This window comes from Monodelphis domestica, chromosome 1, assembly GCF_027887165.1.
Source record: "Monodelphis domestica isolate mMonDom1 chromosome 1, mMonDom1.pri, whole genome shotgun sequence".
NCBI classification, from domain to species: Eukaryota; Metazoa; Chordata; class Mammalia; order Didelphimorphia; family Didelphidae; genus Monodelphis; species Monodelphis domestica.
In genome coordinates this window covers 285,798,259-285,870,347 of record NC_077227.1, presented here as the reverse complement: position 1 = coordinate 285,870,347, position 72,089 = coordinate 285,798,259, and positions in this window count along the sequence as shown.

Sequence of the window (72,089 nt, the reverse complement as noted above, 5' to 3'; positions counted from 1 at the left end):
TGCTCGCTCTTCTCTTTCAGGCTACCTGATGGCTGTCCTTGCAGGAGCTTGGCCTCTGGCCAAGCTCCATCTTTAATCTTTCTCTATTCTCCTCTCTGACCTGTGTGGTATGGATCTCAGGACTGGAAAGCCTACGCAATGGTCCTTTGATCGGAGCTTAGCTGTGGCTCATTGATAATTAATAAAGACTCATGCTGACCACCTCATATCTCTAATAGGACTCCGTCACTTCCCTCGTGGTATCAAAACTTCTATCCTGTCTCTATCTTCCTACCTTGTGGCTTCTCTCCCCTCTGAGAGAGCCAACACAAAACAACTCTGAGGTATCACCTCACACCTAGCAGATTGGCTAACATGACAGCTATGGAAAGTAATGAATGCTGGAGGGGATGTGGCAAAGTAGGGACACTAATTCATTGATGGTGGAGTTGTGAATTAATCCAACCATTCTGGAGGGCAATTTGGAACTATGCCCAAAGGGAGATGAAAGACTGTCTGCCCTTTGATCCAGCCATAGCACTACTGGGCTTGTACCCCAAAGAGATAATAAGGAAAAAGACTTGTACAAGAATATTCATAGCTGCTCTCTTTGTGGTGGCCAAAAATTGGAAAATGAGGGGATGTCCTTCAATTGGGGAATGGCTGAATAAATTGTGGTATATGTTGGTGATGGAATACTATTGTGCTAAAAAGAATAATAAAGTGGAGGAATTCCATGGAGACTGGAACAACCTCCAGGAAGTGATGCAGAGCGAAAGGAGCAGAACCAGGAAAACATTGTACATAGAGACTGATACATTGTGGTACAATCAAAGGTAATGGACTTCTCCATTAGTGGCAATGCAGTGTCCCTGAACAATCTGCAGGGATCTAAAAAACACTATCCACAAGCAGAAGATAAACTGTGGGAGTAAAAATACCGATGAAAAGCAACTGCTTGAATACAGGGGTGGAGGGGATATGACTGAGGAGAGACTCTAAATGAACACTCTAATGCAAATACCAACAACATGGAAATGGGTTTGAATCAAGAACACATGTGATACCCAGTGGAATTGCATGCGGGCTATGGGAGAGGTGGTGGGAGGGAGGCGAGGGAAGAAAAGAAAATGATCTTTGTTTCCAATGAATAATGTTTGGAAATGACCAAATAAAAATAAAAAAATAAAAATAAAAAACAATATAACTTAAGTGGTGCTCATTGAAAAATTACTTGGGGTGCTAATGCCCCTCAGGGGGGTACCTTTCAGGGGGGTGCCCAAGGAACTTCACAAGCACAATCCAGGTGTCCGGGAGGGCAGGGGGCTGGGACACAGGAATCAGAGGATACAACTTTTGATTTTCCAAACCCTGATGTCTTACTACCCATTGCCCCTATCCACGGTCCCCCCTATACTAATGAACCCAATGTTATCTTAAAGGTGGGTAACACTGATTATGATTGTCTTTTAGACACTGGAGCTTCCTGGTCTATATTAAAGAGAACACCTGATTTACATTGTTATTCTGTTGGCTCAGAGAATGTAATGGGAGTATCAGAATACCCCAAAAAACTTCCCCCTAGAATGGTGTCTGTAAGACCCCTAGAGGTACAATATTCCTTCCTTTTGATGCCTGACTCCCCTTTAAATTTGCTGGGGAGGGACCTTCTATGTAAACTCAGAGCCACAATAACTTGCTCACCAGATGGTTCCTTATCATTGGAAGTACCTGAGGAACCTTTAAAATTGCTCTCTGTAATTCTCTCAGAGAGTCAGGAGGGGAAAGAGCATCCCACCTTTATAGTACCTCAAGATATACCGGAGTGTCTTTGGGCCACATCTTTTTCCAATGTAGGCTTACTTAAGTCGGCTGTTGCTGTGCAGATAAAAACTAAATCTAGCCCACCTCCTTCCATTCCTCAGTATCCCTTCTCAAAAGAGGCAATTGAGGGAATTACCCCAGCAGTTAACTCATTAATTGCATAGGGAATAATAATCCCTTGTAAATCTGAATGCAATACACCCATCCTGCCCGTTGAAAAACCAAAAAGAGGGCCTAATAGCAAACCCCTCTATAGATTCATACAGGATTTGAGGGCTGTGAACAATCATGCTATAAAGAGACACTCTGTAGTTTCCAACATCAATACTATTATTTCTTCTATTCCAAGCACAGCTACATACTTTACACTAGTAGACTTGTGCTCAGCCTTTTTTTCCATACCCATACATGAGAACTCCAGGCATATCTTTGATTTCATCTGGCAGGGCCATAAGTACTCCTGGAGTTGTCTGCCACAAAGTTTTGTAGACAGCCCAAGCTTATTTGCTCCAATATTAAGCCAAGATACAGATAATATAAAATTTAAAAACAGCAAATTAATCAAATAGGTAGATGATCTACTATTGGCTTCAACAGATGCAGAATCATGTCATGAAGATAGTAAACACCTCCTTTTGGAATTGCACAAAAGAAGGCATAAGATCTTGAAGGATAAGGTTCAGTGGTACCTCCCTAAAGTAGAATATTTGTGGTTCATCCTGACTGCGGGTGCCTGCTTTATTTCTCCCAAACGAATTGAGAATATTCAAAATTTAAGAGCTCCTATCACTAAGAAACAGTTCAGAGCAATTTTAGGAGCAACAGGGTTTTGTAGACAATGGATTCCTTGCTATGGGGAAATTACTAAACCCCTTATACCCATAACAAGGGATTTTGTCCCTGAACCCCTCAAATTAGAACCAGAATACCTGTCAGCTCTATCAAACCTAAAAAAGGCTATCCTGTCTACCCCCGCTCTAGGCATCCCAGATTACAACAAGCCATTTACCTTGTATGTACATGAGCGGAAAGGGGTAGCTTCAGGTATTTTAACTCAGACTTTGGGGCCTTTTCAGTGCCCAATTGCTTATTATTCTGCCCAACTGGACCCAGTAGCATCAGGAGTACCACCATGTCTTAGAGGAGGAGCTGCTACAGCCTTACTAGTTACAAAAACTGTTGATCTAGTATTGGGATGCCCATTAGCATTATTTGCCTACATGAGGTAGAAGCATTGTTGCTAAGACATAGAACACAGGCATTTTATAGTCAGTGAATTACAAGGTATGAAATAACCTTGTTAAACAATGAAAACATTACCTTGAAATGCTGTTCAACCCTTAACCCTGCCACCTTGCTTCCAGATTTACCAACTTCAGGAGAACCATTACACAGTTGTGAAACATGGCAGAAAAGCCTCGAGATAATCTCTTGGACACTTTTTTAGACAATCCAGATCTGGTCTTATTTACTTATGGTTCCTCTTTTATGAGGGATGGCATATGCTACACTGGAGCTGCTGTAGTCACAGAATTTTCCACTGAGTGGTCAGCTTCACTGTCCTCTAATATTAGCGCTCAAGGGGGCAGAACTCATAGCTCTGAACCATGCCTGTATAATTACCAAGGGTAAAAAGGCAACAATTTATATGGATTCTAGATATGCTTTTGGCATTTGTCATTCAGACAAGATGCTATGGCTCCAGAGAGGATTTTAAAACTCAGCTGGAAAATCCATAGCTAATGCAGAAATTATTAATGAAGTTCTTTCTTTTCTCAAACTGCCTGAAGCTCTAGCTATAGGTCATTGCTCTGCCCATACAGGTGACAGTGACCCTGTCTCTAGGGAAAATTATCAAGCAGATACGGCTGCAAAGCTAACGGCCATAGAAGGGCTTGAATTAATTTTAACATTAACAACTACTGATGACTTAAATTTATCACTTTCCTATAATGAAAAGGAAGTGGGAAAATGGAAGCAAAAATTCAAAGCAAAACAGATTAATGGATTATGGGTATCATCTGAAGAGAAACCCCTGTTCCCTAGAAGTTTTTATCACCAAATTTGCCAATCTATTCATAAAAATGGTCACTTTGGCACCCAGGGCATTGTGGACTCTGTTAAGAGAGTATGGATAGCCCCTGGTATAACTACCAAAGCCTCTAAAGTATATTCAGCCTGCTCTACCTGTCAGGCATATAATCAACACGCCTTTCATGGCAAAACTTTTGGTGGGCATCTTCTGGCTTACACACCTTTTGAGCACCTACAGATAGATTTCATAACAATGCCAAAGGCTGGATATTATGAATTTTGTCTAGTCATAGTAGATCATCTGACCAGATGGCTGGAAGCATTTCCTGTGACTCAAGCCACAGCGGCTTTTGTTGCTAAGGTGCTTTTAAAAGAAATTATTCCTCATTTTGGCCTGCCAGCACCTATTGATTCAGATAGAAGAAATCATTTTACTGATTCTGTCTTTTTTTTTTAATATTATTTTATTTTGTCATTTTCATACATTCATTATTCATTGGAAACATAGATCATTTTCTTTTCCTTCCCCCCTCCCACACCACTCCTCCCCTAGCCAATGCGCAATTTCACTGGGTATCACATGTGTCCTTGCTCCAAACCCATTTCCTGGTTGTTGGTATTTGCATTAGAGTGCTCATTTAGCATCTCTCCTCAATCATATCCCCTCAACCCCTGTAGCCAAACAGTTGCTTTTCCTCGGTGTTTTTACTCACACAGTTTGTCCTCTGCTTGAGGATAGTTTTTTTCCTCACAGATCCCTGCAGATTGTTCAGGGACATTGTAAAACCATTAATGGAGAAGTCCATTACGTTTGATTGAACCACAGTGTATCAGTCTCCATGTACAATGTTCTGCTTCTGTTCCTTTCACTCTGTATCGCTTCCTGGAGGTTGTTCCAGTCTCCATGGAATTCCTGGTATGAATCCTACCTGATCGTAGTGGATAACCCTTGTGATTACTTGCTAGAGTCTTTTTCCTAGTATCCTATTTAGGATTTTTGCATCTATATTCATTAGGGAGATTGGCCTATAGTTTTCTTTCTCTGTTTTTAACCTGCCTGGCTTTGGGATCAGTACCATGTTTGTGTCATAAAAAGAATTTGGTAGAACCCCTTCTAGGCTTATTCTGTCATATAATTTGTATAATATTGGGATTAGTTGTTCTTTGAATGTTTGATAGAATTCATTTGTGAATCCATCTGGACCTGGGGATTTTTTCTTAGGGAGTTCTTTGATGACTTTTTCAATTTCTTTTTCTGATATGGTGTTGTTTAGGTAATTTATTTCTTCCTCTTTTAGTCTAGGCAATTTATATTTTTGTAAGTATTCATCCATATCACCTAGATTGCCATATTTGTTGCCACATAAGTGGGCATAGTAGTTTTTAATGATTGCCTTGATTTCCTCTTCATTAGAGTTGGGGTCTCCCTTTTCATCTTGGATACTGTCAATTTGGTTTTTTTCTTTCCTTTTTTTAATTAGACTGACTAGTACTTTGTCTATTTTATTTGTTTTTTTCAAAGTACCAGCTTCTAGTCTTATTTATTAAATCAATAGTTCTTTGACTTTCAATTTTATTGATTTCTCCTTTGATTTTTAGGATCTCTAATTTAGTCTTCATCTGAGGATTTTTAATTTGTTCACTTTCTAGTTTTTTAATTTCCATGCCCAATTCATTGACCTCTGCCCTTCTTAATTTGATTATATATGAACTCAAGGATATAAATTTTCCCCTGAGTACTGCTTTGGGTGAATCCCATAGGTTTTGAAAGGATGTCTCAACATTGTCATTTTCTTCAATGAAGTTATTGATTGTTTCTACGATTTGTTCCTTAACTAGCCGGTTTTGGAGAATCATATTGTTTAATTTCCAATTAATTTTTTATTTATCTCTCCATGTACCCTTAATAATTATTATTTTCATTGCAATTTGGTCTGAGAAGGTTGCATTTATTATTTCTGCCCTTTTGCACTTGTTTGCAATGTTTTTGTGCCCTAATACATGTTCAATTTTTGTGAATGTACCATGTACTGCTGAAAAGAAGGTGTATTCCTTTTTGTCCCTATTTATTTTTCTCCATATGTCTACTAACTAATTTTTCTAAGATTTTATTCACTTCTCTTACTTCTTTCTTATTTGTTTTTTGGTTTGATTTATCTAGTTTAGATAGGGTAAGTTTCAGGTCTCCCACTAGCATAGTTTTTCTATCTATTTCATCCTTGACCTCCACTAGTTTCTCCTTTAGAAATTTAGATGCTATACCATTTGGTGCATATATGTTGAGTACTGATATTTCCTCATTGACTATACTACCTTTTATCAGGATGCAATTACCTTTCCTATCTCTTTTGACTAGATTTATTTTTACTTTGGCTTTGTCAGATATCATGATTGTGACTCCTGCCTTCTTTTTATCAGTTGATGCCCAATACATTTGGCTCCATCCTCTTACTTTCACCCTATGCATATGTACCTTCTTCATGAGTGTTTCCTGCAGACAGCATATGGTAGGGTTTTGGATTCTAATCCACTCTGGTATTTGCTTGCTTTTTATGGGTGAGTTCATTCCATTTACATTCAGAGTTATGATAACTAGTTGTGTATTTCCCAGCATATTGATTTCTACTCCTAGTCCTGCCTTTTCTTTCTTCTTTCACTATTTCCTTCTATACCAGTGTTTGTTTATAATTGGTCCCCCTAGTTCCCTCCCTTATTTTACTTCCCTTTCTACTCCCCTCCCTTCTCATTCCCCCCTTCTTTTCCCCTGTCGTCTTTTAACCCCCCCACCCTCTTCCTCCCTTGTATTGCTTCCCTCCCCACCAGTCTGTTTTTTACCCTTCTACTCCCCTATAGAGTGCAAATCTATTCTCTGCCCTAATGGATTGGATTGTTCTTTCCTCTTTGGGTCAGTTTCAAAGCCCATAAGAGTTGAGTATTTTCTATCTCCAACCTCTTTACCCTTCCAGTGTATTGATGTTCTCCCCCTTCCTGCCATGAGCTACTTTGTGACATATCAATTTACCCCCATTTGTTTTTTTTCCCATTTCTTTTAGTATTAGCTTTTTTTAAAAGTTTTCATTGTATATATATACACATATATACACACACATGTATATGTATTTATGCATACATATATCTATATACCTATTTATGTCTTGTCCTTTCACCCTATACAGTTTGTCACTGTTCCCTCTAAGTATAATTCTTCTAACTGCCCAGGTGATAGCAACAGTTTTTAAGCATTACCAATGACTTATTTTCTTATAGGGATACATATTTTAACTTATTGAGTCTCTTAAAAATTTTTTTGTTGTTATTTTGTTTTGTTTTTCTTTTCCCTCTCTTTTTTAATTGCCTTTTGATGATTCTCTTGAGTTCTGTGCTTGGACAGCAAATTTTCTGTTCAGATCTGGTCTTTTCTTTACGATTGCTTGGAATTCTTCTATTGTGTTGAATGACCATACTTTCCCCTGTAAGAATATAGTCAGTTTTGCTGGGTAGTTGATTCTTGGTGGTAGACCTAGTTCCCTTGCTTTCTGGAATATTATATTCCATGCCTTTTGGTCTTTCAGTGTGGATGCAGCCAGATCCTGAGTTATCCTCACTGTGATTCTGTGGTATCTGAATGGCTTCTTCTTGGCAGCTTGTATTATCTTTTGTTTGGTCTGATAGTTTTTGAGTTTGGCTATAACATTCCTCGGTATTGTCAGTTGGGGAGTAAATACAGGAGGTGATCTGTGGATTCTTTCAATCTCCACTTTCCCCTCTTGTTCTATGACATCGGGACAGTTTTCCTGAATAATTTCCTGTAGTATTATGCCCAAGCTTTTTCTTTTGTCATGATCTTCTCATAGATCTATGATTCTTAAATTGTCTCTTCTTGAATGATTTTCTAAATCGTCTGTTTTGTGAATGAGATGCTTCATATTTTCCTCAATTTTTTCATTCTTTTCATTTTGTTTAATAGTGTCCTGCTGCCTTGTGGGGTCGCTTAATTCCAGTTGTTGTATTCTGATTCTTAAAGACTGATTCATCCCTGGCTTTTTGGTCATCTCTCTCCTTCTGGTCTGATTTTCTTGGAGGTCATCTTTCATCCTCTTTACCTCGTCTTTCATCTCCTTTTTCTCATCTTTCATCTTCTTCACCTCATCTTTCATCTCCTTTGCCTCATTTTCCAGATGGTTGATTTTGACTTTCAAGACACTATTTTCTCGTTTTAGTTCAAGTGCCTCTGTTTCCAGATGACTTATCTTAATTTTTAAGTTCTTTTCCCAATTGTCTTCAGCCTCTCTTAATTGTGTTTTGAGTTCTTCCACAGCCTGTATCCAATTTGCTGGGATTTCTCATTTATTATTTGCTGATCTGTCCCTCTCTGTTCCATTTGCTGAGTAGAAGTTGTCTATTTTAGTTTCTTTCTTCTTTTTCTGTTGTTTGCTGAAATTCACCCCTTCTTTACTCCCTGTATTTGTGCTCTTGCTCCTCTCATTTTTTTTTTTTGGTTTGGGTGCTTCTGTCAGTGTCTCCTCTTGGAGCTTTAACAGGAGATCTCTTTGTGTAGTCTCTGGTGGAGGTTTGTTGGGGTTTGAGCTTCCCTGTCCTCTGGAGGCTTTTGATTGGATTAAAGTCCAGAAGTCAATAAGGATGGGTGTGGAGCCTAGGATTCCCTGAGTTCTGGAGACTTTTGATGGGATTAAGTTCAGCTTAGTTGGGCTTTGTGTGCTCTGAAGCCAAAACTTCCTCGAATGCTGTAGCAAATATGGAGGATCTTCACAGCTCTGGCCAGGCTGCCAGGTCTATGCTCCCTCTCTAGCTCCTTCCCCGCTGTCTGTGTTGGACACTCTGAACTTACCACGGCCATGATTGCAATGTACGCCCTCCAGATCAGCACCTTTGCCCACCCAGAAGTTCCCGCTGCCGCTGGGTTCTGGGAGTCTCAGTGCTCTGCGTGGGAGGGGGGATGGGTCCTGGGACCTTCCTTCTGTCTTCCCCTTACACCTGAGTGTTCTCAGATTCTGGATTTTCAGGGGGTGTACCTTTTGAATTAAGTCCAGCTGGAGGGTTCCTTGGCTCTGTCTTGTTGTTAAGTTTGTTTTTCAGTCCTCTGGAAGCATTCAGTTTATGATCGGTTAGGAAGGGTTTTCAGAGGTCTGATCTTCTGCTCCTTCTAGGCCTCCATCTTCTACTGATTCTGTCTTAAATCAAATATACTCTTGCTTTGGGATAACTCCCAAATTTCAGGTACTATATCATTCCCAAAGCTCAGGTCAAGTTGAAAGAATGAACAGAGAACTTAAAACTATGATCAGAAAATTATGCACTGAGACCCATTTAAAATGGCTTGAAATTCTCCCTCTGGCCCTATTTTATCTTACAAGCCAGCCTAGAGGAGACCTAAACCTCTCACCATTTGAGATGCTTTTTGGACATTCACCTATACAGGCTAAGCCTTTCTCCCTGGCATATATATCACTATTAGGGGGAGATACTACTATTGCTTCCTATATACAGGAATTACAGCACAAAGTGTGTGAATTCTATGAGTCCAGAACTGCAGTACAAGCCAGACCACTAGACTTTTCACTTCATGACCTGAAACCAGGAGACAAGGCGTATATTAAGAATTTCCAGCATAGTGGAGCAACTCAGCCTTCCGGGGAAAGGCCATTCCAAATATTGTTAACTACTCCAAAATCTATAAAGGTTGGAGAGAAGGACTCTTGGATTCATTGCTCACATGTAAAGAGAGCATTTTCTGTTGGAGACTGATTGACTCTATCCTATCACATGAATTGGAGATAATGATCCATTGACAAGTGGATACTGTTTTTTTCGAGAACACATTAAATTTCTGATTTCCCCCTTTTTTTTTGCTTTTCTTTTATTTTGATTTGAATATTTGATTTCCCCCCTTTCCATCATTTCTTGTACTAAAGGTACATACAATTAAATTTTTTCTCTCTCTGCAGTAATATAAGTTTATTATATATTTATATATTTTTTTGGGGGGGGTATGCATCAATGCATACCCAAAAGCTTTAAACTGTGGGAACCTGCCATTTATTGATAAATTGTTATGGAACTGTGATTGATGTTTGTGTCTGATTCCAGGAAATGGGATAAAAACAAGGAGCACAGACTTCACTTTAGTGCCAAAAAGAGCACACAGGAAATACTGTGGTCTTGAGGTTGCAAAGCTTGACATGCGTTAAGTTGTAGGACTTCCTTGTATCTACACTCTGTGAAGTACTCATACAAGTACCAAAATTTGACTATCATGCTGGCTCTCTATATCCCTGAGAATTACTAAAAATCAGAGCAGGGAATGACACTTCCCTATCAAAATAGAATTCTAGTTCCTTTCCTTCTTATAGTATGGCAACTTCCTGAAGTCTTGGCTGCAAATGGGTAAGTGAAATATTACTGCATTCTGTCCTACAGACTTTTGGGATAGAAATTACTTTAAATTGGACTTGTTCAAGGGCCCATTATGAATTTATTCTTGCTTACTCAACATTTTATATATATGGATTTTGGTATTTTGATTCTGATTTTGAATTTCATTTTTTCTTTCTCCCAAAAGTTTAACTTTCTTTCATATTTTTCCCTTTATATATTTTTTGTTTTGTTTTTATTGTTTTTGAATTCTTTTAAAAACTGACTCATTCACCCCCATAACTGAACAATGCATCCTGAGCTGAACTGGATGTTTTTTTAACACCCACTTCAGGGGGGATTGTATTTAAATAAAAATTCAATATTTTGAAATTTTTTGTTTGAGAAAGATCTTCAAGGAATAAGCTTGCTAACTCCTACATTCAGAGAATGAACTGTTGCAGAAAGATGCCAGAAAACCTACATTACATCAAGATCAAGAAATAACCTTGGGGTGTGGTTGATTGAACATTAATTTTGAATGTATACTCTTATGCCAAAGGGGACTGCCTCCTAATTGGGTTTTGTCAATGCACCCAGCAAAACATTGGTTTTGTTTTCTCTCTCTCTCTCTCTCTCTCTCTCTCTCTCTCTCTCTCTCTCTCTCTCTCTCTCTCTCTCTCTCTCTCTCTCTCTCTCTCTCTCTCTCTCTCTCTCTCTCTCTCTCTCCTATTTTCCCCTTATTTATAACTATTGTAATTTCATAGCTGGCATGTTTACAAGACCCATCGGAGAGACTAGTCTTCCTTGGGCCTCAGGGGTGGGATGGTGAATTTTAAAACTATTCCACTCTAATCAGACCATTCTTTAGAAGATCTGATTTAGCTATTTCCTGATCAATAACAATAGAGATACTTGGAATAACAGAATCAATTTTGGAAACTCTACATTCTCCATCCTACTCAGTTTAACAAGATTTTGAAGGTCTGCATCAAACTCAAGATTTAATTATCTGAGGAGATGGCCTTCAACAGACATGTGCAAAAAAAAAAGGACAGACTTCTGGGCTGTCCTAAATCAAGCTAAGTCCTCATTGGTACAGATGAGATGCAGAAAAGTGATGTAAAAACCTCTACATAAGGCACATCACTTCCTGCCTCTTTCTCTTTCCCTGGAGAGGGGACTCTGGCTGGCAGTGTGGTAAGTGTTCCGACATCTTGGGAGTGGTGGCAGTTATTGTCTGGGTTTTGGTGGTGAGTTTTGTCCTTGACCTGATTCAGGTTCAGGCATCTCAGCTGAGCCCCTTTTGGAGTTCAGGCTGATTCCTTCCTCCTTCACACTCCAAACCCTTACTTTCTAGATCTTCTAATCTTCCTGCCCGGTACCAGCCAGGCGGGGCAGGGGGAGGAGGGGAGGGAGAAATCCTTCTCCCTTTCCTTCTCCCTTCTTCTTAATTTTCTCTACTATATCAATTAAATCACCCATAAAATTTGGTAGCTGACTTGGGTATTTTATTATTTGGGTTTTTCATTAGGATTTTATAAATATAATCCTTGGTGACCTAAATTAATTATACATTCAGTCTCAGCCATAATTTCACCCTTTACACATCTCTCCCCTCTCCAAATATCTAAAGGAAAAGGGGAGATGGTCTCAGTCTTCTGTAGCTTCTTCAGAGCTGAAAATGGTTCTAGAGCTGTCCCTGCCTATTGTCAGGAGAGAGGTATTTACTGTAGGCAATGTACAGGGCTTCAAGCTGGAATAGTTGCCAAGGTTACAGTGGCATCTGGGTGACTCCCAGGAGTGCTTCTACCCTAGAAGCAACTAGTGAAGTGACAAGGTTACAAATGCAAGATCCACATATCCCACAGGAGAGTAACCAAAACTTGAACAGGGAGGGAAAAGCTGTGGACACAGGCCTTTAGGGGTATGTCCTCAGTGAATGCCTGGATCCTAGTTAGGTGGGGACCTGCTTGGAGATCTGAAGGATGTCCAGCAACTGCTTCCCCCATTGGCAGACAGGTCACAAGGGAGAGAGTCAGCCCCTAAGATAGAAGTGTAGAAACCAGGACTGGGGCAAAAACTAGAACACCAGATAGAAACAGAGAAAATTAGTACAATAGTAATTGATATTACATAGTTGCATTTGGGTATCTTAGCCAACAGACTTCTTCAGAAATCATCTTCTGACAGGAATAGATCCCTTTAAGAAATTGGATTCTTGAGTCGAAAGAATATCCTTTTGTGAAGTACATATTAACTATAAATATCTATAAACACTTGAGTAACAGTATTTTACAAGTGAATTCCTTTACCCCAGATTTTGGGGGAAATTCAAGAAAGTTTTGAGTTATATATTCAAGCTCAAGATCCAAACTTCAAGTGTTGTAAATTAAGGCTACAAATACAAGCCATCTATTAATAAACTTCACCTACTTTTCAAACTATGTTCCCTAACAATTTAAGAATTTTTGATCATTAACCTAATAGGTTGTTTGAGGAAATGGAAACTTTAATTTTATAATTAGCATTACGTGTTGATTATGGGAATTTGTCACAAAGGAAAAGGCCTACAGAGAAAATATTTCCTCATGTCCCAAGGGACACATGGTGAGAGCTTCACGTACAAGCCAAAGCTATTGCTGCCTCGTGCCATCATTGTATCACTCAAGGATTAACAGCTTAGATTGTCAGAAAAGGTTCATTCCCAGGTGAGCCCAGAATATGCCTCTGTAACCATCCCAGGACATTCTCTGTCCTTTGGGTACTTTGTCACCATTAGATCCCAGAAGCCTTCTTTTTCCTTAATAGACAAGTCTCACCCATTTCAGCTGAGAGAAATTCTGCTTATCAGCAGTCCAGAAACAAATTTCCATATCCTCAAACAAGCCTTTCATATCCCTACACGGCTGATCACTTGATTATTTTTATGTATTTTGGCAATAATTTACATATCACACTTTAGTCACAAATCCTGAAATAAAGAACATGAGTGCTTAATTGAGTAGCTCCATAGTAATATAAATCAGAGCTGTATCATCTCTTGGACCTAGGTCATCTGAAAGACTAAGGCCATACAGGAATCACTTTAGGGTAACTGTCCAGAGAAATTAAAGAATCATTTTGTGATTTTCCCATAACACATACATTAATTTTAGAAATTATCCCTAGGTCAGGCATCCAATTATAAGAGTAGAACATCTATCTGTTCTCTTTCACCTCCCTATGTGTCTCCTTCTCTCTCTCTCTCTCTCTCTGACTGTCTCTGTCTGTCTGTCTATCTCTGTCTGTCTGTCTGTGTCTCTCTGTCTCTCTCTCTCCATTCCAAACCCTCTGCTTAAAAAGCAGAACAAGACTTCCAATTGTCCTTCACAAATCTGCATACTCAAGCTTTGATCTTTAGATTTTTAGATCAAAGTCCCTTTCTTCCACATTCAAATCCAACACACCTTCCCACCTTCTCTGACTTGCTTAAGTCAAACAAACATAATGTTGGTATCACTTCAATTGCTAATCAATAACCCAAAAGAATTCTGATTTAAAGGATTACATCATTGAACCACTGCATCTTTAGCATGGTGCTCATCAATTATAAATTTCAGTTCATAGTACAAATTGGTAAACTGAGATAACCACTGAGTATTGAACAAAATCTATGGTACAGTCAGGTTTACAATGAGCTTTTGTTTACATCCAAACAATACTTAAAACACATGTTTTAGCAGCAACACACATAACAATCATAAAATTCTGAGCAAGCATTTTTCACATATATGCCATTTTCAACGTCCTACCCACGCCTTGGCTACTGTTTGCAACATATATCTTTATACAGGTCAAAATGTAATCAAAATATCAACCAACATATTCCCAAAGTTCATGTGAGGTAACTTATCAATTACATATCACTCAACTCATTTTATCATTCTGGACATGGAATGTTTTCATTAAGATTCCACAGCTTCAAACAAGCTTCTTGGTCAGACAGGGCTGGCAACATTTGCTTGTTTGAGCATCTTAAAACCTCTGAAATATACAATTAAAATATACTCATCTTTTAGTTCTTTCACACAGTGGTTGTCAACTCTGTGAGGTCCGTATTTCAGTCCCTAAGTATCAGTGTGGAACAATTATAAGCACCTCTTTCTCCTTCCTGTGTGCAAGGAAGGGGTTAATAGCTTGTGAGCAATTTATCCTAAGGCTGCTTGGCTTGATTTAGATTTTATTACTTAACAGCCTTGTCCCATCCTTCTTTAACCAGTGAGCTTACTATAATTTAAAATGTTGAATGCATCAAACCCCCTTCATAATAATTTATTCTCAGTAGATTCCAGTTTGAACTCCACACTTCCAAATAACTTTGATTAAGTCTTTTAGCAATCTTTCATTGTGTAACCAAACTGAAGTTCAAAACATTTACTTGTACTCATCTCAAACTTCTGTATAAAGTAGAATAGAACTTCCAGTTTAGTATTCTTTTAGCTCAAAACATTGCTACGTACCTGATTAAATTCCATCAACATTATTTCAATGTATTTGTTGTATCTATCTCACACTAGAATTCATAGCATCAGCTAGTATCTCTATCCATTACTCTTATTTCTTCTGGCTTCTCCTCTTTACCGTTAATGTAAGTAGAGGGAAGGTACTGTACTGAATTTTATTTAATCCTCATGACAAGCCCTTCGTGAATTTCAGGGCTGGTCAAATTTTTCTTGTTAAGGACATACAGTTTGCATATCATATACCCTTAACCTATTTAGTTGGAAAACTGAATTCTCTCTATAGTACAAACGCACACATAATTTGTATTCACTTTCCAGCAATTTGTGTCTGAATACATGTGCATCTCTAGATCACGAATTCCTTCCTATACATTGTGCACACTAAAAACAATTCATATAACCTTAGTCAAAGACAACACCATTTAGAAATTTCCTCTTTTGTAAAATACCAAATTCTTAGTATTTGTATTATTAAATCCCATGCCCAGATTAACCCCTTTAAAAACTTGTTGTGTGTCATATGATTTCTTGTTGCTAGTTCTGATAGTACATACATTAAAATAACATCAGATTTGAAAAAAATCCCAAGTTTAAATTCTAGAATATGTTCTCAACAATATAACAACTTTTTCTGGATGACTTTTACATCTATAAAGTAGTCAGTACAATTTCTGTCCTTATAGAATAAAACAGTCCCTCTCTATGTCCAGCTGTCTATCAATCACATTTAGACAATTCTCAAATTCACTGAAACCATTATACATTGCACGGTCTAACAAAACAAACTTCTAACCATGAGTTTTTGTGCTCAATAAAATCTGGCTAACATTTCACATTTAACTGACAAACAGTTAACCACAATGCATGAAATTACATTTGTACCATATCAAAATCATTAGCCATCCTCCCAAGTTGCATGCATCAACCCTTAGAATTAATCTTAAGTGAAAAGTGCCTCTAGCTGTGGAGTAAGAGACAAGACTGAGGTATCACTAGTTGTCTTTCTGTTCAGAATCAACCCTCTTCCTCCCTCGGGCAGCAGAAGAGGAAGATAGATCTGATGAGTGAACTGATAGCTTCCAGGTTGCCTGCTTTTTCTCATCATTTCTGCCTGGGTTTCTCAGCAGGCCCTTGCCTTAAAATCTAAGCAAAGAGTAAGGGACTTCTGTCCACATTATGCTCTCTTTTCTGCAAAATCTGTCCAATTGCCACCTGGTGTTATAATTTAGGGTATCAAAAAGCCAAACTCCTCATTTTTCCCTTGATGGTGCTCAGCTATTTAACATGAGAGAAAACAAACAAAAAAACCCAATTGAATTCTCGCTCAGGTTGCTTAGATTTGATCTCTTCCCAACAGGAGGTGCCTGTGAGGAAACTTTTCCATTTGTCTTAATTGGGTTGGCTAGTCCCTATCTGGTTCAGACCTCAGGCTTGGTAGCCACTCCACACCTGAGGCTTCCGAGACTGAAAAGGGAGAAGTCCAGCACAACCACTACCCAAGTAGAGGATGGCATTACAATTTTAGGATGCCATGGATAGGCCATGCCTCTGGCTTATCAAAGGTGTATCATGGTCATTCAACATTAAAAGAAATTATTTTTTTAAAAATTATTTAGAGCCAATTTTTCCCAACACAAAAGCAGACAGGGCAATACATGACAGACTGGACAGTCAAGACAAGACAGACACAACAAATATGAACATTGCGCTGGATGTGCTCCTCTACTCACCCCAAGGGGCTAGGGGTGAGTGGCCCCAAAACAAAGTGGTGTGGCCGGGTTTCCCTGGGGCTGCACCCCCTTCCTCCAGTGCATCCACTGGGTTTCCTACTTCCAACGGGGGGCCTCTAACCACCCCAAGTTCCAACCAGGCGGCCTCTAACCACCCTGAATTCCAACTGGGGGCCTTTAGCCACCCCTAACTCCAACTGGGGGGCCTCTAACCACCTCAAACTGGGGACTTGAACCCCAGGCAAGGGCTTCTAACCCCTGCAGTGGGGACTCTAACCCCACAAATAAAGTTGACTAAAGTCAACTGGCTAGAATACCCTGATTAAGGGAGTTGAGTCCAACTGATCCTTCACAACCCATCCAAGGGAGAGGGAGTCAGGGATCCTTAAGTGAAGGTAGCCAAGAGGGGTGTCACAGTCTTTGCCCACATGCTTCCCAGGATTTCTGATCTATCCCCTCGTGGGAAATAGGAACTGTGTACTTTCCTGGTCCACACTCAGAAATATGTGGGCAATTCTTTTGAATTAGTCCGACTTGGCAATAGGCCGTCCCGAGTAATCCCCAGGCTGGTGACCAGTGGTCAGCCACTTAGCCATATATCGATGACTCAGGAGACCTTATCCCCACACTCTCACACAACATTCTCCACACATTCATTCAATATCTCCAGAGGCTACTCACCAGATCCTACCTTCCTCCACTGAGATGTGACATGTTTTGCATCCCATTGTCTGGAGTTGCCCTGGGACAAGGGTCGCCTCCCTCTGTTGGTTATACTCTGTTTCCTTCATGGGATCCCAGATGAGCCCCCATATGAAGGGCCCGGTTATGATCCCAAGTATGAAATGATAATCAACAATGTAACACACAAGAGGGATGTTATTAAAGCAAACTTCACTTTCGGCTCAGCCCCCAAAATGGCTGGTCCTGAGTCTGGCGTTTGCAGGCTTTTTATACACTTTTGTGGTAGTGGGAGTGCAGAGAAATTCCTGGGGTGAGGGGAGTGAACAAGAACTCCTAGGACTGAGGTGTTATCAGTTCCTGGCATATGTCAGAAGGAGGAGGGACAAGAACTCCTGGGGTTAGGGATCAGGGAAGGGAAAGAAGGGGTTTGGGAGCTGGCTCTTCATTGGTTCAAAGGCAGAAGTGTGGTAAGGACTAGGCAATTGGGGTTAGCTAAGAAGTGTCTAAAGCCAGATGTGAACCTCCTGTCATCCACTGAGCCACCTATCTATTCCTACAAATGTACATTTTAAAATAAAGCTCTATCATATTTAACATGTAAAAACCATTCTTGGCTCATAGGATAAGCTATAGCAGCAGGATTTGGCTTTGGTTACAGTTTGCTAAACTGCTGGTTTTGACTTATAAAAGTTCTGGAAAAGTGTCAATTATACATGTAACACAAGCTACACTGGCCTCTTAAACTTATGGCCTGGTATATTATCTTTCATTCTTTCCCCAGGGTTTTATGTTACTATTAATAGGGACTAAGAGGTGTCTAGGTTCTCTGCAAATAGTTCCAGTTCTCATTGATGATGTTCTCATTGGAAGGATTTTCCTTCCTCCAAACCCCAGTTCCATTAATCACTAACAAAGGAATATTTACTTCAAAAGGTATAATCAGGGGGGCAGCTGGGTAGCTCATTGGATTGAGAGCCAGGCCTAAAGATGGGAGGTCCTGGGTTCAAATCTGGCCTCAGACACTTCCCTTCTATGTGACCCTGGGCAAATCACTTAACCCCCATTGCCTAACCCTTAACATTCTTCTGCCTTGGAACTAATACACAATATTGATTCTAAGACAGAAGGTAAGGGTTAAAAAAAAAAAAAGGTATAATCACACATATATAATCTTACTCTCCTAACAGTTGGGACACCTAATTTCTCTATCTCCATTATCCCCATTCCCAACCCCAACTCCCACATCACCTCATTATCCAGGAAGGGGAAGGAGGTTAGGTTCACAGTTTAGCTAGGTTCACATAAAACACAGCCCAATTCCAAATCCCTAATCCCCCCTCACACTGGCCCTGGTTTCTATCCTGGAGTGACTGACTTTACTAACCTGCTTACAATTCTGGCTCCAAGGTTGTCATGGATCTAATTCCTAGTTCCATAGGGATCACCTCCAGCATGTGAAACTGAGGAGGACAAACAACACAAAACAGAAACAAACACCTCCAGTCTCATTTCTCTGAGTGGAAGTTTTAAAAAAGGATGGAAAGGCCTCCATAATTTATAATGCCTCTGCTATGGGTGAACTGCCATCTTTATCCTCTGGACACAGCAGATGATGGCCCCAAAAGAGTCAGAGAGACCAGTTCAAAAAGAAGGCAATCAAAGGAGGCTACCTCCACTCAAGTGATAAGGGTTGTAGAAGCCACCATGTTAGACAATCTGGCCATGCTCCAAAGGCCCCTCAAAGGGGGGAATCTGTGTTAACTGAACTGGATATGCCCAGGACTACATACAAATTAAATTTGAAAGTGTGTTATTAGTACATTTTCTTTTTGAGAGCTGGTTGTTACCAGTACATCCATAGTCACAATAAACAAGACACATTTCAATCTTAGTTTCAGGGAATTAGGCTCTTAAACTTGATTAAATTGTCCTTTTAAAAACTGATTTTATTTAAATATCTAATTCAAGCTGAAGCCAAAAGACCTCAGAGAAGGACATTTTTCACACTGGCATTAATTAGGCATTTATAAAATTTTTCATTTGGGGCTACTAAAAGATATGTTATTCTTCCATATTTCACAAGACAAAGCTTTAGCTTTGTATGTTTCCATAACCCCTATGAATCCCTGAAATCATCCCTAAAAACATCTTCATGAGACCCTTTGAGAAATGACTCAGTTTTTTCTTACCATGTATTTAGATAGCATTCTTATCACTTTAATGATGAGATTCATGTTCTCCCTTTGCATATACTGTCAGAGGAGCTTAATTGATATTTGTGGGGGAAAAAAGATAAAAGGAAAAATGAATTTAAGCCTAGAATTCAAGGACCTTTTTTCTCAACAGATAGAGCTTTTAGATAGGGTTTGGGGAAATGGTGGAAGGTATGCACAAAACTGATTAGCTATTACATATGCTTATTAGAATTCTAAGGTGCCTTACACTTACAGGCGCATAAAATAAAAAAAATATTATTGACTATTCAACAATAGAGACATTAAACACTCTAGGATCAAACCACCAACTTGGTTCCTTAAATATCTTAGTGTGTCTTGTCCTCATGATAAGGTCCTTTTCTATCCTACTTTGTGGTCTCTTCCAGTCTGGCGTACTGACAGGTCTCAATCAATCAGCCCTACTCTGGAGAAAAATCACAGGATATTTCATTTCCAAGGTCATGCAGGAGTATGAACTTCTAATGATTTTTTTTTATGGTTCTGGCTAAGACCTTTTATAAATTCTAATCCACGACTGATTACTTAAGCTTATGATGAAAGGAAACTATCAATCAAAACTAAGATTATTAGCAAATGTTTTTGCTTTGTTTACCAGATTAGAGGACACAAAATGGAAGCTTAAAATAAAATGAAATTTCTAATCCCAAAATAACATTCATTCCTACTGCATGAAACCAGAGTCTCTTTGGAAACACAAAAATAGTTGTTTTAAAAATTTCCAAAGGCCCCATGCCAGTTCAGATCAGTGGCTTCTTAATGTTTTTTAATTGTGAAGAACAAATTTTATTGCTTAGATGTGTTCAAGAACATAGAGGTGTTCTCTTATTGTCTCCTTATCTGAGCTGGGTATCAACTCTGTTAATCATTTTTGTTCTATCACTTCCAGTGTAAAACAGAAAGAAAAAATGAGAATTAAACAGCTTTGTTTTCTCTCTGTTTTGTTACCACAATATACCATTAATTACAAATGAGGGTTTTATCCTTTCTTGATTTTTTTCTTTTTTCTCCACTATATCTAAAAATGAAAACTTGCTTTTACTGGACTCTCTTTTGAAGCTTTATTATTAGATTCAATCACCAACATAACCTCATTCTGAACTTCAACATTCATAACACTTATTTTTACAGTACTAGACCAAGTTCTTATATTCATCTTCTGTTACTTGTTCTTGCTTTCATTTTTTTTGGTGGAGTTTTTTATATCCAAATTATCTTTAGAAATCCCTTTTTTTCCTTACTCTCTTGAATCATTTCCCTTTTTGTCTTACAGAATTTTATTACTGAGCATCTCTCATCTCTCCTGAGCTGACTTCCTCTGAAGCATTTTAGTCCATAGCATTGTGTCTATATTTCCTCTGAACCACTTGAAAATTTGCTTTCCCAAAATTCAGAGTGGATGTCAGACCATCCCTACATTTCCTTTTCTCCATCGTATGCTTTGAGAGGGTGAAGTCATTTCCCCTCAAGAGTTTTATCATTACCACCCTAGCAAACAGTTCCTTCCTGTTATTAAGAATCAGATCAGAAACCTTCAGAGAAAGAACTGTTGGACTCAGATGAATGCAGATCAAAGTATATTATCTTTTACATCAGTGTATTTTCAGTTTTATTTGGGGGTTTTGGTTCTGTAAGAATGTACTCTTACAATAATGACCAACAAGGAAATATGTTTTGCATGATAATACAAGTATAACTATGAAAAAAAAAGAATCAGATCAGAAATAAAATTTCTCTTTTCTGTTTTCTCCTCTGTTTGAAGGATGAAATTATCACTGAGGCAGGTGAAGAAGCTGTTAACTGATCTGCTTTTGGCACAGAAAAAAAACCTCTAGCAGTTATCTGGATAAATGAAATCCCCCATTAATACTATATCATGCCTTTGTACCAGGCTTGTGATTTCTTTCCCAGACTCCTTATCTTTTTCTTCTTTCTGTGTAGGTGATCTGCATATACTTCAATGACCAAATTAGTTTCTCCTTTAACACTCATCAAAAATAACTTTCTAGCATGCTTCCTCTCTCTCTGCTTCTTGGATTTACTCATAAAACTTCTTAATTTATAATACCATTTCTCTCTCCCTCACTTCCCCCTTGCCTATCCTTTTCTTTTGAATAAAATATTATGAGGCGATGGTGACTGAACTACTGAGGGAAAAGCTTGAGCATTCCAAGGATCATGAGTCCGGCAGTTTACTACTCATCTACCTATAGGCATGTTAAGTATATGGCTCCTCAGCTCTACGGTCTCATGAGCAGACAATAACTGGCCACTCAGTCGCACAGTGTGATGCATAGCCCCCTAAAAAACTCATATTTCTCTGGGTTCTGATCAAGGACACATGTAATACCCAGTGGAATTGTGCATCGACTGTGGGAAGGGTAGGAGGAGGGGAGGAGGGGAGGGAGGAATAGAAAATGATTTTTGTAACCAAGGAATAGTGTTTGAAATTGACCAAATAAAAAATAATGTTAAAAAAATAAAAAAAACCCATATTTCTAAGTCTCTGTCCTTCCATCTGATTCTTGTTCCTGGACAAATTCACAGGGGGAGGGAGACTTTAAGGATGGCTAATCAGCTGGTGGTCTGACCTGTGACCTCCCTCCCCTTTATTGAACACAAGGGCATTATGATTAGGAAAGTTTTCTAACACTGCATACATGGATTAGATGAAATTTGTTTGCTAAGCTGATTATGATCAGGAGAGATTTGTATTCCTTGCCTAAATGAAGATAGGAACTTCTTAGTCCCCAGGCTATTTAATCAGTAAAGAAACATGAAGTGAATTTTGTTAGCTATGGCCTAGTGATAGGCCAATCCTCACAGTGTACCCATCCATTGCATGAGTCCAACCACATATTTTAGTCCATCATGTCTTCATGTATCTATGAAGTGAAACTCAAGCCCTTAAATTAGACCTCTGTTCCTTTTCTTGGTTACCTACACAGCAGGCATTTGTATAAAAACATGAAGATATGCATTTTTACTACTGATTGCTTTCTTGGATTTTGTCTCTTGTGAATATCTCAGCTGCTATTCTTCCTTTTTTTTTTTGGTGGCTGCCTTCTGTAGTATCTAACTTTGGGAATATACATAGGTAATCTTTCTCTTTCATTCTTTTTTAGTATAAAGCCATTCTGATTAGATTTTCAAGATATCTGAAAAATACACTGTAGTCAGCTTTTATTTAGGTGTACTCCATTTCTGGACTAGAAATCTGTCAACTTTATATTATATATTATAAGGATTTTGAACTACTGCCTGACCTGTTTTTTTCATTTCCTGTGAGCTAACAATGTTTTTCATATTTTAAAATATAATAAAACTGTAAAAAATGTAAAACTATTCTTATCTTGTGACTGTACAAGAGCAAGTGGTAGGTTGGATTTGACTTATTGGCTATAGTTTGCCAACTCCTAGTATGTTGGATTGATGCAAATAGCTAGAATATTGGAAACAAAAATGTAGAAGCCTGATATCACAATCAGGAAACAAGATGAAACTAATTAGAAACCATGTACTTACCATTAGTAAAAGTATATTTAAAAATCCACCTAATTTGCTCCTGTTCATTTTGCATTTCTCCAAATTGTGAAATACTATTTCAAGGAAACAAAGTAAAATATTATTGTTCAGAAATAAGACAAATACAATAGTCTCTTACAATGCTATTGCACTTAGTCCATTAGAACATTCCAACCGATGTTGGACTGCTAAAAATTATTAGAGTATTACAACCCTAGAAAGCCAGATAACTAATTAGAAATTATACACATAGAGTGGGGAGAGCCAAGATGATAGAGAAGGTACACAGACCCTCCTGATATCTACTAAATTATTCTATAAGCAACTTTGATATAACACCTCAGAATGAATTCTGTAGTAATAGAACCCACAAAAAGATGGGATAAAACATTTTTTATCCCAATACAACTTGGAAAGTCAGCACAAAGATCTCTCTCACAGGGGTGGGAGTAGAATCACATCTATTTGCCCCAGTCTGGTAAACCAGTACTGGCCTTGGGGACAGCTGAATCAGTGGCAATGGCTTTCAGAGCTCTCAGTCACATGCCATAAAGGGGTCAGAAAACTGGCCAGGAGACAATTGGGGCCCCTTTGTTGGCTCTTGGTTCAGGATTCTGTTGCATTGCTCATACATATTGGTTGTAGTCCCAAGTCATAATCCCAGGGGGAGGAGGAACACTAGTACAACCAGGGCTTTGGTCCCAAGGGAGGAGGGAACTGTGGTCACAGTGTCAGGGTGGAAAAGAATGCTTGGGATCACTTACAGACCAGAGAACAGGCTGGGAGAGTATTAACACATCTCTCCTTAGATCATACCAAATTGGAAAAACTGAAAACTTATAGGTCCCCAGAGTTAGCTCTGAAGGCAGTTGCACAAAGAAGATGCATCTTTGAGATAGTGACCCATTCACCACAGGAATGGAGCCTATCTGCAATGATTTTAAAGTTAAGAAACAAGAAAAAAGAGAAAACAACAAAAAAGAAACTCAACATATAAGGTTATTTTGGTGAATAGAGATGGCCAAAATTCAAATTCAGAAAAACCCCAACAAAATCAGCACTATTGTGTCCACAGCCTCCCCCCATACCCCCCAACAACAAAAAATTGGTCTTGAGCTCAAAAAGAATTACTGGAGGAGCTTAAAACAATTTTTTTAATTAAGAGAGAGGTGGAAGAATAATAAGAGAGGTGGAAGAAAATTGGGAAAAGAAATGAGAATAATGCAGGAAAATCATGAAAAAAGTGTACTTGGTAAAAAAGGAGCAGAAAAATGCTGAAGAAAATACCTTGGAAAATAGGATAGGAAGTAAGACAAACTCAGAAGGGGACACTATGATTAAAGAAGCTATATGCAAAACTTCAAAGGAAAAATGGGAGTTGATTTCAGGCTCTGGAAGAGCTCAAAAAAGATTTCAGAAATCTAATAAAAAAGGCAGAGGAAAAATGGGGAAAGAAATGAAAGTGATGCAAGAGGAAAATAACATCTTAAAAAAGTAGAATTGACCAAATAGAAAAAGAGGTTTAAAATTCACTGTTCTAAAAAAATTAGAGTTGGGCAAGTGAAAGCCTATGCAATGTCTCCACGAGACGTCAAGAAAAAAAATAAAACAAAGTTAAAAGAATGAAAAAAAAATGAAATATCTTATTGGAAAAACAACTGACCTAGAAAATAGATCCAGGTGAGATAATCTAAGAATTATTAGACTACTTGAAAGTCATGTTCAAAAGAAGAGTCAAGATGTAATCTTTCAAAAATTATCAAGGAAAACTGCTCTGATATTTTAGAACTTTCAGGCAAAATGGGAATCAAAAGGATCCACCAATGACCTCCTAAAAGAAATCATCAAATGAAAACTCCCAGGTCAAGGAAAAAATGTTAGAAACATCCAAAAAGAAATAATTCAAATATTGTGGAGCCACAGTTAAGATAAAATATGATTTAGCAGCTTCCACATTCAAGGATTGGAGGGCCTGGAATAAATGATATAGCAGAGAGCAAAGGCATTAGCATTAAACCAAGAATTACCTACCTAGAAATACTGAATATAATCCTTCAAGGGGAAAAATGGATATTCAGTGAAACAGAGGACTTTCAAGCATTCCTGATGAAAAAGTCAGAGCTGAAGAGAAAATATAATTCTCAAATACAAGACCCAAGAGAAGCATTAAAAAAAACAAAAAACAAAACCATAAGGCATGTAATAAGGTTAAACTATTTATGACCCTACATTGGAAGATAATACTTGTAACTCCTAAAAACTGTATTTTTGTTAGGACATGTTAGCCATGAAGCCTCCAGGTAAGGCCCATCTTCTTGAGACTTTCTTCCCCTGGGTAGGGCTTAGAAATTCTAACTGATATCAGAAGAAGCCAGAGTTTCCTGTCTCTCTCATTCCTTAATATCTTCCTTCTATTGTAAACATTGTAAATAAACTACCATAAATTCCATTTATTTAGTAATTCATTTTGGGATTTAGAAATTCAATCCCTGGCGACCACCTAATTTCAGTCCAACCACAATTAATTTTAACAGTTTGAATATTTTTGTACACGTGTGTCTTTTCCTCTTGTCTTTGATCTCTTTGGGGAATATATGCTTAGTAGCATTGCAGCTTGAGAAATACACTATTTTGTGACTTTTTTGGTAAAGTTACAAATTGCTTTCCTGAATAGCTGTACAAATTCATAGTCCAACTAATAGGTTAGTAGTTTACATGTTGCCTCTTATCCCTTCCTGTAGTTTTCTCTGTTATCTTTGCCAATCTGAGGGGTATAAGATAGAATTTAAGAGTTGTTTTAATTTGTATTTATCTTGTAGTGATTCAGAACATTTTCCATATAGATGTTGATAGTTTACATTTATTCTTTTGAGAACTGTATTTTTATATCTTTGACCATTTAATTATTGGAGAATGATTCTTGGTAAAGATAATAATGATTTGCCATTTCCTTCTCAAGTGAAATAAGGCAAACAGAGGTTAAATGACTTGCTAAGGGTCATAAAGTTAGTATCTGAGGCCAAATTTTAATTCAGGTATTCTTGACTACAGACCCAGGATTAAATCCATAGAACCACCTAGCTGCCTAAAGGTAGCAGATTGGTATAGTAGTGGATATGAGATCAGGAAGACTTGAATTTAAATCAGCCTGAGAAATTTACCAGCAGTGTGATTCTGGGCAATTCACTTTTTTTCCTTTCTAGACATTTCTCTACTTATCTGCAACATGTAGATAGTACTAGTATATACCTCACAAGTTGTTGAAAGGATCAAATGAGAGAATGTATATAAAGTTGTAGCAGTCCAGCCTATAGACATTATGGGGAGACAAGGATTGTGAGTGAGCACATGGCCATCCTGCGCATGGCAATGAGCTCTATTCCCAGCGTGGCTGAAGTTTAGGCGCGAAACCTTGCTTTCCTTTGTCCCACTCACCTGAGGATAATAACCCCACCTTCACCTTGTCATAAGTTGCATTATCCAATGGGAATACCCCAGGTAACTCATCCATATGTATTGAGGTATCATATAACTGTTCAATATGTATTGAGCTGTCAAGACTATAAATAAATGAGCCTCAGTCAGCTCCGCCCACTTGAAGAGCATCCACAGGTTTGATAAGGAGGATCTTCTCCCCTGTCTCTCTCTCCTCTCTATCTTTCTCACTAAGGCCTGGTCTTTAGGCCAGGCCTGCCTTACTTCCTCTCTTTCTCCTAATGCTACCTAGCATTATCTATCTCCTGTAGTTTCTGATCTCCTTTCCATCTGAGCTAGCATTATCCTCTGACCAGTATAGTGTTAAATTGAGATCATTGGGTGGTTTTAGCCTGAATAATTACACTCAGTGGTCGGAGCTTAGCTGTGGCTCATACAAATAATATTTGTCTACTGACTCGGTTATTCACATCTCTAAAGTCGGCTCGTTCATGCCCTTCGCGGGATCAAAACTTCTACTCTATCTCTATCCTCTCTCTCACCCTTGCAGCCTCTCGCAGGCCGGGAGGCTACATCTGGCGCCAACGTGCCTAGGACTCACACCTGGCACTTTCTTGTGGCATTCTACCTTTGTTTCTCACAGCAGGAGGGAGGGCTAGCCCCAGGACGCGAAGGATTTCTCAGGCTAGGCGGAACGGAGCCAGAGGACAATCCCTTCGGGTCTGGCCAATGGAAGGTGAGTTGTTCTCAGAGATGGGTTTGACCATTTCCTCCCATGCAGGTTATATACGACTCCTCATGTCGTTAATTGAACAGGGAGGTAGGAAGGTCTCCAAAGCGCAGATCAAAGCCTTGCTACAGGTAATTCAAAAGGCTTTCCCAGCCTTCCCATCCATAGGGACGCTAGAAGTTGCTCAATGGGACCGAATCGGGCAATCCTTAAAGGATTATCAAAAGGAAGGTAACAGAGTCAGGAAAACGGTATTTAACACCTGGTCAATTATCAGAACTATTCTAGAGGATTTAGCTATTCAAACCTCTAATGCAGGGGAGAAGGAATCTCCACAGACTCAGGAATTAAAAAAGCAGGATCTCAAACACACTGCTCCTGAGGCGACTGATGGGGGAAGGGGAGGAGAGTGTTCAGGATGGTCAAGGGACCGCTTCCAGATGCAAGGGGAGCAGAGGAACAGGCTCACCAGTCTAGCACCGCACTGGCTGCCCGAGACCAGGACGAGAAGCAGAAGAGCATAGCTGCTGTCTCCAGTCAGCTACCTGATGGTCAAGTGCAGGGCACTGGGATCGAAGGCAACACTGGTGAATGCACGCACTCTGAACACTGACATTACATTTGCTCTGATGACATTCACTATTTTGACTTTGCTGAACATCTGTCATGCTGAAGTCTACTGGTCCATCGTGCCCAAACCTCCTATTTTGAGAATGTTAACTTGAATGGACAAGCCCCCTCTGGTATATGTTAACAACACGGACTGGCTACCACACCCTATTCTAGCCAAACGTGTTCCTCTAGAGTCTGAAGGGGCTCTGTACAATTATTCAGGATCTACTGTGTATCCTCCATTTTGTATGTCTTTTAGAAATTCGTTTATTGGTTATTCTTTCTGTGTACCATGCAGACATCAAGCGTGGATTGTCAAAAATGCCACTGACAACAGTTATGTAGGAGTTGGCATGGGTGTGATAGGAATGGGAGATGAGTTAGCACGTAAGACGTTCCAATCTAAACACCCTGCTAACAAGTACCTATGTCCAAATCAGATAGGTATGGTACAAAAAGAGTTGCCATGGACAGATTGTTCTGTCCGAGTTCCCAGAAAGGTTAAGATGCTGGCAACCACAGACTTTAACGTTTACAATTGGGCACCCAGGTTACGTTGTGGTCGCTCTGAACAACTGATGCGATTAGACAAATACACTGACTATGAGAAATGGCACATGCCATGTCAGAATTTTCAGAAGATTGAGGACTTACTAGAAGTAGACATGGCTGGTTCTAGACTTGCTATTGAAGCAGGTCCTATACAGAACACACAGTGGAAGATGGTGGCTGCCATGCAGCCAATATACAAGTTTAAGGTCAAGGTGAAAAACTCAGGACTTGATCTTGAGTATGACAGTCACACCAATGTCACTGCATGTGTTTTTGCTCCTTATGTAATGCTAGTAGGTAACAGCCTTCGAATTTTTAAAAATGACCACGGTCTATATGAGATCAACTGCACAAAATGTCAACTACATCAATGCCTTAGTCCTAAAAACCAAGATTCATATGTTGCTATTATGTATCATCCACCTTTAATGTGGGTACCTGTCAACTTGACAGAGACGTGGGCATCTACGCCTACTGTGCACATTGTTCAAAAGGCATTTAACATGGTTATACACAGGTCCAAGAGAATGGTCTTGGAAGTTATAGGAGCCGTAGTCTCAGTAATTGCCATGATCACATCACTAACCACGGCAACATTGGCATTAACTTCCTCTATCCAGAATCATGAGTTCATACAGGAAGTGGTGTCTAACTCTTCCAAATTATGGCACACTCAGCAGAGTATTGACTTAGCTTATAGAGATGAGCTGGACAGTCTAAAAGATGCTGTGTTTTGGTTAGGTAAAGAGGTTGAAGCTTTACACACAAGAATTACTTATCCCTGTCATTACAATCAAATGGGTTATTGTATTACTCCGTTGCCATATGATAATGTGTCATATGAATGGCAACTGGTCGTTCAGCACATCAAGGGTGCTTGGGGAAGTCATAACAGCACCTTGGACATTATTAAATTGCAACAGCAGATCAACAGATTAGACCAAATTGTATATGAGAATGAAGCTGTAAACATAGCTGCAAATTGGGAAGCAACTTTATCTTCCCTAGATCCCCAAAATTGGTTTGGTAGAGCTAACTTAACCAGCATTGGTACTATCATTTTATTCATATTATTGGCTATTGGTTTGATTATACTTTGCGGCAGAAGTTGCAAAAACAGAGCCTACATTCAAGGCATACTGCCAGAATTGGCATGGTCTTATCACACTAGGCAATTGGTGCCTGAAAATGTTGAATTGAACACGACCTTTCTATGAAAGACCAGAGTATCATGATATTTTGCATTCCAATCTTTGCTATATACTGAGAATGTGAAGGCATGTTTGCTATGTCACATGTCTGTCCCTCCTGAATTGTTCAGAGAGGATGTTTTTCTTTAAAGGGATCTCTCCCACCACACAATCAAAAAGAAAAGGGAGAGGAATCTTATAGAGATCAGTATTTCTAAGAAATCTTACAGAGATCAGTATTTTGCTCTAAGATCAGTATTTATATTTTTAAAGGACACTTTTAAAGTCACTTTTGATTGATTAACCTTGATTTTTCTTTTACACTATTAAGGCCAGAACTTTGAGTACGAAGAAGGTACTGTTAATGCTCTGATCCAAATTATGAAGGTGCAAAGATTTCTAGAATTACAGTCACCTTACAGTCAGTAAACATGAGAACATGACAGCAATTGTTAATTTTCAGTTGACCATTCTGGAGAGTGATGTCTGATTGCATGCAATGGGAATCATGATGAATCTTTCATTATGAACCAGACAGCCTAAGCCACGGTGATGCATTTTCCATGTGAAATGGATGCTTGAGGTTGGGGAATGCAGAGACATAGTGCACTGATGCCCTCAGTCACTGGATGTCTTGGCATTGTCCTTCCAACCAGCCTCTTAGGTGGCAGGCATCTGGCAGTGAGCAAGAATAGATCCCAAAGATGCAGAATCAGTTCAAGAGAAGGAAAGCTTTTATCCTTCGGGTCCAGAGGAGGTCAGTTTTGCTAATCATGATGAGATCTGACAGCTTCTCATGGTTCTGACTGGTGAAGAGTGACGTGGTTAACTGAAGCACCTATCTTGTCAGACAGAGAACTTCTACCTCATGAAACCAGGATCAGTGTTATGGAAATTATTTTTCTTTTTGACATTTTTATATCTTATATAATTATTTTGTTAAGCACATAGATAGAAAGAAAGTTCACACTTGATTTTTATATTTGAGTTTTATAATCTGGTTTGATTTTCTCACTTTGAATTGTTATGATTGTGCACCAGGGTGTTTATATTTAGCGTGTGTTGAGTTACATTTTGATAGTACACTATTCATTTGTGTGTCAAACAAAAAGGGGGAGATGTAGCAGTCCAGCCCATAGACATTATGGGGAGACAAGGATTGTGAGTGAGCACATGGCCATCCTGCACATGGCAATGAGCTCTATTCCCAGCGTGGCTGAAGTTTAGGCGCAAAACCTTGCTTTCCTTTGTCCCACTCACCTGAGGATAATAACCCCACCTTCACCTTGTCATAAGTTGCATTATCCAATGGGAATACCCCAGGTAACTCATCCATATGTATTGAGGTATCATATAACTGTTCAATATGTATTGAGCTGTCAAGACTATAAATAAATGAGCCTCAGTCAGCTCCGCCCACTTGAAGAGCATCCACAGGTTTGATAAGGAGGATCTTCTCCCCTGTCTCTCTCTCCTCTCTATCTTTCTCACTAAGGCCTGGTCTTTAGGCCAGGCCTGCCTTACTTCCTCTCTTTCTCCTAATGCTACCTAGCATTATCTATCTCCTGTAGTTTCTGATCTCCTTTCCATCTGAGCTAGCATTATCCTCTGACCATTATAGTGTTAAATTGAGATCATTGGGTGGTTTAGCCTGGATAACACTCAGTGGTCGGAGCTTAGCTGTGGGCTCATACAAATAATATTTGTCTACTGACTCGGTTATTCACATCTCTAAAGTCGGCTCGTTCACGCCCTTCGCGGGATCAAACTTCTACTCTATCTCTATCTTCTCTCTCACCCTTGCAGCCTCTCGCAGGCCAGGAGGCTACATCAGTACTTTGTAAACTTTATGTACTATATAAGTGATAGCAATTATTATAATCTTGTCAATTTTTAGTATATTCTGATATTTTTAATGTACTTCAGCATACAATCTGCAAATAAGGGCAATTCTCTCTCTGTTTTGCTGTTTATACCTTTCATTTTGTTCTCTTGTATTTGCTAGTATTTCTGCTAGTATTTTCTAGAACTATGTCAAAAAACAGTTGGGGTTTACCAGTTTGTAATGGGAAAGTGTCCAGTATTTCTCCATTATAAACATGTTAACTTTTGATTTTAAATATATGTTTTTGATGACATTTTATTGTTCTGGGAAGCCAAGTTTGTTGTGGGATAGCAAATGCACATTCTCATTCAAAGAACTGGCAGTTCAGATGCTGTTCATCTGAAGGCATGAAAGTATATACTCAGGGGTGATGAAAACAGCCAGGGTGTTGAAATGGCACCTGCAGGGATTCAAGTTTCTAGATTTATCAAGGGCCTGGGGGATTTCTTCCTCCCATTCTTGGAAACTTTCTGCCTATCCTCAGAATGTTCTTCCTTTGAGTGTTTCAGGGGTGTTATAGGGGTGTTCCAGGCTAAAAACCCAGAAAAGGGGCATTGAGAAGGTGGGTACTTTTCCAGGTCTTTACTTGAATTATATATTTTATATAAACAATTAAATTACATATATAAATTGTGTATTTTAAGGCACTACATGTCATAAGGTGAATGTTAGAGCACAAAAAGAGAAAGGGGACATTTACAGGGTTTGGGGAATTTCCTCTAATTATAAAATTTTTCCCTTAATTGCAAAGATTCCCAATGCTCATGTGTGATGTTCTCTCCTGTGTCCTGCTTAATAATATCAACTGTCAACTGCTGAGATTTCTCAGGTACCTTACTCTATAGGCTTGGAATGTTAGGCAAGCTCTAATCAGCTGGGAGGAAGGCAGTGGGAAAGAACAAATGATTATATATTTTGGGTAAAAAACACAGCATTGGTATATACTTTTCTACATTTTATTTTGCAATAGTTGCTAATTTGTGAAAAATGTAGGGAGGATCTCAAAGCACCATGTCTCATTTCTATCACTGCTCACCCCCATTGCTATCACAGCCCTTCACAGGACTATTTCTTAGGTATTTTTTTTTTAAACTCTTACCTTCCGTCTTAGAGTCAATACTGTGTATTGGCTCCAAGGCAGAAGAGTGGTAAGGGCTAGGCAATGGGGGTTAAGTGACTTGCCCAGGGTCACACAGCTGGGAAGTGTCTGAGGTCAGATTTGAACCTAGGACCTCCCATCTCTAGGCCTGGCTCTCAATCCACTGAGCTATCCAGCTGCCCCCTCTTAGGTATTTTTGAAAGATATGAATATTTTTTTTAGTAAACATTATTTTATTTGGTCATTTCCAAACATTATTCATTGGAAACAAAAATCGTTGTCTTTTCCTCCCCCCCCCTCCCCATCTCTCCCATAGCTGATGCATGATTCCACTGGGTATCACATGTGTTCTTGACTTGAACCCATTTCCCTGTTGTTGGTATTTGCATTAGAGTGTTCAGTTAGAGTCTCTCCTCAGTCATATCCCCTCCACCCCTGTAGTCAAGCAGTTGCTTTTCATTGGTGTTTTTACTCCTACAGTTTATCCTCTGCTTGTGGATAGTGTTTTTTAGATCCCTGCAGATTGTTCAGGGACATTGCATTGACACTAATGGAGAAGTCCATCACCTTCGATTGTACCACAGTGTATCAGTCTCTGTGTATAATGATTTCCTGATTCTGCTCCTTTTGCTCTGCATCACTTCCTGGAGGTTGTTCCAGACTCCATGGAATTCCTCCACTTTATTATTCCTTTTAGCACAATAATATTCCATCAACAACATATACCACAATTTGTTCAGCCATTCCCCAATTGAAGGGCATTCCCTCATTTTCCAATTTTTGGCCACCACAAAGAGTGCAGCTATGAATATTCTTGTACAAGTCTTTTTCCTTATTATCTCTTTGGGGTACAAACCCAGCAGTGCTATGGCTGGATCAAAGGGCACACAATCTTTTATCACCCTTTGGGCATAGTTCCAAATTGCCCCCCAGAATGGTTGCATCAATTCACAACTCCACCATCAATGAATTAGTGTCCCTACTTTGCCACATCCCCGCCAGCATTCATTACTTTCCATAGCTGTCATGTTAGCCAATCTGCTAGGTGTGAGGTGATACCTCAGAGTTGTTTTGATTTGCATCTCTCTGATTATAAGAGATGTAGAACACTTTTTCATGTGCTTATTAATAGTTTTGATTTCTTTGGCTGAGAACTGCCTGTTTATCAATTGGAGAAAGGCTTGATTTTTTGTACAATTGATTTAGCTCTTTGTAAATTTGAGTAATTAAACCTTTGTCAGAGGTTTTTATGAAGATTGCTTCCCAATTTGTTGTTTTCCTTCTGATAGATATGAATATTTTATAATCTTTGTTATCTATCAAAATAATCATGCAGTGTTTTTTATTTTTTGTGGTTTATAATTACTTATTAATTTCATGGTGTTGGACCATCTTTGCATTCCAATATGATCCTGACTACCTTGGATATATGAAATATTTTTTGGATATAGTTCTATAGTTTAAGGGTAACTTTAGGGTTATGACCTAATCTAAATTAGTTTTGATCACCAGGGAATATCCCAACTAAAATACCCAAGTCCTTTTTTTAATTTATGGTGGTTTAATTAATATAGAGGGAAGGAATTAAGGAGAATGGAGAGGAAAAAAGTGTAGGATTTCTCCCTCCTAGTCTGTGCCAGGGGGAGTTCAAAGTCCTCTGCCACGAGGTCCCTGAAGAAGATTAGTGGCTTTTTAAGAGGATAGTGTTTGGAAGGTAAAGGAGAAAGAATCAGTCTAAACTCCAATAGTGCTCAGTAAACTCCAAATAGTAGCTCACCTGAACTAGGCTACTCAGCTTCCTCTAGTATGCTATCCAGGAAAACTCACTGCTAAACCTGGATAATAACAGCCGCCACCCAAGATATAGAAATGCTCAGCACTCTCTGCCAGCCACCTCTCCACCGCCAAAGAGGCCGGAGAGAGGAAGAGACATGAAATATATAGACAGTTTTTACATCACTTTCCTGTGTCTTACATGTACCAATGGTAGCTTAAGCTTGACTTAGGACAACCCAGGGGTCTGTCAGTTGTTTCTGATTTGTCATTTGTTAGCACATGTCTGTCATAGGCCGTCCTCCTAAGTACTTAATCCTTAAGTATGGGTGTAGACATCCCTGTTTTTTTTTAGACTAAGTAGGGTGGAGTAATCTAAAGTTCACAATAGTCACTTTGGGAAGATTTTATTTCAATTTTTGTATTAATTAACAAGAGGATCTATGGTTTGTTTTATTTTGTCTTTCCCTGGTTTGGGTATAGTAGTTTCATAAAAGGGAGTTTCTTATTTTTTAGAACAACTTTTTTTAATAGAGTCATTAACTGCTTTTTAAATATTTATTTTGTATTTTTGTGGAGGGATCCCAGGACTCTGCATCCAAAGGCCCTGAGAATAGTGGCACCCCCTAGGCTACAACTTTTTGTCTCCAAGGGAGAAGCACCTGTGGAGACAAAGTTTAGCTACTGCCTCTATAGGAGTTATACTCACTTCCTTTGAAGTCATGCTAACTGAAGATCCAGAAAAGAAAGTTCTTACCCCTAAAGTCCTTGATACTTTCAAATGATTCAACATTAGAAACATAGGCTTTTATCAATTAAAATGACACTAATGAAAATGACTTTCCATTGGGCCTTTTCATTTACCTGGCATCTGAATGGTCTGTATATATTGTTTACTCAGTTGCAATATGAGTTCCTTAAAAGAATGGGTACTGTCTCATTTTTCTTTTTCTGTTCTTAGTTGCTTAGTTCATTTCTTCGCATATAACAAGATTTTAAAAGAGTGTGTTTTCATTCATTCATTTGAAAATTCAGATGGCCCAGGATACTGGCTTTCTAACAATCACTATTTGTTTTTATCTTGCTCAAGTTCTTTTTCTGAGATTAATTTGTTCAGAAACTATTTTTCTTGTTTTGTTGGTCTAGGTATTTTATACTTTTGTAGATACATGTTAACTTTCTTAGAATTCTCAGTTTTTCTGGCATATAATTGTATTTAGTATTTCTCATGATTCTCTACTTCTTCACTTTTTTGAATTTACCTTGCCATGTTTTATTTGTGCATAACCACCAGATGGCACAGGCAAGTTGGGCAGAGCTATCAATATTTTCCTGAGCTTTAAATTGGCTGCCTGTACAAGCCCAAGGAATTCAATAAATCTTCCCATCCTGTGGGTAGAAGAAGCTTCCCCCTGTTCTTCACTGCATTCCCTTTCAAAGCAGTGCACTCTCCCTTCCTTTGTAAAAGGATGGTTTTCCTTTCCAGCCTTGCACTGTTGTGCCACTGAGTTTCTTGCTTGATTGCCCAGCCACCTCTAAGGTTTGGCTCGTGTACATTGTCCTTAGGATCATTATCTATGTTTAATACACTTCTCATTTCAGTTTAATATGTGACTCTAGAAATAAGACAGAAGAGAAGACACCTCCCCTTATTTCATTGCAGAGGTGGTGTCCACAGAAGTGGAATATTGCATTGTATTGATCATATTTGCTAAATCTTTGTCTCCTTTTTTCTTAAAAAAAATTCCTTGTTATAAAAGGATGATACTATGAGAGGGGAAGTGGGGGAATCTAAGTGATGTAAAAAAAGATACTGACAAATATCTAGTAAAAATATGTGGCTCTTGATTTCACTGGTAGCTTTGCCTTGGGTTTATTGAGCCTTAATAATTTAAGTCTGCTCCACTTTGAGAAAAAGAGTTTGAAAAGAAACTGACAGGAGTTGGTGCCTTGATCATAACCCTATTCCTTGCTTACCATTATAAATTTTTTGAGGAATTTCCTTTGGGTGAGATCTTGGACTCTCCCTCTTGTTTGAGTTGAGATATCTTGCTACCAGTGGAAGAGCTCATTAACTGTGTATTGTCTGATATATTCAAATCTAGAACATTGACATGTTTGTTATCAACTTGGACAAATAGCTTTATTTGCTATTCAACATGGGTGGTTTTCGTGTAGTTGGTATTGGGTGGGAAGGAGAGTCAAACTTTTGACTATATAGTTTGAAGTACTCATTCTTCATTAAGGGATAGTGATTATGTGCATGACTTGAACCTAAAAATTATTTCCCTTAGATTAATAATATTTAGGAAAGAAGATAGATGTAATTCTAGGTCAGTATCCCTCTATGAAGAGAGCAGAGTCACTAATCTTGTGGCTCCAACTTCTTGCACTTTTCCTTGTAGGAATCAAAGTTTCCCTTTGAAAGAACGTGTCAACATGGAAATCTAGAGATCCCCAGTTTATTTAGTTTGAGTATAGAAACCCTAGGTTTTGACCTTGTCACAGGAGAGGTTTCCCCCTGAGGGAAGGTCCCTCTTCACCAGACAGTGAACTTCCTGGTAGTCTGGGTGGGAACAGCTAATCCCATCCAATATTGAACATCCCTTTTGTCCCAATGGTTTCTTCCCCCTAGGCTAAGGTCCATGACCAAGGTGACCCAGCCCTAGGCTGAATCTTTCCCTTTTGTGTCCATTGTAGGACCCCAGCCCCTCACTATTATTCCTGTCTGGAACTCTTAATTTTCCTTTCTTACCATTGTAAAGTCAATCAACTGTCCCTCTAATCCTAAAGCCCCCAGGTCACCTAGAGTGGTATATAGGTTCCCCAAGTTCTTTTGTTCCTCGGAGTCCATCCTGAGTCGGTGGCACTCCCAGGGGCTGGTGACCAGGGTGTCTTGACTCTGTGCAGTCTTGGAAAGCAGCTCTGTTGTCGTATTAGTAGCGCTAACCCCTTTTCCCTTGATTAAAGAGTGATTTTTGACTATTTAATAGTTCTGTGTTTTTTCTAGTTGACAAGTGGACAGAGTATATGAGAGATATCTGTTCATGCCTCTCTCTGAACCACATAGAGACAGGTACATGAGGACCCTCATACATGGACTATACATGCACACCCCTATATAATTTTGTTGGTAAATTCTTTATGTATCCACATCCATCTTTTTAGCCAAATTCCATTTTCCCTCTTCATTGGAATTATTTTCCTTTGTTTATTTTGAAAAAAGGTAGATCCAATCTCAGTAGTATTTATGGGGTCAGATTTTCCTCCTACATTAGGAATTCTTGTTTGGTCTGTCAACATGGCTAGAAACCCCAAAACTTGTAGCTTGGAAAGAGTTAATGATCCCCAGTTTACTTAGCTTAAAGGTGAAAGCCCCAGGTTTGACTTTGTCACATGAGAGTTCCTCCCTGAGGGAAAGTCCTACTTCACTGGTCTCAGACTAACAATAGACCTTAAGGTATTTTGGGTGGGAATAGCTAATCCCATCAGATGTTAAATATCGCTTTTGTCCCAATGGTTTCTCCCCTTAGGCCAAAGTCCTTTATCAAGGTGACCCAGCCCTTGGTTGGATCTTTTCCTTTTGTGTCCATTGTAAAGCTTCAGTCCCTCACTGTTATTCCTGTCTAGAACTCCTCATTTTCCTTTGTAGCCATTGTAAAGTCAATCAACTATCCCTCTCATCCTCAGCCCCCATGTTTCACCTAGAAAGGTATTTAAGCTTCCCAACTTTAATGGCTCCTTGGAATTGTCCAATCTATCAAGGTTGGCTTTCCCAGGGGTCAGGGTCCAGAGCAACCAGAGTTCAATCCTCGGATTCTGCAAAGGTGTGTGGCTCGTAGCTCTGTGTAGAGGTCTACTATCACACTGAACCCTCTTTCCTTGATTAAAGAGTGATTTTTCTGACTATTTAATAGTTCTGTGTTTTTCAAAGTCAACAGGTCTTAATCTTATAAGTCTCTGGGCACTTGAGTATAGATATTAGAAGCCCTACAGATTCCTTTCTTTGATTCTGTTTTCAGTGAAATTCTGAGTCTCAGGTGCTACTTTTCTTTTTTTTTTTTTATAGCTACTCTTTATGGTAGTAGTTCCTACAGTTTTGTTGTTGTTGTTGTTTTGCAAACCCCCTTTAAGAAAACAACAACAACAACAACAAAATATGTTGGGTACTATTAATCTGAAGAGAAAAAAAAAGAAAACCCATCTACCAAAATAATAAAGGGTCTTTAACTACATCAAAAGACATTCTCCCACAGCATTATGCTTGGTAGTTAGTCTCCAATGAGATACAGAAGAAGAGGTACTTAAATAGTTTTTTGGATGGGGAGCATGGCCTTCTTACTTGAGTTCACAGAAAGTTGGGCCAAGACAAAATAGCCAGAGGCTAGGGTGACTGGGAGTGGGTTTCTTTCTCTTTAGATTTTTATTGTCCTCTGTTTAAGTTCAGACCTCAGGCAAAGGGGTTAGTTTCTGGAAAAAGGCAAGACCAATTTATAGTCAGTTCAGAGTCATTATGTGCCTTTTAATTTAATTGTTCTAGAAATTCTGAGAAAGAGGCTAAAGTTTACATTTCCTCTTTTAGTCAAGATGATTCTGTCCTAGGCCTTAAAGAGTCAGATGTTCTGCTGAACCAAATTAGTCATCTTAGTCTCAGTTTTGCTCAATAAGCAAGGAACAAAGAGAATGTCCAGGAGGGCCTGTGGTACTGGTCCAAGGATAGAACCCAGGCCAGCAGGGAAAGGTCATCTGCCCACCAAGGTGAGGGTTAGACAGAAGATAGCATAGAGGTATAGTTCCTTTCCGAAAGTAGGTCATATAAAGGACAAGGAGACATGGGGTAAGAGAGAAAAGGGAAGGACAACCCATTTCCCATAATCTATTTAATCAGTCTGTTGTGGGGAGGATTTGAGGTGGACCTCTTGGGTTGGGATAGGTACCCTTTGCAAGAATGCAAGACTCCAAAAATTAGCTTAAAAATAAAAAGAGAAAATTATTAACTTAGAGAGTAATGTTGAAAGGTTGGGAGATAGGCTCCAGAATGGATACAGCCTCCTTGAAGGATGGACTTGGCTTTTTTAATACCCTATTGAAAACAGGTACTTCATGACTTGAAGAAGGGATGGTAATGGTATGAATTTAGCCAGAAGTGGGGGTATTGGTCACCTAGTTGGGAGTAGAGTGGTGTTTGTGTTCTGAAGACATATAGTTTATTTAGGATATGACAAGTAGATGTCCTAGAATACAACCTGATGATATTAGGACATAACCAGAAGAGGTATATCAGTGTCCATCTCGAAATCTAGGGGAGGATCTAAGGGGAATATTTCTCTCAGGGGTCTTTTCTTATCATGAGTAGACCCAAAGTCCCCTTTTCCTTACCATCACAAGGATAACAAGGAAGGAAAAGAATTTTCTTGTTCTCTGTTTGGCCAGAAATCTCCTGGAGTTTGGGGTGTCCATAAAGGGAAACCCTGAGTCCCATGCCAAGTCCATCATATATTAGGGTGTATGGGTAAATTTAGTGTTGTGACTGAATATAAATTTAGTTGGTCACCAGGGCAAATTCCAAATAAAATACTCAAGTCAGTTGGAAATTTTATGGTGGTTTAATTAATATAGAGGGGAGGAATTAATAAGAAGAGAGAGGGAAAAGAGTATAGCATTTCTCTGGCCTAGCCTGTGCCAGGGGGAGTTCAAATACCTCTGCCATGAGGTCTCCTCAGAAGATTAGAGGCTTCCTAAGAGGATAGTGTTTTGGAAGGTAAAGGAAAAAAAAAAGAAATCAGCCTAAACTCTGAGCGAATGCTCACAGCCAAACCCAGACAATAGCTACAACCATGCCAAGATGTTAAGACGCCAAGATGCTCAGCACGCTGCCTCCAGAGCCACCTCTCTGCAAAAAGAGGCCGGAGAGAGGAAGTGACGCGAAATATATAGACCATTTTTACATCACTTTCCTGCATCTCAAATGTACCAATGGTAGCTTAAGCTTGACTTAGGACAGCCCAGGGGTCTGTCAGTTGTTTCTGATTTGTCATTTGCTAGCACATGTCTGTCATAGGCCATCCTTCTCAATACTTAATCCTTAAGTAGGGGAATAGACATTCCTGTTTTGTTAGACTAAGCAGGGTGGAGTAAATCTAAAATTCACAAGGGGTCTGAGGTAGACAGAAGCAATCTGGATCTTCTGGAAATCTCTGCAACAGGCAGGTTCTCAGAACAATTTCCTTACTGAAAGAGATCTATAAGAAAGCTACAACCAAATTCTCAAAAGATATAGATGACTGGGTTTTCGTTCATGCATATATATATTTATATATATAATTGCCTGGTCCATCTTGTTAGCTACAACAGTAATGCAGCATTTTGGACTGATTAAAATGCTCTGATGGTCTTTAAACCATTTGGTATTGTATAATTAGACTCCGTTACCCTAAAAACTACAATTCCCAGCACCCCACTCTCCTCACGTTATGTGCTGACATAGGGAGGATATAAATTTGGTGTAGCCCCACATTTTGCTTTCTTCTCTTTCTGATATGGCTTTGGTGGAGCAGGGATTTTAAACAGGCAAGGAGAACTTGGTCACGTGGTCTTATTTTGTTAGATAATTACTTTTTTATTCCTTTACTTCTAGTGATTATTAATAAACTTTATAAAATATAACTTAGTTTATTGGACATTAATTTAAATCCTACATTTATGGTGACCAGAAGTGGTGTTTAGAACCCTTAATTCTCTCTGAGTAAATTAGTTTGAAAAGAAACCACATTTCTCCTGCCACAGCCCTCTTGCCCTCCTCCTCCAAGGAACTCCAACTGCTGCTGTTTCCGCTTCCCTCTCTAACTACCTGGATGGTCCTTGTTGAGCCTGAAGCCTCTTCCACCTACTGTTGCTACTCCTGCTCTTGCTACTATTGCTGCTTCTTCTGTGAACCTGCCACTTGTCAAGCTGGGGTTCTTGTGAGCCTCTTTCCTTGGGGCTGGTAAAGTATAAACCCCTGTTTCTCTTACATTGAAAACAGCTGAGTGATTTGGAAGCTTGGGTGTTTCTTTTAGGCAACAACCAGATTCTTAAAGGCTTTTGCCGGAGAAGACTCTTCCACTCTCTTAACTGCCCCCATCCCACACATGTAGGTTTCAAGCCTGTGATAGCTTGGACATTAAAAATTCTCAGACCCTACTTCATAAGGTTGGGTTAAGACTATTCCCCATTTTAAACAATGAAGGAACTTAGATCAGGAATGTGAGACTTCTACTTAGATCAGGAATGTGAAGAACTCTACTACACCCCTACTTAAGCATACCTTAGGGGAAGATAAAGTTGTAAACTCTTTGCTGAACAATGAAAAGTACTTAAACTCATACTTATAATAAGGCAAAAAGTTCTTAAGCTGTGCCTATTTTTAGAACTAATACAAAAAGGCTAAGTACCTATAAAGGTCAGGCAACTTGTGAACTTGCAAAAGGCAAAGAGGTGAGAACTCACTCAGGCGTGAATTACTCAAAAGTTTAGACTTCTTAGGTGTGAATTAAGAATGGTCTGTCCTTTGGAAAATGTCTACTGTGATTGGTAGATGTAAGAATTTAGGGGAGGTGACATAGGAGAAATTTCCCTTTAAAAGGAGTTCAGAAAAGGAGCTGAAGACAGTCAGAAGAATCTCTCTCTGGAGATGGATGGCTGGCTGAACTGGTGTCTCTGAACACTAGAATCCTTGCTTGGGACAGATCTTGTGGTGAGTGATTAAAGACTGACTGATCTCTCTCTTAAGACTCTGGTCTAGGCCATGTTGGCTAAGGCCCTTTTCATACTTATTCCTCTCTTATTCTCTCTCACTTTCATTAATTCCTCATTTGTATTAATTAAAATTCTCTATAAAATCCAGCTGAATTGGGTATATTTAATAATTGGGAATTTTCCCCTGGGGACCACCTTATATTTGATTTAAAACAAGACACTGTCTTGAAAACATATTTTCTGTGGCCACAATTTAAGGCAACCACTCTTGTATCTGCCACAGTTTATGTCTTCCACTATTTTAATCACTACAACCTGAAAGGCTTTTTAGACTAGTGGCTGGCTACCCCAATTTACTTCCCAGGTCAATTTTAAACTAACACAGGGGGGGCTTCCATGCTCCTGGCTGTGGAGGTGGGGACTGAGGTATCATGTGGCCTGAGGTGCTTTTACCCCTAGGGGAGTGGAAGAAAGGTTACTCTTCCAAACAGGAAGTAGAATTGCAACCAGGGCCCAGTTTCCTGCCTATCTCAAATAGTTCCCATTCTGGGAGAGCATTACAGAGCTCACATAGCTTAAAGTTTTGAGGTATCTTCTTTTACTACCATTACCACTGGTCCTTGTGATTAGCTTGAGTAATCCTGAGATTCAGGGGTGAGATTCATTTTCCTATACCCCCTTGCCATTTTGGCCTGCCCAGTTTCTGCAACACACCCAATATGGGATTCATCCACATTATGCTCAGTGTGGGTATGGGGAACCCTAGATATGTGACCAAAGGAATGTAGGTGGATGATGATACTGGAGAGAGGAAGGAACCTTAAAGAGTCTGGAGGTGAATTTTTAGCTTTTTCAGACTCCATTGCTAACTGTATGAGTTTGTTTCTGTCCAAATAGTGAAAAAGTCTGTAACACAGCTATTGGAATTGAAGAAAAGGACTCTTGAATTCAGCGACTGTATCCTATCATGCTTATTGTATTTGCTGATTGTTTTAAGATTTAATTTTGTTTGTTAAGTTCACAGTTCATCTAATGTAATATATTCTATTACACTATGTCACTTTCTGTCACTATGTTTTGGCCATTAGCTATATGTTCTGTTACATTGTCTTTATTTGTAACTCCCCATATGACTGGAATGGAGAAAATACCATTGTAAAAGTCCATAAACAACTTGCTCAAACCCTTTTCCATGGAAAAACCTTATGGTCCTTATGGATACTGGATTTGTCACTATGTCCATGAAGGTCACATATTGCCTAAACAGCCTTTTGTTCCTTTTTGCCTTTGTTAATTGTCATATAGATGATGATGGATGAACTCCATCAAACTGGTTACAACCTGTATACAACCGTCAGAGAATTTAATGTCCTAAAAATTTTAATTGATTTTTAATTAAAAAAATTTTAAACACTTACCTTCCTTCTTAGAATCAATATTGTGTATTGGTTTCAAGGCAGAAGAGTGGTAAGGGCTAGACAATGGGGGTTAAGTGACTTGCCCAAAGTCACACAGTTGGGAAGTTTCTGAGGCCAGATATGATCACAGGACCTCCCATCACTGGTCCTGATTCTCTTTCCACTGAGCTACCCAGCTACCCCCAATTTAAATTGATTTTAAGGGGCCTTCAGAAATTATTTTTAGATATCCATTAGCACCACTACCTCTGACTGATCATTTGTCTACCATTGAGTAGTTTGTAACAAGAAGTAAGGGTCCATTTAGTAGCTGAAGTGAAGTGTTGTAGCATTATTATATTCCCCACCTCCTCATTTATAAACATGTAATGGATGAGAGGTCTGAAGTGATTTTCACTATTGTAGTCCTCGCCTCCACATTGCAATGGATGGGACATATAATGCCTTTTACAGTTGTTACAGTCTCATGCCAGAGGAGGGAGTTTTATCCAGAGGTGGTAAAGTTTTTTTTCTAGGGGGCATGGTACCCCTGAATGGTCTGTAAGAGGGAGCATTTCACAGGAAGCCTAGTAGCTTCTGAATGGTTTTTTAATATTTGTAATTCTTTAGTTTACTCTACCCTTCCACTAGAATGATCTAGATTCTTGGTGACATTTTGGGCCTAAAAGGTTTTCATCAGCAATACAGAGGTTTGTGTTTTTTCTGGGTTCCTCTGACACAATTTGGAACGGTGGCAGTAACAGATTTTGTTAAAAATATCTCAGCCAAGGTTGAAAGATTTGCTAGTTTGGGAGAACTTGTGACAAGTATCCATGAGCTTCAGTGCATATAGAGACTCATGTGAGTCCTAATGATAGTGGGTTTGTTTGCTATTGTCACTTAAATGTGCTCTTAAGATTTTGGGAATTTTGGTACTTCTTGAATGTGCATTAGCTGCTATACTACTGTTTTTTTTTATAAAGCTGTTTTCTTAGTGAAAATTATGTACACTCACACTGTAGATCATAGCTAAGTTAAAAAGGAAATGGATCTCATTTTTGAGTGAGAAACCTTTGAATTCTGCCTCTACTTGGGCAAATACAGTGTGTCAATAATTGTGAACTATATATTTTTGATTAAAAAATTATTATTTTTTCCCTTGTAAGTACAATAGAGTATTTGAGTTTTCTTTTTTCTCTCATTTTTTTACTTGAAGCTTGATACCAGTATTAACATTTTTTTATTTTGCACTAATAGAACTTTAAAATATCCATTTGATCTAATATTAATGCATACTCCAAAGCTTTAAACAATGGAAACCTGCCATTGATGGTTAAATATTATGGGATTTTGATTAATGATTGTGTCTGATTCTAGGAGAAGGGATCACAAAAGAGATATTATACCATGCCAAGGTAGCATAAAGTTAATCTGCACCATGCCTATAAGCACGAGGTCAAGGCGACCAACCAATCCCAATGGAATTTATGAGAATCTGCGCCAAGACAGAGGACTTGTTTTGGGGTTCAAGTAAGCAGCTGTTTGACATCAGATACAGGATTTCCCCATGCCATATTATGAAAAGTACCTCAGTTTGGCTAGAATATTGATTCCCCTATCTCTGAGTGCAAAGGTAAATTCAGAACAAGAAATGCTATTTCCCATCTGCTACAAAAATCTAGTCCCTATTCTGTCCTTGATAAGTTGTGAATTTTAGATTTAATCCACCCTGCTTAGTCTTTAGAATTCTAGCAACCAAGAATGCATACACCCCCACTTAAGGATTAAGTTTGGGGGAGGAAGGTCCATGACCCACGTGTGCTAGCAAGTGACAAATCATAAACAACTGACTGACCCCCTGAGCTGTCCAAAGCCATGTTTAAGCCACTGTTGGTACATGTGAGACACCGGTAGTGATGTAAAGAACTGACTTTATAGTTCACGTCACTTCCTGTGAGAGGGACTTTTGGAAGTGGAAGTTGACTTGAAGGAGCTCCTCCAAGTGGGACCTCAGCCTGCTTCCCTGAACAACCACATGGTGAATGTTAAGACTGACTCCCCTTTTCCTTGGCTCTTTCTGAAGGCACTAGCCTCCAAGGAGGCCCCTCATCTTGGAGGAGGCCTCAGACTGGAAGCTGAGCTAGATTTAAATATCTGGGAAGGCCCCTTGGCTGAGGCCTCTGAACTCCCCCTGGCTCAGACCAGGCCAGAGCAGATCTTCCCTTTTCCCTCACTCTCCCTCATTCTTAATTTCTTCCTTCTATTGTAAATAAACCACCATAAAATTCCATTCTGAATTGAGTAATTAATTGGGATTTAGAATTTAAATCCCTGGCAACCACTATATATATATGGGTAAATTTTAGGTAAATAAATAAATATATATACATATATATATTCAGTCTCAACCCTAAAATTTACCCTTAACAAAGTGTGGCAATTTTCTGTAATCCTGGCTGCTGATTGAGAAAGTCCGTATTGTTGAAATGGTCCTACAGGCTTATGGGACATAAATCACTTTAATCAGATCCTGATTCAAGGACTGTTATAGTTTTATTTTTCCTTACCTAAAAATTTTATACATAAGACTTTGATATTTCATATTTAATCTAGAAATTGATTTTTTCTCCTTTATTTGGAGTGTTTTGATGTTTTTGATTTACTTTTGACAATTGATACATGTACCTTATTTTTAAAAAAAATTAAAAAAATTTTTATTTAATTAGTCAATTTAGAATATTTCCCCCTAATTACAAGAATCATGTTCTTGTATTGCATTATTATATTATTATACCCAATTATACAGAAATAAATATGGCAATCTAGGTGACATGAATGAATATTTACAAAAATATAAATTGCCTAGACTAACAGAAGAAGAAATAGACTACCTAAGCAAACCCATATCAGAAAAAGAAATTGAATAAGCCATCAAAGAACTCCCCAAGAAAAAATTCCCAGGACCATACGGATTCACAAATGAATTCTATCAAACATTCAAGGAACAACTAATCCCAATATTATACAAACTATTTGACAGAATAAGCAAAGGAGTTCTAACAAATTCCTTTTAGGACACAAATATGGTACTGATTCCAAAGCCAGACAGTTCAAAAACAGAGAAAGAAAACTGCAGACTTATCTCCTTAATGAACATAGATGCAAAAATCTTAAATAGGATAATTGCAAAAAGACTCCAGCAAGTGATCACGAGGGTTATTCATAATCACCAGGTAGGATTTATACCGGGAATGCAAGGATGGTTCAATATTAGGAAAACCATCCACATAATTAGCCAAACAGACAAAAATCACATGATTATCTCAACAAATGCAGAAAAAACCTTTGACAAAATACAATGCTCATTCCTATTGAAAACACTAGAAAGCATATAAATAGAAGAAGCTTTCCTAAAAATAATAAACAGTATATATCTAAAACCATCAGCAAACATCATCTGCAATGGTGATAAACTTGAAGCCTTCCCAATAAGATCAGGAGTAAAACAAGGATGCCCATTATCACCTCTATTATTTTACATTGTACTAGAAACAATAGCAGTAACAATAAGAGAAGAAAAAGAATTTGAAGGTATTAAAATAGGCAAGGAGGAGACCAAGTTATCACTCTTGCAGATGATATGATGGTCTGCTTAAAGAATCCTAGAGGATCAGCTAAAAAGCTAGTCGAAATAATCACAACTTTAGCAAAATTGCAGGATACAAAATAAACCCACATAAGTCATCAGCATTTCAATATATTTCCAACACATCTCAGAAGGAAGAAGTAGAAAGAGAAATACCATTTAAAATCACCCTAGACAATATAAAATACTTAAGAATATATCTGCCAAGAAAAACACAGGAACTATATGAACACAACTACAAAACACTCCACACAATTAAAACTAGATCTAAACAATTGGAAAAAACATTGATTGCTCATGGGTGGAACAAGCTAACATAATAAAAATGTCACTCCTACCTAAATTAATTTACTTATTTTGTGCCATACGCATTGAAGTTCCAAAAAACTTTTTTACTGAATTAGAAAAAACCATAACAAAGTTCATTTGGAAGAACAAAAGATCAAGGATACCCAGAGAAATAATGAAAAAAAAAATGCAAAGGAAGGTGGACTTGCAGTCCCAGATCTCAAACTATACTATAAAGCAGTGACCATCAAAACAATATGGTACTGGCTAAGAGAAAAGGAGGGTCAGTGGAATAGACTCGGGGTAAGTGACCCCAGCAAGGCAGTCTGTGATAAGCCCAAAGATCCCAGCTTTTGGGACCGAAGTCCACTATTTGATAAAAAACTGCTAGGAAAATTGGAAGACAGTGTGGGAGAGATTAGATTTGGATCAACACCTCACTCCCTACACCAAGATAAACTCAAAATGGGTGAATGACTTGAACATAAAGAAGGAAACTATAAGAAAATTAGGTTAACACCAAATAGTATACATGTCAGATCGTTGGGAAAGGAAAGATGTTAAGACCAAGCAAGACTTAGAAAAAATCACAAAATGTAAAATTAATAATTTTGATTACATCAAATTAAAAAGATTTTGTATAAACAAAACCAACATAACTAAAATTAGAAGGGAAGTAACAAATTGGGAAATAATCTTCATAACAAAAATCTCTGACAACGGTCTAATTACTCAAATTTATAAAGAGCTAAACCAATTGTACAAAAAATCAAGTCATTCTCCAATTGATAAATGGGCAAGGGACATGAATAGGCAATTTTCAGTTAAAGAAATCAAAACTATTAATAAGTACACGAAAAAGTGTTCTAAATCTCTTATAATCAGAGAGATGCAAATCAAAATAACTCTGAGGTATCACCTCACACCTAGCAGATAGGCTCACATGACAACAATGTAAAGTAAATGAATGCTGGAGGGATTGTGGCAAAAAACATTAATGTACTGCTGGTGGAGTTGTGAACTGATCTAACCATTCTGGAGGGCAATTTGGAACTATGCCTAAAGGGCGCTAAAAGACTGTCTGCCCTTTAATCCAGCCATAGCACTGCTGGGTTTGTATCCCAAAGAGATAATAAAGAAAAAGACATGTACAAGAATACTCATAGATGCACTCTTTGTGGTGGCAAAAAATTGGGAAATGAGGGGATGTCCTTCAATTGGGGAATGACTGAACAAATTGTGGTATATGTTGGTGATGGAATACTATTGTGCTCAAAGGAATAATAAACTGGAGGAATTCCATGTGAACTGGAATGACCTCCCGGAATTGATGCAGAGTGAAAGGAGCAGAACCAGGAGAACATTGTACACAGAGACTGATACATTGTGGGACAATCTAATGTAATGAACTTCTCCATTAGTGGCAATGCAGTGATTCTGAACAACTCGGAGGAATTTATGAGAAAGGACACTATCCACATTCAGAGGACAAACTGTGGGAGTAAAAACACCGAAGAAAAACTACTGCTTGATTACATGAGTCGAGCAGGATATGATTGGGGATGTAGACTCTGGGTAAACATCCTAGTGCAAACATCAACAACATGGAAATAGGTTCTGATTAAGGATACATGTAATTCCCAGTGGAATTGTGCATGGGCTATGGGAAAGGTGAGGGAGGGGAGGGAGAGAAAGAATATGATTATTGTAACCAAGGAATAATATTCTAAATTGACTAAATAAAAACATAAAAAATTAAAAATAATTTCTTAGTGAGTTCTTTGATGGCTTTTTAAATTTCTTTTTCTGATATGGGGTTATTTAGATATTCTGTTTCTTCTTCTATTAATCTAGGCAATTTTATTTTTTAAATATTCATCCATATCACTTAGATTGGCATATTTATTGCCATATACTTGACCATAATGATTTTTAATGATTGCCTTAATTTCCTCTTCATTAGAGGTGAGGTCCTCCTTTTCATGGTTTGATACTGTTAATTTGATTTTCTTCTTTCCTTTTTTTTCATTAGATTGACCAGTACTTTGTTTATTTTATTTGTTTTGTTTTCAAAGTACCAGCTTCTAGTCTTATTTATTTATTCAATAGTACTTTTACTATTGATTTTTATTAATTTCTTCTTCAAATTTTAGTATCTCTAATTTAGTTTTCATCTGAGGATTTTTAATTTGTTCACTTTCTAGTTTTTTCATTTTCATGCCCAATTCATTGAATTCTGCCATCCCTACCTTGTTAATATCCTTGTGAACTTAAGTATATAAATTTCTGCCTAAGTACTGCTTTGGCGGCATCCCATAAATTTTGAAAGGATGTCTCATCATTGTCATTTTCTTCAATTATTAATTGTTTCTATGATTTGTTCTTTAACTAACTGATTTTGGTGAATCATATTATTTAATTTCCAATTAATTTTTTATTTGCCTCTTCATGTACTTTTACTAATTATATTGTGATCTGAGAAGGTTACATTTATTATTTCTGCTCTTTTGCAGTTGTTTACAATGTTTTTATGCCCTAGTACACGGTAAATCTTCGTGAATGTACCATGTACTGCTGAAAAGAAGGTGTATTCCTTTTTGTCCCTATTCATTTTTCTCCACATATCTACTAAATCTAAGTTTCCTAAGATTTCATTCACTTCTCTTACCTCTTTCTTATTTATTTTTTTGGTTTGATTTATCTAGTTCTGATAGAGGAAATGTTAGGTCTCCCATATGTATGATTTTTCTGTCTATTTCATCCTTGAGCTCCACTAGTTTCTCCTTTAGAAATTTGGATGCTATGCCATTGGTGCATACATGTTGAGTACTGATATCTCCTCTTTGTCTATACTAGCTTTTATCAGGATATAATTACCTTCCATATCTCTTTTAATTAGATCTCTTTTTACTTTGGCTTTGTCAGATATCATGATTGTGATTCCTGCCTTCTTTTTCTCAGTTGAGTCCCCATAGATTTTGCTCCATCAACTTATATTTACCCTGTGTGTGTCTATCTTCCTTATGTAGGTTTCTTGTAGCCAAAATATGGTAGGATTTTGGTTTGTAATCCACTCTGCTATTTGCTTCCATTTTATGGGTGAGTTCATTCTGTTCACATTCAGAGTTATGATTACCAGCTGTGTATTTCCCAATATTTTGATTTCCACTCCTAGTCCTGCACTTTCTTCTTTCATTATTTCTTAACACATCAATGTTTTATTTTTAATTAGTCCCCCTATTTCCCACCCTTATTTTGCTCCCTTTCCCTCCCCTCCCTTCTTATTCCCCTCTTATTTTTCTTTAGGGTTTTTAAATTCTACCCCCCCCAATGTTCTCCCTCCCTTGTATTACATCCCTTCCCACCAGTCTGTCACCCTTCTAGTTCTATATAGGGCACAAATTAATTTTCTTTAATGGATCCAATTGTTCTTCCCTCTTAAGTCTTGATTTTTCATTCTATACAGTTTGTCACTGTTCCCTCTAAGTATAATTCTTCTAGCTAACCAGGTGATAACCCTGATAAAAAGCTTCCCCCCCTTAATTACCATTTGGTGATTCTCTTGAATTCTGTGTTTGGTCATGAAATTTTCGTTCAACTTCAATCTTTTATTTATGAATTCTTGGAAGTCTTCTATTTTATTAATTGACCACTTTTCCCCCTCCAAGAGTATAGTAAGTTTTGCTGGGTAATTGATTCTTCATTGTAGACCTAGTTCCCTTGCTTTCCAGAATATCATATTCCATGCCTTTTGGTCCTTCAGTGTAGATGCAGCCAGATCCTGTGGTATCCTAACTGTTCTTCCATGGTATCTGAATAACTGCTTCTAAGCAGCTTGTAATATTTTTGTCTTGGTTTAGTAGTTCTTGAATTTGGCTATAACATTCCTGGGAGATGTCAATTGAGGATTAAGTACAGGATCTGTGGATTCTTTCAATCTCCACTTTTCCCTCTTAATCTAGAATGCTGGGGCAGTTTTCTTGGATAATTTTCTGTAGAATGATGTCCAGACTTTTTCTTTTGTCATGATCTTCTGGTAGTCCAATGATTCTTAAGTTGTTTCTCCTAGACCTGTTTTCTACATCTTCTGTTTTGTGGATGAGTTGTTTCATATTTTCCTCAATTTTTTCATTCTTTTCATTTTGTTTTCTAGTTCCCTGCTGCCTTGTGAAGTTACTTGCTTCTAATTGTTTTATCCTGGTTTTTAAAGCCTGAATTTCATCCCTGGCTTTTTGGTCATCTTTCTCCTTCTGGTCTGATTTTTCTTTGGAGGTCATCTTTCATTTTCTTTGCTTTATCTTTCATCTTCCTTGCCTCATTTTCAAGCTGATTAATTTTGACTTTCAAGACATTATTTTTCTCATTTTAGTTCAAGTGCCTCTGTTTCTAGATGACTTATCTTGCTTTTTAAGTTTTTTTCCCAGTTGTCTTCAGCCCCTTTTAATTTTTTTTTTTGAGTTGTATTTTGAGTTCTTCCAAAGCCTGTGTCCAATTTGCTGGAGTTTGTGTGTTTTTGCTTGGTTTTTCTTGATCTTCCTCTATTCCATTTGCTTTTTATTCATTGCCTGGATAGAAGCTGTAAATTGTAATGTCTTTTTTCTTTTTCTGTTGTTTACTCATATTTTCCCCCTTCTTCCCCCACTGTAATTGCTTCTAGTCTTGCTCCTCTCATTATTTGCTGAATCTGTGGGTTTAGGATGTTTTGTCTGAAGGGGCTTCTTCTCTGCTCTGCTGATTGACCAGGTTAGGCTGATGGTATTAATGAGCCCTGAGGTCAGATCTTTCCCTGCTGGTTGTAGAAGTTGAAAAGGAGCTGGGCTTCTCACTTGCCTATGATTTTTTTCAGCCTTTGCCCTTGGAGTTTAGTCAACAAGGTTCTCAGATTAGTCTCTGGGGGAGGGGTGTTGGAGCTTGAGTTTCCCTGCCCTCTGAAGGCTTCTTATCTGCCTTGTTGATAAGATTGGGGCAGGGTGGAGTTGATCTGCAATTCTGGCTATGCCCGGAGGCCAAAATCTTGAGAAGGGGGTGTCAAGATTGAGTGTCCTGTCTGTGCCTACTAGGCTGCCTACTCTGTACTTCTCTACTAGCTGCCTCCACCCTGCCTGTGTTCAATGCCCTGAACCTGGCACAGCTGTGCCAGCAAGGTACTGCCTCTGGACTAGCACCCTTGCCCACCCAGAAATTCCAGCCACCACTGGAGGGTCAGCACTATAGGTGGGGGAGAGTCCTGAGATCTTCCTTTTTCCTTCCCCTTACAGGTTTGTGTTCTAGAGTTCAGGCTTTTGGGGGGGCATACCTTTTATGTTTGGTCCAGCAGGAGGGTTCCCTAGCTCTGTCTTGTTTTTAGATTTTTTCTTCAGTCCCCTCAAAGCATTGTGTTTTTGATTAGTGAGGAAGGGTTTGTGAAAGTCTGAACTTTTACTGTCTCTAAGCCGCCATCTTGACTCTGCCTTGATTCATGTGCCTTATAACTCAGCCATGTATCCCTGGGTGATCCGTGTGTTTGTCAACACCTTTCTCAGGGGGGATTATATAAATGTCATGAAATTCTAGATTTATAAAAATTTTTCTTCTTTTTTTTTATTTATTTATTTATTTTTTTAAAATTTTGATATTATTTTATTTGGTCGTTTTCATACATTATTCACTGGAAACAAAGATCGTTTTCTTTTCCTACCCTCCCCTCCCCCCCCCCCCCCCCCCCCCCGCCTTTCCCTCTCCCATAGCCGACGCATGATTCCACTGGTTATCACATGTGTTCTTGACTCGAACCCATTTCCCTGTTGTTGGAGTTTGCATTATAGTGTTCATTTAGAGTCTCTCCTCAGTCTTATCTCCTCCGACCCTGTAGTCAAGCAGTTGCTTTTCAGCGATGTTTTTATTCCCACAGTTTATCCTCTGCTTGTGGGTAGTATTTTTTTTTTTAGATCCCTGCAGATTGTTCAGGGATTGCATTGATACTAATGGAGAAGTCCATCACCTTCGATTGTACCACAATGTATCAGTCTCTGTGTACAATGTTTTCCTGGTTCTGCTCCTCTCGCTCTGCATTACTTCCTGGAGGTTGTTCCAGTCTCCATGGAACTTCTCCACTTTATTATTCCTTTTAGCACAATAGTATTCCATCACCAACATATACCACAATTTGTTCAGCCATTCCCCAATTGAGGGGCATCCCCTCATTTTCCAATTTTTGGCCACCACAAAGAGCGCAGCTATGAATATTTTTGTACAAGTCTTTTTGTCCATTATCTCTTCGGGGTATAAGCCCAGCAGTGCTATGGCTGGATCAAAGGGCAAACAATCTTTTATCGCCCTTTGGACATAGTTCCAAATTGCCCTCCAGAATGGTTGGATCAATTCACAACTCCACCAGCAATGAATTAATGTCCCCACTTTGCCACATCCCCTCCAGCATTCATTACTTTGCATAGCTGTCATGTTAGCCAATCTGCTAGGTGTGAGGTGATACCTCAGAGTTGTTTTGATTTGCATCTCTCTGATTATAAGAGATGTAGAGCACTTTTTCATGTGCTTATTAATAGTTTTGATTTCTTTGGCTGAGAATTGCCTGTTCATGTCCCTTGCCCATTTGTCAATTGGAGAATGGCTTGATTTTTTGTACAATTGATTTAGTTCTTTATAAATTTTAGTAATTAAACCCTTGTCAGAGGTTTTTATGAAGATTGTTTCCCAATTTGTTGCTACCCTTCTGATTTTGGTTACATTGGTTTTGTTTGTACAAAAACTTTTTAATTTGATGTAATCCAGATTATTTATTTTGCATTTTGTAATTCTTTCTAATTCTTGCTTGGTTTTGAAGTATTTCCCTTCCCAAAGGTCTGACATGTATACTATTCTGTGTTCGCCTAATTTTCTTATAGTTTCCTTCTTTATGTTCAAGTCATTCATCCATTTTGAAAATTTTTCTTCTTTGAGAGTAATTTTAGGATAAGAAACTTGCTATCTCCCCAAATCAAGAAAGTGAACTGCTTGGAGAAGGAATCATGAAGATGCCTCCAGAAACCACACACTGCACCAAAAGTTCCAGAATGAATTTTGGGATATAGTGAATATACCGTGGGGAGTTGAATGCATTTATTTTAAATGTAAACTCTCATGCCAAAGGGAACTGCCCCCTAATTGGCTTTTTGTTGATGCACCTAGCCAACATTGGTTTTGCTCTCTCTCTGTTTTATTTCCCTCTTATCTCTAACGATTGTATTATAGTTTCCCATTAGAAAGTACACTATTGTATGCACCTTTTGTTAGAAGATCATTAGAGATATGAACTGGGTGTTTCTTAACTCCCACTTCAGGGGGGGTATTTATTTTGATAAAAATTCAAGATTTTGAAATTTTTTTCGAGAAAGATCTTCAAGGAAAGAAGCTTGCTAACTTCAAAAATCCAGGGAATAAACTGTTTCAGAAAGATGCCGGAAAACCTACACTACATCAAGAAGATCCAGAATGAAATTTGTGTGTGGTTGATTGAACTGAAGGTTGATTTGAACCTTTTTTGGGAATGTATACTCATACCAAAAGGGGACTGCCCCCTAATTTGTTTTTGTCAATGTGCCCAGAAACATTGGTTTTGCTCTCTTTCTCCCTACTATTCCCCTCTTCTATCTAACTATTGTAGTTTCCTCTTAGAAGGGAAAATTTTGTATGCACTTGCAGTTAGAAAATTTAGAGGTGCAGGATGGTTATTTTTAGTGATCAATTGGGGAGACTAGTCCCCCAATCATAATCTGGGAGGATTGTGAATTTTAGATTTTCTATGCCCTGCTTAGTTTTAAAAATCCTAACAAACAGGAATGTAAACACCCCTACTTAATGATTAAGTGTTGAGGAGGATGGCCTATGACAGACATGTGCTAGGAAGTGACAAATAAGAAACAACTGACAGACACCCTGGGCTGTCCTAAGTCAAGCTTAAGCTACCATTGGTACATGCGAGATGCAGGAAAGTGATGTAAAAACGGTCTATATATTTTGTGTCACTTCCTCTCTCTGGCTTCTTTGGTGGTGGAGGCATTGAGCTCTGGGTCTCTCTGGGTCTTTCATGGAGATGTGGCTCTGGCTCTTTTTTCTGGGAGGTGTTTTGGCATTTTGGCAGCTTGGTGTGGGTCAGGTGAGGTGTCTTCCCTGAGCTCTCTCGGTTTTTAGGAGGATTTCCTTTTTTTTCTTCCTTTACCACCTAAAAGCACTAACCTCTTAGGAGGCCCCTCGTCTTGGAGTAGACTTTGTGGCTGGAAGCTGAGCTAGTTTTAATGTTGGAGGAGGCCTTGTGGCTGAGGTCTCTGAACTTCCATTGGTTTAGGCTAGGCTGGAGAAATCCTTTCTTTCTTCTTCTTAATTCCTTCTCTCTATATTAATTAAACCATCATAAAATTCTCAAACTGATTTGAGTATTTTTATTGGGATTGGATTAAATCCTTGGCGACCATAAGTATAATATATATTAGTCAAAACCCCTAAATTTTACCCCTTACAGATATGATTGTTATGTTTAAATGATCCATTGGGGAGACTAGTTTCCCAAAGTATCATAGGGGGATTGTTTAATTAGAATCTGTTACCCTAAAAACTACAATTCCCAGCACCCGACTCCCCTCATGTTATATACTGATATAGGGAGGATATAAATTTGGTGTAGACCCACCTCTCACTCTCTTGGTCTTCCTGACATGGCTTTGGTGGAGCTTCTTTTAAACAGGCAAGGAGAGCTTGGTCACATGGTCTCATTTTGTTAAATAATTCCTTTTTTATTCCTTTACTTCTAGTGATTATTAATAAACTTCATAAAATTTATACTTGGAGTTGCTAGATATTAATTTAAGTCCTACAATATTGGTGCTTAGTAATGAAAGTCAATCTCATTAGCCACCTTTTAGTAGTGTTATGTTTTTATTAGAATTCACTTGTAGACAGTATACATACATAAGCCACACTTGCTATTAAAATGCAGTTAGCCTAAAAATACCATAATAGTGGTGTAGTTCAAACAACAATTAAATCATGGATAAATACTAACCTATAAAAACATAAAAACAAAAACAGAACACAGATTTGTGAACATGATAATTAAAGTACTATTAATGGGATGAAACAACAAAAAATTTTCTAGATATTAGTAAAGATTCTACTTGAACATCCTATTATAAAAACAATCTAAAAATTCTGTTCAAGTACCTATCAAATAAATATCATAGAATCATCAGAACTTTACATGAACATTTTCAAATCCAAACTTCTCATTTTCCCCTGAAGAAAATTAGATGCTAATAAGGATCTAATAACAACATCCTTTCCAACCTTCATAGATGAATTCACTCAAAAGAAGCTTTTTTTTTTTTTTAACAAAAGACTATGGTGGATTGTCTTGAATAGGGTATGTATTATATCAATTTAATTGCCTATAACCATACTCAAATGAACTGGATATTTCAACCATATAGACCACTATTTTTGAGTCTTCTTTCAAATGCCTTTTAAAATCTTGGCAATTTGTGTGTATTTCAGAGCATGATTTATATATATTGCTCAATTCTAATTTTTAAGGACTGATTTTCCTCCATCAGCTTTTGGTTCTCATTTTTAATTTCTTCTTGCATTGCTTTCATGTTTTCCCCCAACTTTTTCTCTACCTCTCTTAGTTGGTTTTTGAAGTTTTTTGAGCTCTTCTAGAATCTGTGTCCAATCCATATTTTTCTTTTGGACTTTGCATGTGTTTACTTTGCTTTCACTATCCTTTTCTGTGTTTATACCTTGTTCTTTGTTTCCAAAAAAATTCTTTAGAGTTAGGTGCTTTTTTTTTGTTGTTTGCTCATTTTTCCTACCTAATTATAGGGTTAGTTCTGTTTTCTGGGAGGTTGGGGTACCTCATAAATTTCAGACCTTTCTTGATGTTATTTATTCTCAGTTAATTTTCTGGGTTTTTACCAGTTTCAGTTATTTGAAGATGGTGTGATGGCCTGAGGGTTGTGGTAGAGATTTGAAGAGAGAGAGGTTTTGCAGGACAAGCCAAGATTCTGTTTGGAACCTTCTTCTTGATTGACAGTTTTGGTTCTCACATCTTGGCTTGTCCTGCAAAACCTCTCTCTCTTCAAGTCTCTACCACAGGGCTGAGAGCTCCCTCTGCTAATTCAATTAACTCTTGAGATCCTGAACGCTCAAAGACCTGCCTTAGGCTTGGTTGTAAGCTTTTGGTCTTACTTTGATTTTTTTTTTAAATTTTAAATTTTTCATTGATTAATTTAGAATATTTCCCCATGGATTACATGATTTATGTTGTTTCCCTTCCCTCTTCCCTCCCCCCTTCCAGAGCCGATGTCTCACTTTGACCTTGATCAGTTTAGGAACTACTCAAATTGTAACCTCAGGATTAGGTGTAAGTTTTTGATCTTACAGTGTACTTATTCTAATCGAGCACACCCTTGATTGCTCTGCCCTGGAACTCTTCCCTGAGTTTTGGGCAAAAAGATCTTGGGTCCCCTATCAGCCACCCCAAACTGTGATCTATGTTCTCATCCCAAACCCAGCCTGCGTCTCCTGGCTTTGCTTTGGGGCCACACAGATCAGCCCACTTCAGCACAGACTACCCTGGGCTGGGACTCAGGACTTCCCCTTAGATATGAGATTTCAAGGGGGTGTGGGTTGTCTTGGACCACTATTTGCCCATGCAGAATCTCAGGATCTGAATGTTGAATTAGGCTCAGGTTCTGAACCTGGGACAGTAGATGTGGGGTGGAGATATGTGGTTTGCTCTTGGCTTGCTCTTCTCCTTTTTATAGTCTTGCTGACTCTTTTCCCTTTTTACCCCTGTAGCAGTCCAGCCCATAGGTATTATGGAGAAACAAGGATTGTGAATGGGCACATGGCCATTCTGCGCATGGCAATGAACTCTGTTCCCAGTGTGGCTGGAGTTAGGGCGCGAAACCTTGCTTCCCTTTGTCTCACTCACCTGAGGATAAAAACTCCACCTTCACCTTGTCGTAATTTGCAATTATCCAATGGTAATACACTATGTAACTCATCAATATGTATTGAGGCATTCTGTAACTTATCAATATGTATTGAGTTCATTTGCATATCAAAGAGATTAAATTGGGAAGCCGTGGCCAGCTCCTCTCTCCTTGGACGATCTCACAGGTTTGCTCAACACTCTTTCCACCTTCCTCTCTCCTCTCTATCTTTACCTGAGGCCTGGCCTTTGGCCAGGTGTCTCTCTTTCTTTTCCAATGCTAATACCTAGCATTCTCTAATTCTCTCTATTAGTCTCTATTCATTCTCCCAGCTTAACTATATCATCCTCTGACCAGTGCAGTGTTAAATTGGGATCTCTGGATGGAATATAGCCTTTCAGTGACGTCCATTGATCAGAGCATGGCTGCGGCTCCAAAATATTAATAATAACTGATTACTGATTCATTATTGACATCTCAAAGGTTGGCTCTTTCACTCCCTTTGTGGGATCCAAAACTTCTATCCCTTTTCTATTTTCCTACCATAAGGCTTCCCATTGGCCGGGAGGCTTTAACCCCAGTGCCCCAGATGTTCTCTGCCTACTTTTTGGGCTTTTCTTTTCTTGGAAGTTGTTTCATTCTGTCTCTTTGTTGGTTTTTTCACTCGTATTTGTTTTGTGGTTTTAATATTGATTGGAGAGGATTCTCATGGTGACTTGGAGTTTCTCTCAACATCTTGACTCTGCCCCTGAAAGTCTTGCATGCTTTATATATGAGTTAATTCCATGGTAAAAAATAAATCCAACTAAAATTTGATGTCTCTTTGAGGTAATAATGTTATTGGAGAACTTTGAGGTGAAACTATAGGCTCTGGACAGGTTACCCTTTGCAAGAATGCAAGACTTCAAAACTTAGCCTAAAAATAAAAAGAGAAATTTATTAATTTGAAAGTCATGTTGAAAGGCCAGGAGACAGTGTACAGATGGAATGCTGCCTCCCTGAGGAGATGGGGTATGGGGATGTTATACCCTTCTGATAACAGGGCCTATGTGACTAGAGAAAGGATGATGATGTCATGTTACTGGGTCTCTGGAACCCGAGATGGGTCATGTGGGTTAGGTCCTATGCTTCAAAGTCAAAAGTTCAGTTTAGAGAATAATCAGATAGGTGGGATATAAAATAGAAGCTTATCAGGAGCAAGCTGGGAGGTGCCTATTTGTGCTCATCTAGAATGAAGGGAGAAGCCAGAAAGGATGTTTTCTCTTAATCAAAGTTTCCTTCCCCAGCCCTGCAGGAATGTAAGGAAAAATGAGTCTTTTATGTATTCTTTGATTTGGCCCACAATCTGGGGTGTTAGGGTGTCTAGGGAAAGCCTATACTCCCATATCAGTAAGATAAACTATAAGCCACTCCTCTATATAATAACTAAATTAATCCAACTAAGTTGATTTATACCTTGGTTTCACAAGTTATTGCAACATTGTCCAATTACTCCCAAAGAAACTCTTAGATATTTCCAGGACCTTATATTATATTATATGTGAATTTTTAATTAGTAACAGGCAGGTGAAAAGCCCAAATAGTCATCTAGAAAGACAGACATAGCTAGAATAAGGGAGAAATGCTCCCTTAGCTTGATGTTATCAATCCTGGACTGGGATGAGTAATATTGTACTGCTCAGGCTTAGAAATCACCAGGTGGGAAAATTTTCCATTCAAAAGGAAATGTCATACTGGGGAAAATCAACTGCTTTCCCAGCCTTCCATTGAGATAGAGGTCCACTTGCAATTCATAGATGCCACCACAAAGGGCTGCTGGTATCATAAACCATTTGGTTCCATAACATTTCTTACAATTACAGTCCCAAAAGATTTAACTTTGAAGAGCAAATCTCCCCAATTATGCTTAGGGCTAGATATAAACTTTCCTCAGGTTGTTACGACTATGTCCATTTAAAAAGTTGCCAGGTTCTAATATCCTTTTCCTAAAATATAAGCTTGTCCTAGTGTAGACTTCTAATATCAAATTAAGGATATAATTACTTTATGGCATTCCACATAGTAAAAAAATGAGAGTTCAGACACAAACTTAGAAAAGCAAAACTGGGCAATTGCTATGAACCTTCAAATTAACAGATATTAAGACCTATTAGCCCTCATATCAAAATAAAACCTAAGTTGATTTGAACCTTTCCTACTCTAGTTAAATGTGAGGCTCCCTCTTTCATTTCTCTTATAATTTTCAGACTGAAGCATTTGCCAACCTTAAAAAGTACCTCACCCAGAGTAGGGTATTAAGAGAATTCTCTCAGGAGAAGGGACCATACATTAAGAAAGACAGCATGGCCAAGCTCTACTGCTGACTCAGGGATATGTGTTGAGTGAGGGACAGCCAACGGACAATGTAACAAAGAGCAAGATTGGCAGAATACTCAGGTAACATCCAGCGTCTATGGGTATGTGTAGGAATTGTCTACCACTGCTGCCATCTGTTTCTTTTTCCAAGTCAGGCAGTGGCTGAAATCACCAGTAATGGGCTAGGCTGTCCACTTGGGAGTTAAGGCTCTTTTGAGATAGATGTGTCCAGTTCCCTTTAGCTTTGTAGCAGGATTGGTCAGGAGGACCTAATAAGTTCCTTTCCACCTGGCTGCAAGGCATCCTTGCAGAGGTGTCTTTTCTAATTGATCCAATCCCCAGGTTCCAGCTGTAAAATGGACTTGTGTGGGTCTAGGTCCCTAGGAAATGACTGGGATAAAACCCCTGAGGTTTTGAGCGAGTCTCCGGCAGTAGGACAAAAGGGAAACCTAGATGGTGAGGGAATCACCTCAGAGCAAAATGAGAGGCATCAGATATCCAGTGACAATTTCAAATGGTGAAAGGGAAAATTTCCAAAAGGGGTTGCCCTAAAGTTTAGGAGAACTAAAAGGACTCGGGCCAAGGCAGACTTAAATCACTCATACATTTGGCAAGCTGAACCTTAATTAATATGTTCTAAAAAATCTGAGGATTGTGGGTGGGGGTATAAGTGCAGTGTAGGTGCTGAAGCACTGGCCAAGCAGCCAACAACTGTAAGACAAATGAACCTGTAAAGTATAAATCTGTCACTAAGGTGTTCCCTAAGTGGAAAAACCCTTTCTAGCAAGACTTCACAACTGTCCTTGCAGTGGATTGCTGGCAAGGAAAAACCCTTCACCTACCAGGAAAATATACCAGATGACTGTGGGAGCTGATTGAAATCAATCTGCCAGGTGTGAACCTTAAAAAAATTCTCAGACCCTACTTCATAAGGTTTAGTTAAGACCATTCCCCATTTAAACAATGAAGGGACTTAGATCAGGAATGTGAGATCTCTACTCCACCCCTACTTAAGCATACTTTAGGGGAAGAAACTCCTTGCTGAACAATGAAAAATACTTAAACCCATACTTATAGTAAGGCAAAAGTTCTTAAGCTGTGCCTATTTTTAGATCTAATACAAAAGGGTGCTAAGTACCTATAAAGGTCAGGCAACTTGTGAATTTACAAGGAGCAAAGAGATGAGAACTTACTCAGAGGTTTTTCCAGGTGTGAACTTAATCAAAAGTTTAATCCTACTTAGGTGTGAATTAAGAATGGTCTGTCCTTTGGAAAACAGCTACTATGATTGGTAGATGTGAGAACTTAGGGGAGGAGACATAGGAGAAAATTCCCTTTAAAAGGAGATCAGAAGCTGAGAGCAAGGGGCTCTCGCTGGAACTCTCTCTCTCAGGACTCTCTCGGGGGCTAGCAGAAGAATCTCTCTCTGGAGATGGCAAAGCTGAACTGTTGTCTCTCTGAAACTAGAATTTTGCTTGGGACAAATCTTGTGGTGAGTGGATTGAAGACTGACTGATCTCTCTCTTAAGGCTGGCCTAAGCTGGCCTAGCCTTTTTTCTCATTATTCTCTTTTTTCTCTCTCTTTTCTTTAATTCCTCATTTGTATTAATTAAAATCTCTATAAAACCCAGTTGACTTGGGTATATTTCATATTTGGGAAATTTTCCCTAGCGACCACCTTATATTTTGATTTAAAACAAGACACTGTCTTGAAACCATATTTCTGCAGTCACAATTTAAGCCAACCACTCTTTTATCTGCCACAGTTTATAACTCCCACTATTTTAATCACTACACAGGTTTGAAAAAGGAGAAACTAAGAAAGGGCTAACATTATGTTTGCGGTAGGTTTCATATCTCCAATATTTCCTCACCAACACTTATAGGTCAGGTTGGCAGTTCATCAAACTCCAGTGACGTGACAATCTCAAATTGGCACAATAAATTAGAAAATTTCTCAGGCCTCCAAAAAAAACCTTGCAGATTTTTGCTTGACATTCCCTTTCTACTAGCAATTTCTCTTTCTCAAATATAGCTTAAAATCCATCTGAGCACAAAAAAAGTAGTCATTAGGATTTAACAACCTCTTTAAAAGAAAAATAATTTTTAAGCATATAATGATTGCCATTCTTGAAAATTACCTTATAGGCTCCAAAGAATTGGACTATAATTTTCTTTTCTCAGGGAAGAATCCTTAAGAATGCCCACATGTAAAAATGGAGATTTGAACCCCGGACTTCAATCCCCAGAAATCCTTGGCCACTTCCCAGAATGCTTTGTAATCTCACTGAGATTTCCACCTGGGTGAGATCAAAATTTCTATTTAACTGGCTGTAAAAGCCTACTGGACTCTCTTCCTACTTCCACTTCCAAGCAGACGCGTGTCTCATGATGTAAGTGAAATTGAATGGGCCTTTCAGCCCTCCTAGGCACGTGCTTTCTTACTTGTATTTTCTTAAATTCTTAATTTTTAATAATCCTACTCCTAGCGGAGAAACTAAAATTTTTACCTGCTACAGTATGTACTGCTACATTACTATATATAGTATATTACATACTTTTTTTTTTATTACATTACATATAGTATATACAGCTATATTACTGCTACAGTACAGTAACCACTTCAGGAAAACAAAATACCCTCAATCTTCTGTAACTTAGTTCAGCCTTTAATAACTAGTACCTAGTTTGTTTGTTTTTTAAGCCACGTTTCTCCAAGATGCTTTTTAGAAAACCATCTTGATTAGCTCTGGCATGCAGCCATCCACTTTGGACTTTCTTGAGCCTTTTCTGCCAGCCTAGCTGGCTCAGCTCCTGTTCCTGGCATCCAGACCTGTTTGACCCAGATCTCGCTTACCTGGTGACCCACTTGCCTGCCCCAAAAAACTTTAGCCTTGGAGCAGACCACTTCTGAGACCCAGCAATTGCTGCCCCACCCTCCCGGCCACAGCCTGCCTGTTTCCCCCTGTAGGCTCCTGGCTGGGTCCTTCCATCTGAGTCTCAAGGGAGGTTCCAGATTCAGGGCACCAGCTGAACCCAGTCCCATCAGGAGCCCTCAGAGCTTCTGAAAGGAAAGAAACCTCAGGGACAGCAAAGGGGTTGCTCCAAAAGGCTTACCTTGAAAGCAACCTCGGCCAGTCTCCTGGCATTCAACACAGACTGTAGAGGAGGAGGCTTTTTGGTTCCAGATCATTTGGCCCACACCAGCTGAACTTAATCCCATCAGGAGCCCTCAGAACCCAGGGAGGCCAGGATCCATCCCCCCTTAGAGTGCAGTGTCTTTGGAAAGAAAAGAAACCTCAGGCAGGCAAAGGGGTTGCTCCAAAGGGCATTCCTTGAAAGTAACCTGGGCTAGTCTCAGGACATTCAACACAGACTGTAGAGGAGGAGGTTTTTTTTTTTTTTTTTTTGCTTCAGGGCTCATTCTGCCCAAACCAGTTGAACTTAATCCCATCAGGAGCCCTCAGAGCCCAGGGAGGCCACGACCCCTCCCCCCTTAGAGAGCAGGGTCTTCTGAAAGAACAGAAACCTAGAGGTGGAGTCAAGATGGCAGCCTAGAAGGAGCATAGACCTGGCAGCCTGGCCAGAGCTTTGGAGATCCTCCATATTTTCTCCAGCCATCCAGGAAGTTTAGAACTCAGAGCAAACCCAGCTCAACCAAGCTGAACTTAATCCCATCAAAAGTCTCCAGACCTCAGGAAATCCCAGGCTCCCCACCCATCCTCATTGACGGTTGGACTTTAAGCCAATCAAAAGCCACCAGAGGACAGGGAAGCTCAAACCCCCAACAACCCTCTCCCAGAGACTACACCAAGAGAACTTTTGTTAAAACTCCAAGAGGGAAGACTGATAGAAGCCCCCCAAAAACAAAAAAAAATGAGAGGAACAAGAGCACAGATAAATATGGGGAGTAAAGAAGGGGTGAATTTGAGCAAACAACAGAAAAAGAAAGAAACTACAATAGACAGCTTCTACTCAGCAAATGGAACAGAGGAGGAGAGATCAGCAAACAATAAACCAGAAATTCCAGCGAATTGGATACAGGCTGTGGAAGAAATCAAAACACAACTAAGAGAGGCTGAAGACAATTGGGAAAAGAACTTAAAAATTAAGATAAGTCATCTGGAAACAGAGGCACTTGAACTAAAACGAGAAAATAGTGTCCTGAAAGCCAAAATCATCCAGCTGGAAAATGAGGCAAAGGAGATGAAAGATGAGAAAAAGGAGATGAAAGACGAGGTAAAGAGGATGAAAGACAATCTTCAAAGAAAATCAGACCAGAAGGAAAAGGATGACCAAAAAGCCAGAGATGAAATCCAATCTTTAATAACCGGAATACAACAACTGGAATCAAGTGACTTCACAAGGCAGCAGGACACTATAAAACAAAATGAAAAGAATGAAAAAGTTGAGGAAAATATGAAGCATCCCATTCACAAAACAGACGATTTAAGAGACAATTTAAGAATAATTGGACTACCAGAAGACCACGACAAAAGAAAAAACCTGGATATAATACTAGAGGAAATTATCCAGGAAAACTGTCCCGAGATCCTAGAACAAGAGGGGAAAGTGGAGATTGAAAGAATCCACAAATCACCCCCTGTATTTAATCCCCAACTGACAACACCAAGAAATGTTATAGCCAAATTCAAAAACTATCAGATGAAAGAAAAGATATTACAAGCTGCCAAGAAGAAACCATTCAGATACCATGGAAACATGGTGAGGTTAACACAGGATCTGGCTGCATCCACACTGAAGGACCAAAAGGCATGGAATATAATATTCCGGAAAGCAAGGGAACTAGGTCTACAACAAAGAATAAAATACCCATCAAAACTGACTATATTCTCACAGGGGAAAGTATGGTCATTCAACACAATAGAAGAGTTCCAAACATTCATAGATAAAAGACCAGACCTGAACAGAAAATTTGATGTCCAACCACAGAACTCAAGAGAATCATCAAAAGGTAATTTAAAAAGAGGGGGAAAACAAACAAAACAACAACACAAAAATTTTAAGAGACTCAATAATTTAAAATGATATGTATCCTTATAAGAAAAGAGGTCATTGTGTAAACCTCAAAATTTCTCAGACTTATGAATGTTAGGGGTTTCCCCCATTGGGAATCTTCTACTTAAAAAAATTCCCTAGCAGATGGTGAGAACTCTACTTGAGTGTGGGGGCTCCTTGCCTTGGGAATATCCCTACTCCACCCTACTTAGGACTGCTTTAGGACAGAGAGCTCCTTGAGAACAATGAAAAGTACTTTGATCCATGCTTATGGAAGGGACAGGAAGTTCTTTGAATCATGACTGTTTTAGAATTGATACAATGGGATACTAAGTACCTATAAAGGTGGGGCAACTTGTAAACTACTTAAACCTAAAAGGGTGATAACTTATTCAGAGGTTTTTTCTAATGAAATTTGTCGACACAGCAGCATTTTTTCCTGACTTACTAAAGAGATTAAAACTACTCACCTGTGAATTCAAAATGGGCGGTCCTTTAGAAACATCTACAGTGATTGGTAGAGGTAAGGACTTAGGGGAGGTGACAGAGAAGATTTTGCCCTTAAAAATAAGAGCTCAGGGAAGAGCTGGGAAGTCATTCTGAAACATTCAGATTGGAGAGACTCATTCTTAGGAGACTGATTCTGAAACATTCAGATGGAGGAGGGAGCTGGTGAAAGCAGCTGAGATGCTGCTGGCCTGGTGTCATTAGAAATCCTTACTTAGCCAGATCTTATGGTGAGTTATAAAAAAAAAAACTGACTGATTTCTCTTTTAAGACTCAGGTCTAGGCCATATTGGCTTGAGGCCCTTCATACTTATTCCATTCTTACTCTCTCTTTCTTTGATTACTCATTGTATTGTTAATTAAAAATCTCCATAAAACCCAATTGACTTGGGTATTTGAATAATTGGGAATATTTCCCTGGAGACCACCTTATATTTGATTTAAAAACCAAGACACTGTAGTGAAACATATTTCTGCAGTCAAATTTACTCACTCTCTCTTATATCTATCACAATTTATATCTTCCACCATTTTAACTCACTATAGTTTAAGACCTCAACCATTTTAAATCTCACAATTGGTAACTCTTAAAAACTGTTGCTATCACCTGGGCAGCTAGAAGAATTACACTTAGAGGGAATAATGACAAACTGTATAGGATGAAAGGACAAGACATAAATAGGTATATAGATATATGCATGCATAAATACATATACATGTGTATGTATATATATATACACGACTAGAGCTAAAAAAAAGAGGTTATGACTAAAAGAAATGGGAAAAGAAACAAATGGGGGTAAATTTATATGTCACAAAGAAGCTCATGGTGGGAGGGGGGAGAACATTGATACACTGGAAGGGTAAAGAGGTTGGAGATAGGAAATACTCAACTCTTACGTACTTTGAAACTGATCCAAAGAGGGAAGAACAATCCAATCCATTGGGGAAGAGAATAGATTTGCACCCTATAGGGGAGTAGAAGAATAAAAAACGGACTGGTGGGGAGGGAAGCAGTACAAGGGAGGGAGAGGGTGGGGGGGGATTTTAAAAAGACGACAGGGGAAAATAAGGGAGGGAATAAGAAGGGAGGGAGGTAGAAAGGGAAGTAAAATAAGAGGGGGAAGTAGGGGGACTGACTATAAATAAACATTGGTGTAGAAGGAAATAGTGAAAGAAGAAAAGGCAGGACCAGGAGTAGAAATCAAAATGCTGGGAAATACACAGCTAGTAATCATAACTCTGAATGTGAATGGAATGAACTCACCCATAAAATGCAAGCAAATAGCAGAGTGAATTAGAATCCCAAACCCTACCATATGCTGTCTGCAAGAAACAAACATGAAGAAGGTAGATATGCGTAGGGTGAAAGTAAGAGGATGGAGCCAAATCTATTGGGCATCAACTGATAAAAAGAAGGCAGGAGTCGCAATCATGATATCTGACAAAGCCAAAGTAAAAATAAGTCTAGTTAAAAGAGATAGGGAAGGTAATTACATCCTGATAAAAGGCAGTATAGACAATGAGGAAATATCTGTACTCAATATGTATGCACCAAATGACAGAGCATCCAAATTTTTAAAGGAGAAACTAGAGGAGCTCAATGATGAAATAGATAGAAAAACTATACTAGTGGGAGATCTGAACCTTCCCCTATCCAAAATAGATAAATAAAATCAAAAAATAAATAAGAAAGAGGTGAGAGAAGCAAATGAAATCTTAGAAAAATTAGAGTTAGTAGACATATGGAGAAAAATAAATAGGGACAAAAAGGAATACCCCTTGTTTTCAGCAGCACATAGTACATTCACAAAAATTGACCATGTATTAGGGCACAAAATCATTGCAAACAAGTGCAAAAGGGCAGAAATAATAAATGAAACCTTCTCAGACCACAATGCAATGAAAATAATAATTAGTAAGGGTATATGGAGATATAAATCAAAAATTAATTGGAAATTAAACAATATGATTCTCCAAAACCAGCTAGTTAAAGAACAAATCGTAGAAACAATTAATAACTTCATTGAAGAAAATGACAATGGTGAGACATGCTTTCAAAACCTATGGGATGCAGCCAAAGCAGTACTCAGGGGGAAATTTATATCCTTGAGTTCATATATAATCAAATTAAGAAGGGCAGAGGTCAATGAATTGGGCATGGAAATTAAAAAACTAGAAAGTGAACAAATTAAAAATCCTCAGATGAAGACGAAATTAGAAATCCTAAAAATCAAAGGAGAAATTAATAAAATTGAAAGTCAAAGAACTATTATAAGACTAGAAGCTGGTACTTTGAAAAAAAAATAGTATAGACAAAGTACTAGTCAGTCTAATTTTAAAAAGGAAAGAAAAAACCAAATTGACAGTATGCAAGATGAAAAGGGAGACCTCACCTCTAATGAAGAGGAAATCAAGGCAATCATTAAAAACTACTATGCCCAATTATATGGCAAAATATATGGCAATCTAGGTGATATGGATGAATACTTACAAAAATATAAATTGCCTAGACTAAAATAAGAAGAAATAAATTACCTAAACAACACCATATCAGAAAAAGAAATTGAATAAGTCATCAAAGACCTCCCTAAGAAAAAATCCCCAGGTCCAGATGGATTCACAAATGAATTCTATCAAACATTCAAAGAACAACTAATCCCAATATTATACAAATTATTTGACAGAATAAGCCAAGAAGGGGTTCTACCAAATTCTTTTTACGACATAAACATGGTACTGATCCCAAAGCCAGGCATGTTAAAAACAGAGAAAGAAAACTATAGGCCAATCTCTCTAATGAATATAGATGCAAAAATACTAAATAGAATACTAGCAAAAAGACTCTAGCAAGTCATCACAAGGGTTATCCACTACGATCAGGTAGGATTCATACCAGGAATGCAAGGATGGCTCAATATTAGGAAAACCATCCACATAATTGACCATATAAACAAGCAAACCAACAAAAATCACATGATTATCTCAATAGATGCAGAAAAAGCCTTTGATAAAATACAACACCCATTCCTATTGAAAACACTAGAAAGTATAGGAATAGAAGGGCCTTTCCTAAAAATAATAAACAGTATATACCTAGAACTATCAGCAAACATCATCTGCAATGGGGAAAAACTCGAAGCCTTCCCAATAAGATCAGGAGTCAAACAAGGATGCCCATTATCACCTTTATTAATTAATATTGTACTAGAAACACTAGCAGTAGCAATTAGAGAAGAAAAAGAAATTGAAAGTATTAAAATTGGCAATGAGGAGACCAAGCTGTCACTCTTTGCGGATGATATGATGATTTACTTAAAGAATCCTAGGGAATCAAACAAAAAGCTAATCAAAATAATCAACAACTTTAGTAAAGTTGCAGGATACAAAATAAACCCACATAAGTCATCAGCATTTCTATATATCTCCAACTCAGTTCAGCAGCTTGAATTACAAAGAGAAATTCCATTTAAAGTCACCTGAGATAATATAAAATACTTAGTAATCTATCTGCCAAGACAAACACAGGAACTATATGAACACAACTACAAAACACTCTCCACACAATTAAAACTAGATCTAAACAATTGGAAAAACATTGATTGCTCATGGATGGGACAAGCTAACATAATAAAAATGACCATCCTACCCAAACTTATCTATCTAACTATTTTGTGCCATACCCATTGAACTACCAAAAAACGATTTTACTGAATTAGAGAAAACCATAACAAAGTTTATTTGGAAGAATAAAGGATCAAGGATATCCCGGGAAATAATGAAAAAAAATACAAAGGAAGGTGGCCTTTCAGTCCCAGATCTCAAACTATATTACAAAGCAGTGGTCATCAAAATAATTGAATTAGGGTGCTCATTTAGTGTCTCTCCTCGATCATGTCCTGGCTAAGAGACAGAAAGGAGGATCAGTGGAATAGACTTGGCGTAAATGACCTCAGCAAGACAGTCTATGACAAACCCAAAGACCCCAGCTTTTGGGACAAAAATCCAGTATTTGATAAAAACAGCTGGGAAAATTGGAAGACAGTGTGGGAGAGATTAGGTTTGGATCAACACCTCACTCCCTACACCAAGATAAACTCAGAATGGGTGAATTACTTGAATATAAAGAAGGAAACTAAAAGTAAATTAAGTGAACACAGAATAGTATACATGTCAGACCTTTGGGAAGGGAAAGATTTTAAGACCAAGCAAGACTTAGAGTCACAAAATGCAAAATAAATAATTTTGACTACATCAAATTAAAAAGTTTTTGTACAAACAAAACCAATGTAGCTAAAATGAGAAGGAAAGCAAAAAATTGGGAGATAATCTTCATAACAAAAATCTCTGACAAAGGTCTAATTACTCAAATTTATAAAGACCTAAATCAGTTGTATAAAAAATCAAGCCATTCTCCAATTGAAAAATGGGCAAGGGATATGAATAGGCAATTTTCAGTTAAAGAAATCAAAACTATTAATAACCACATGGAAAAGTATTCTAAATCTCTTATAATCAAAGATGCAAATCAAAACAACTCTGAGGTATCACCTCACACTTAGCAGATTGGTCAACATGTCAGCAAAGGAAAGTAATGAATGCTGGAGGGGATGTGGCAAAGTAGGGACATTAATGCATTGCTGGTGGACTTGTGAATTGATCCAACCATTCTGGAGGGCAATTTGGAACTATGTCCAAAGGGCGATAAAAGAGTGTCTGCCCTTTGATCCAGCCATAGCACTGCTGGGTTTGTACCCCAAAGAGATAATAAGGAAAAAGACTTGTATAAGAATATTCATAGTTGTGCTTTTTATGGTGGCCAAAAATTGGAAACTGAGGGGATGTCCTTCAATTGGAGAATGGCTGACCAAATTGTGGTATATGTTGGTGATGGAATACAATTATGCTAAAAGGAATAATAAAGTGGAGGAATTCCATGGAGACTGGAACAATCTCCAGGAAGTGATGCAGAGTGAGAGGAGCAGAACCAGGATAACATTGTACACAGAGACTGACACACTGTGGTACAAGAGAATGTAATGGACTTCTCCATTAATGGCTTTACAATGTCCCTGAACAATCTGCCGGGATCTATGAGATCAAAAACTATCCTCAAGCAGAGGACAAACTGAGGGAGTAAAAACACCTAGGAAAAACAACTGTGTGACTACAGAGGTTGAGGGGACATGATCGAGGAGAGACACTAAATGAGCACCCTAATGCAAATACCAACAACAAGGAAATGGGTTCAGAGCAAGGACACATGTGATACCCAGAGGAATCACCAGTCGGCTAGGGGAGGGGTGGGGGGGAGGGGGGAGGAAAAGAAAATGATCTGTTTCCAATGAATAATGTATGAAAATGACCAAATAAAATAATGTTTTAAAAACTAAAAAAATTAAATTAAAAAAATTAAAAAAAAGGAATGTATTGGGAACTTTTAAATTACTCCACTCATACTTATGTATACTTTAGGGGAAGTTAAAATTTTTAAGCTCCTTAGTGAACAATGATGGTACTTAACTCATACTTATAGGGAGGCCAAAATCCCTTAAGCTAGGTCTATTTTTAGATCTAATACAAAAGGGTGCTAAGTACCTATGAAGGTCAAATTAATCACTAAAAGGTCAGGCAACTTGCAAGGGACAACCTTAGCAAAGAGGTGTCAAATACTCAGAAGTTTTAGTCTATCCAGAGAAGGTGATAACAAGATGTGAATTAAGAAGGTGATAACAAGATGTGAATTAAGAATAGTCCTTTGGAAACCGTCTACTGTGTTTGGTAGATGTGAAAACTTAGGGGAGATGACATAAGAGAAAATTATCTTTTTAGAAGCTGTCTGAACCAGTTCAAGGGGATTTCGGATCAGTTGAGCTCAGGAGCTGAACTGGATGGTCTCTCTGAACACTAGAGTTTTGCTTGGGACAATCTTGTGGTGAGTGATTAACGACTGTCTTAGTTTTCTCTCTTAAAGGAAAGGCCCAGGCCATTGGCCTAGGCCCTAGCCTTC